General features: G+C 43.5%; 1 protein-coding gene across 2 annotated transcripts; it reads right to left on the bottom strand.

The window, feature by feature from the left end:
* Nucleotides 1-25,720: 25,720 nt before the first annotated feature.
* On the bottom strand, nucleotides 25,721-54,404 carry MTG1 (mitochondrial ribosome associated GTPase 1). 2 transcript variants are annotated; one of them, XM_075257796.1, is made up of 11 exons: nucleotides 54,198-54,404; nucleotides 50,764-50,828; nucleotides 49,104-49,208; nucleotides 48,855-48,935; nucleotides 42,239-42,295; nucleotides 39,292-39,382; nucleotides 39,150-39,211; nucleotides 32,585-32,681; nucleotides 29,959-30,040; nucleotides 28,727-28,839; nucleotides 25,721-26,097 (listed from the first exon to the last, which is right to left on the bottom strand). In XM_075257796.1, exons 1-11 carry the CDS (start codon nucleotides 54,280-54,282, stop codon nucleotides 26,000-26,002), a joined length of 936 nt encoding a protein of 311 aa, XP_075113897.1. In that variant the 5' UTR covers nucleotides 54,283-54,404; the 3' UTR covers nucleotides 25,721-25,999. The 2 variants fall into 2 exon arrangements, with proteins under 2 accessions (XP_075113897.1, XP_075113898.1); XM_075257797.1 differs by lacking the exons at nucleotides 49,104-49,208; nucleotides 50,764-50,828.
* Between the last annotated feature and the right edge of the window lie 4,597 nt (nucleotides 54,405-59,001).

The raw sequence follows: 59,001 nt of genomic DNA, 5'->3' as shown, positions 1-59,001 counted from the left end.
GGGTGTAGGTTGTGTGTGAGCAGATGGCGGGATTGGGGTGTAGGTTGTGTGTGAGCAGGAGGGGGAATTGGGGTGTAGGTTGTGTGTGAGCAGGAGGGGGGATTGGGGTGCAGGGTGTGTGTGAGCAGGAGGGGGGATTGGGGTGAAGGCTGTGTGTGAGCAGGAGGGGGGATTGGGGTGAAGGCTGTGTGTGAGCAGGAGGGGGGATTGGGGTGCAGGTTGTGTGTGAGCAGGAGGGGGAATTGGGGTGTAGGTTGTGTGTGAGCAGATGGCGGGATTGGGGTGTAGGTTGTGTGTGAGCAGGAGGGGGAATTGGGGTGTAGGTTGTGTGTGAGCAGGAGGGGGGATTGGGGTGCAGGGTGTGTGTGAGCAGGAGGGGGGATTGGGGTGAAGGCTGTGTGTGAGCAGGAGGGGGGATTGGGGTGAAGGCTGTGTGTGAGCAGGAGGGGGGATTGGGGTGCAGGTTGTGTGTGAGCAGGAGGGGGAATTGGGGTGTAGGTTGTGTGTGAGCAGGAGGGGGAATTGGGGTGCAGGTTGTGTGTGAGCAGGAGGGGGAATTGGGGTGTAGGGTGTGTGTGAGCAGGAGGGGGGATTGGGGTGCAGGGTGTGTGTGAGCAGGAGGGGGGATTGGGGTGAAGGGTGTGTGTGAGCAGGAGGGGGGATTGGGGTGCAGGGTGTGTGTGAGCAGGAGGGGGGATTGGGGTGAAGGCTGTGTGTGAGCAGGAGGGGGGATTGGGGTGAAGGCTGTGTGTGAGCAGGAGGGGGGATTGGGGTGAAGGCTGTGTGTGAGCAGGAGGGGGGATTGGGGTGAAGGCTGTGTGTGAGCAGGAGGGGGAATTGGGGTGTAGGTTGTGTGTAAGAAATAGAAGGGAATTGGGGTGTAGGCTGTGTGGGTAACATCCATCATCCATAGAGTGCTGGGCATTAGATTACATTCATACATGGCAGATTTCTCCAACAAAAATGGATTCCTTTATAGGGTTGTTATAATGTCAAACACATGGATTTCTGCAAGCTGAGGAGGAAAGCTACCCAAGGGCAGGATACTGGTTCTGATCTTGTGACCCAGCATTGGCGCCAGCCTAGAACTTCTGATTTCAATATCTAAAAACTCCAAAGCAAGGATTCACCAACTGCCCAGAGAGCACCTTTAAGAAAGCCTGCTGCCACCAAAACCAAACAGCTAATTTGCATACAAATTAAAAGTTTGTAGCAAGATTTGACTATGGCTCAAAAAAAAAAAAAAAAAACACCCCTGCAATGGCATGATGTAAGTGCTTTACATGTGATTCCAGTGATGGTAGACTTCCTTTAGGTTTTCTGTACTTAGGCCAAATATTATCCAGAAAATCCAGTCCATATATTGCCTTCATTCCCTAACCTAAACCCTGTCTAGAGAGCTGGACTTCAAGCATCTACCTGTGGGACAATGGTCTCTTAGGCCTGATTCACATCTGTGTCAGTAATCCATTTGGGGAAGTCCACATGGGGACCAGCCCGAACAGACTACCAAACGCATTGGCAAGATAATCAGATAAGATAAGATAATCCTTTAATAGTCCCACAGTGGGGAAATTTCAGAAGTGGAGTGCAGTGAAAGCACACGGACCCCATTCAAGTCTATGGGGTCCCTGTGCTTTCACTGCACACCGCTTACCAATGCGTTTCGGTAGTCCATTTGGTGGGGTCCCCTTGAGGACTTTCTCGAACGACACAGATGTGAACCAGGCCTTACTGTAACATGAATTCAATAGGGGATGCTTGTCCAGCAGGGAGGCAGGTACTCTTAGCATCATAGAAAAAAAACATGTCAAATGATTAGTATACATTATAATTATAAAGCATTATTTTAAAGGGAGTCTACCATTCTCCAATTTGCTTCTTAGACTAAGTCCCCACATCGAGGAAATGCTGCTTTTTTGTTCCAGATTTTGCTATATTTTTTTTGAACCAAAGCCAGGAGTGGATTCAACTGAAGATAGAAGTGTCATTAATTCATATATATATAAGGATTATCTATCTTTTAGGCTAAGGTCCATGTAGAGATCCACTGTAAAAAAAAAATGCTGCGGAAAGGACCACAGGGGGAAACATTTTTTTCCACAGCGTTTTTCATAGCGATTTTGCAGAGTTTTCCTCTGCGGACTTTCTACACCTGTTATATCTATACGGAAAACAGCAGTCTTTACGTAGGTGTTATTGACATGTTGTGATTTTCTGCAATGTGTGGATTGGATTAGCCTGAATTCCATTCACTTTGCAGGTACTGTGTAATGCAGAGTTTTTTGCTGCTGCGTTTTCACAACATGGGGCCCCAGCCTTGGGCTGAGGCCAAAAATTTGCAGCATTTTTTTTTCTGCAGAAATGCAGTGGAAAAAACTCAGTATTTTACAGTACCAGCCAATTAAATGATATGCTGGCTAATCCCATCCATAAATTACAGGGGGAAAAAAACGTTGGAGGAAGAGCTGCGTTTTCAAAAATACTAATAAATGTCTTGTTTTTTAAATGTCTGTTACAGCTATTAATGAGTTAATAAATGCACCCTTATACCTATAGCAGTGTTTTGAGTGATTTCTTGGTTTCTCTGGATGCTCCTGGTATCTCCTGCATTTGGTTACAGGCTTCAGGTTCCTGCTATGTAATTTCCACACTAACCCCCTCTCACCTTACACCCACACTCTCTTTCCTCACTCCCCCTCCTCTCCCTCTCATACACCACCTCTTTATCTCTAGCTATCCCCCCCTTCACTACCTACTCAGTTCAACCCACGACTCCATTATACAATATACCTTCTTGCAAGACGGCGCACACTCTTCTCCATCACTGCTCTGTTCTCGGCAGCAATGATCCACCTCTACTGCGCATGCGAAAGCTGCACAGTAGAGGTGGGTTATCGGCAGCAGCGCGCAGAGCAGTGCTTTGATTGGATCATGCGCCTGCCCAATCAGTAAAGAAGGAGAAGGCAGGAAATAGTGTGGAGGGTCAGTATGATGGAGTGGATGAGGGGGAGTAGTAGTGATGATTCATTTCCTGAAATGGGGAAGCAGATTGTCACCAGGTAATAATAAAATGTATGTGTAATTATTAGAGATGAGGGAGTAGTATTCGATCGAGTAGGTATTCGATAGAATACTACGGTATTTGAAATACTCGTACTCGTTCAAATACTACTCTCGCTATTCGCAGTAAAGATTCGATTCAGAACCAGCGTTGATTGGCCGAATGATATACAGTGTATAGCATTTGGCAAATCAACGCTGGTTCTGCAGCAGGATCGTCTTTGCTAGTCAGGAGAGCTGTCAGCTTGTGGTTATACGGTAGCTGACTTTTTCTCATAGAAATGCATTGACCAGCGTTGATTGGACGAATGTTATACAGTGTACAGCATTCGGCCACTCAACGATGGTCCTGCCAGAGGCTCATTTGTGACAAGGCGGAGTCTAAGATTGGACCACAATGGAGACTGCTGTTGTCTGATCTTAAACTCCACCTCCTCACGGACAAGCCTCCGGCAGAACCAGCGTTGATTGGCCGAATGCTGTACACTGTATAGCAATCGGCCAATCAACACTGGTCAATGCATTCCTATGAGAAAAAGTCAGCTCCCGCATAACCGCAAGCTGCCAGCTCTCCCGACTAGCAAAGACGAGCCTGATGCAGAACCAGCGTTGATTTACCGAATGCTATACAGTGTATAGCATTCGGCCAATCATTGATGGTTCTGCAGGACGAGAAAGTTCACATTAGCGCTTGCCTCCCGTCCGGAAGGAGTCTGCAGAGGACCCCCCCCCCCCAAACAGAATATCAGTGCAACTGCAAGCGCTGTGCAGTTAAAGCGTACGGACCCCATAGACTATAATGGGGTCCGTGTGCTTGCCGCGTACTGCCCGCACGAATCATTCGTGCGGGCAGTGCGCTGCAAGCACACGGACAATTATAGTCTATGGGGTCCGTGCGCTTTAACTGCACAGCGCTCCTCCTAAACAGTCTCCTCCTGCTACTCGTGGACTTGGTGATAAAGATGAGCGAACGGTAAAATATTCGATATTTGAACGAATATCGAACTCCATTATAGTCTATGGGGAAAAAATGCTCGTTTCAGGGGATCCCACTCTTCGACTCAGGAGAGTCAACAAGTCCACTATGACACCTCAGCAAATGATGCCAACACCCTGGAATGCAACTGGGACAGCAGGTGAAGTATGCCTAGGGGCATCTAACATGCCCAAGTCACTGTATTACGTCGGGATCCCTGTCAACTTGCGATATGCAGGAGCTGACTTTTTCCCATAGGAATGCATTGACCAGCGTTCATTGGCCGAATGCCATACAGAGTACAGCATTCAGCCAATCAACGCTGGTTCTGCCGGAGGCTCGTCTGTGAGGAGGCGGAGTCTAAGATCGGACCAGAATAGAGACTGCTGTGGATTGATCTTAGACTCCGCCTCCTCCGGCAGAACCAGCGTTGATTGGCCAAATGCTGTACTCTGTATGGCACTTGGCCAATCAACGCTGGTCAATGCTTTCCTATGGGAAAAAGTCAGCGCGCGCACATCGCAAGCTGACAAGGATCCTGACCAGATAGAGCCCCAAAGAGCTGTTTGAGTAACATTCCCACCTAAATAAAGGTATTCCCTAGCTAACCCTGCCTGCACATCTATCCCTGTCTCACAGTCACATAGTTCACAGTCTGATATGAACCGGATATTAAATCCACTATTCGTATAAATTGGAGGTCACCTGATTTAGCCAGCCAATTACTTTTTCCGATTTTTTTTCGACGCCTACGTTGTGGTAGTTCCTGTCCCACCTCCCCTGCACAGTTATTGGGGCAAAAAAAGCGCCAGGGAAGGTGGGAGGGGATACGAATTTTTACTGTGTTTGCCTTGTGGTATTCGATTGGAATTGAATACCTCGAACGGCCTGATATTTAATCCAATATCTATTCGATCCAACAGTGTTCGCTCATCTGTACTTGGTGACTCTCCTTTAGTCGATTAGTGGTTTCCCCTGAAACGAGCATTTTTTCCCATAGACTATAATGGGATTCGATATTCAATCGAGTAGTTGAATATTGAGGCTCTACTCGAAACAAATATCGAATCTCGAATATTTCACTACTCGCTCATCTCTAGTAACTATACATTTTTTGATGAATTATGTTATTTAGAAAGCAGAAGGGGGGGGGGGGGGTGTTTAGATTAGTGTAGGGATTTCCAGTTATCCCAGCCAACCCCTTTAACAAAAGAAACACCTAATTTTCATATAGATTAAAAGTTGCTTTTCTGGGCAGCAAGATTGTGCTTTCACACAAAAAAGATATGTTCAGTAAGCACTATGTCACTATCAGTATCTAAGTGGTTTACAAGTGATTTTGGTGGTGGTAGACATTCCAGAAATAATCACACTGAGTATACTAAAAAGTGTACCATAGCCATTTAATTAGCATATATGCTAATGAATTAGAATAATACAATTTAAATAGTGTCAGTGTGATTGCTTCTGGATACAATGTAGTTTACATATCTCTGTTTTATTGTCTGTATAAATCCACTAGATGGCGATGCAACATTACAAATAATAATTGGATGTTGCATTGTGAAATATCCACCAGAGGGCGCAACATGATTTACAGGCTGAATGTAACACCAGTTAGGCACCGTTCCCACGGAGGAACATGCCGCTCATTCTCACACGTAAACATGTCATAGTGAGCGCTGTAAAACAGAATCCCATTGACTTCAAAGGGGGCCGTCTCACACGCACGACACATTGAAATCAATGGGAGGCTTTTTAATGAGATGAGCAAAAAGTAAAATATTTGATATTTGTTATTCGTTTTGAATAGCCCCTCAATATTCGACTATTCGATTGAATATCGAACCCCATTATAGTCTATGGGGAAAAATGCTTCGTTTCAGGGGATCCCACCATTCGACTCAGGAGGGTCACTAAGTCCACTATGACACCCCAGGAAATGATGCCAACACCTCTGGAATGACACTGGGACAGCAGGGGAAGCATGTCTGGGGGCATCTAACACACCAAAGACCCTCTATTACCCCAACATCACAGCCTAACAACTACACACTTTACACACTCAAAAAAACCTCTATTAAAGTGGGAAAATACCTGGAAACCTTCTTTACTCCCCAAATGGATGGACACAAACCTCAATTTAAACTAAAGAAACACTAACAAGCACCCCTTTAAATCACGTTGCCCATGACAACCACAGATGGAATAGACAATGGGAAATCTAACAGTATCCACCCTGACCTGTCCGTGTGTGTGTGTGTGTGTGTGATGTGGTAAGACCTTCCAAAATTCACTTTTCTAGCCCTTAACATGAGCCCTTCCAAATTAAGTTAGAGGCCCTTAAGCTGAGCTCCCAGCAGAGATTGAGGCCCTTTAGGTGACTTCAGCCTTTTACCAGCAGAGATTTTTGTCCTTTCGGTGAGTAGAGCCTTGCACCAGCAGAGTGTTAGCGCCTTTAAAATTCTTAGCCCCTAAAACGGTGGTTTTCAGAACCATCACTCTTATTGTGTGGGATTGATGCAGTGGATTGGACTGAGGACCCAGACATTGACCTTGATTTGATTGGGAAGTTGATAACATTTTGGCATCAAGTCCTGGTGGTACCATATATACTTGAGGATAAGCCGACCCGAATATAAGCCGAGGCCCCTAATTTTACCACAAAGAAACTGGGAAAACATATTGACTCGAGTATAAGCCGAGGGGGGGAAATGCAGCAGCTACTGGAAAATTTCAAAAATTAAAATGGTCGGAGTTTTGGGTGCAGTAGTTGCTGGGAAAGGGAGGGGTGTTTTGGTTGTCTGTCTGCCCCTTCCCTGAGCTTGAGGACTGTTTTTTTTTCCCCCACTTGGAATTCAGCCTGGCTGAATATAGGGTATCTGCAGTGCTCCTATTAACCCCTTCCCGACAGAACAGGAGCACTGCAGATACCCTATATTTAGTAGACCGGGCACTTTCAGACACAGAGATACCTAATGTGTTTGTGTTTCACAGTCATTTTCTACTTTTGCATGTAGCCTAGGGAAAGGAGTGATTTCCAACTTTTATTATTTTTTTTTAAAGCTTCTTTTTCCCCCACTATTTTATGGGAGATTCTATACATTGATATTGCGGCTGGTCACAAAATATTTTTTTTTATTGCTGACTCGAGTATAAGCCGAGGGGGGCTTTTTCAGCACAAAAACTGTGCTGAAAATTTCAGCTTATACTTGAGTATATACAGTAATTTTTATTTAGAGGACCGCAAAGGTGGAGAATTGGCTGCAACCACTAATACCTGTAATGGTCCTCTAATATGGGACTCTACATTACCTCTACAGGGTTCTGATCAGGTGTTAATTGTCCAAACAACATGCTCCAGTATGTCACATGTAGATCAGAAACCACTTTCCCTTCCGACACCAGATTTAACCAAGCTTCACCATCATCATCCTGCTGAGATGGAGCCACTAAAGGAAACCTTGCCTTCAAAGGCATGTCCTGGAGCTGCGACTGAGCCAAATCTAAACACAGAGTCCTTTGGAACTGAACAAAATTCACCAGCAGTGGTTTTGGCCATTAGGGTGAGTTGAGCCTTGCACTAGCTAGCATGTGTCATGTAACATTAGACGGGCCTTAAGTTCTATGCTAAGTTGCATAAAGTTCCACTTGACCACCAACCTGTGGACAAGTGCATGCGGCCAGGGACGCTGCATCTCAATCGCGGCTGGCTGAATGTAGTTGAGGCTGGGACCGGGTCGCAAACTGTGGTGGCCTGCCTTGTCTCCCCGTCCAATATTCCTGACAGGACTGCTGAAACACCACCCTCCTCCTCCTCCTCCGTTAAATCGACCCCAGATACAAGCTGGAAATGCTGCAACACTGGCGTGGGGAGACGTCAGCAGGCCGTGCTGAAGCTCATCAGCTTGGGGCACAGACAGCACACTGCCTCCGAGGTGAGGGATGCCATCCTGGATGAGATGGCAATGTTTTTTGCCTCACTGCACCTGGGCCCAGGTGCAGGTTGGCGTATGTGATAATGGCCGAAACCTGGTAGCAGATCTGGATCTCGCCAGACTCAAACACGGTGCACACATGGCCTATGTTTTCAAATTATTGGTGCAACGGTTTCTAACAACTTACTCCAATTTACATAAGCTACTGGTTAAAGTGCGGCGCTTGTGCTCCCACTTTGGCAATTCTACAGTACCTGGTGCTAGCCTCAATACACTCCAGCAATGCCTACATGTGCCTGAAGCATCAGCTGTTGTGCAAGGTCACCACACGCTGAAACCCTAGATACCGTATGTTGAGCCGTTGGTGTGTGAGCAGGAGAGACCTTTAATGGAGTCCCATCTACAAAACCCAAGGGTTCATCAAATTCAGCTCCCTCAGTTTCTGCACCATGAGTTTCCATGGGTGGCAGACTTATATGAAATCCTATCCCATCCTTTCCACTGGACAAGAAACATTAGCATGCGCTCATCACAATTTCTGATATGACAGCTGCATTAAGCAGGGTGCAGGGTACAACGCAGACCAGGCCTGAGCACCAGGAACAGGTGTTACAATGGCTAGCGGATAATGCTTCCATCTGCTTTTCCAGCAGCCAGTCAGCCACTACCTGAAGTTGTGTTCATACCCAAGAGTCTGCCCCTCCTTCCTCCCAACATGCCCAATCTTCCCAACAGAGTCATCCCACCCTTGCCCCCTCCCAGGATCTCTTTTCGGGTCCTTTTACTGTCTCTCCCTCTGTTGAACCACTTCCCGAATCCCAGGAGCTATCAGACAACTTTGTGTGTACTGATGCCCAAACACTGGAGCATCCGCCATCACCTGGCGATTTTGTGGTTGTGGACCCGCAAACCAGCATTTTTCGTCCTCAGTGATGATGATGAGACACAGTTGCCATCAGTGCATGCTGTTGTCATGTGCGGTTTGCAGTAAGAGGATAGTGAGCAATTGGAAGAGGAGTTGGTGGACGACGAGGCAACCGACTATAAATGGACAGGGGTGATGTATAGCGTTGAAAGCAGTGTAGATGTGGAGGCAAGCTAAGCAGGAAAAAAGGTGGCTACAGGCAGAGGCATGGACAGGGGTGATGTCTAGGGGCGAAGGCAGTGTAGGTGTGGATGCAAGCGCAGCAACAAAAAAGGTGGCTAGAGGCAGAGTCATGTCCAGAGGCAGCAAGGCCAAAGATTTTCTGTGTACTAGCCACTCATGCAAAACTTGCCCATGTTGCCAGACTAATTCCTCCAACAGGCTAACAACTGCCATCTGGTTCACACCTACCAGGGGCACACTCTCCAAGGTCTGGGACATGTTAATGGCACCCCCTGGCCAAACTACCGCCACTGAGGGGCCTAGTGTCACCAGGAGGGACAAGTATGTTGCGGGAGTACCTGGCCGACCCCAGCCCTGTCCTCTCCGATCCCTCTGCTCCCTACATTTAGTGGGTCTCCAAGTTGGATTTGTGGCTGGAACTTGCGCTCTACGCATTGGAGGTCCTTTCCTGCCTTTACGCCAGCGTGCCATCGGAAAATGTCTTCAGTGCAGCCGGTGGCATCATCATGGATAAGCACAGCCAGCTGTCACCTGACAGTGCTGACCGGCTGACGCTGATCAAAATGAACAGCCACTGGATAAACCCATCATTTTCATGTCCAGCAGGGTCAAGCACCCTGACATGAAGTTTGATGTGTGTGCTCAACCTCTACAGTTCTTCCTCCTCCTCATACTCCTCAACCGTCAGCGTTGCACAATTCTGCTCCTACTAGGTTCAATTCACACTAATGCCCCCAAATTCTTCTGGTTAGAGGCTGAATTCATCCTGATTCCCCCAACTGTGCTGGTTAGAAGCTCATTATAAGTCATGCCAAGTAACACACTGGCACACATGGCTGACTTCATGTTAGGTTGCTTTTCAAGCGACAAAGGCATAGTTCACATCATGGAGAACAAACAATAATGGATTTTTGCAATCCTTGACCCCGGTTAAAAATCTCATCCTTTGTTCTGGTACAGGAGAGGAAAAAAACGCACAAATGATGTGTAAATATGGAGGCAGGCTAAGCAGCAAAAAAGGTGGCTACAGGCAGGGGCATGGACAGGGATGTTGTATAGCGGGGAAAGCAGTGTAGATGTGGAGGCGAGCTAAAGGAAAAAAGGTGGCTAGAGGTAGAGGCATGTCCAGAGGCAGCAAGGCCAAAGATTTTCCTTGTACTAGCCACTCATGCAAAACTCGCCCATGTTGCCAGACTTATGCGAGATCTCTCCGTGTCTTTGAGGAGTCTACCAAGAGGGTCAGCTTTGAAAATGCATTACTGATTTTAACAATCCCGCTCCTGTGTGTGATGCAAGAATCCCTCATCACCATCAGGGATAACGCATTATACGCTGAGGAGTTGGGCATAGGAGCAGAACCATTCCAGCAGTCCGCTTCACAGCATATATTGATGGAGGAAGAGGAGAATGACGAAGTGGCAGATGATTTCATTGTCACACAGGAGTTGGCACCCCCTGGCCAAACTACCGCCACTGAGGTGCCTAGTGTCACCAGTTACATAACAAATTTAGTGCGGTTTGCACACTTTGCAAGTCTAAACTGAGTAGGGGCTCTGAAAAGAGCAATCTTACCATCTTTTGCGTGCGCTGTCATTTGGAAGGCAAGCCTTGGGCTCAGTGGGAGAGAGCAAACGCAGGACAATCGTCGCCCAATGTTGCCGACACTGCCTCTTCCACTTTTTACACCAGACTGGACACCTACACATCTGTCTCTGACACATTGGGGAGTTCACCCTCAATGCCCATGACGTGAATAACACGATCCCGTGTTTTGGCCAAGAGTCTGGGCTGCAAAATTCAGGACAGATCCTATTCCTGGGTAAGTTTATAGGTTATACTTTACAAAGGTGTCTACAACCCTCTAGGGAGCAGCATGTTACTGATAGCCTCCATATACTGTAGAAAACATGATGAAGCATGGGCCTCAATACCTAAAGTACATGCAAATACGCTAGAAAAAAATACAGGATAAAAGCAAAATTCAGAAATCACATTTATTTGGAAATTTTACACAAAAACACTTTTAATATAAAGTTCATAATTTACATTGATTTACCAAATAAACACAGTCAACTGTCCAAAACACCCACACAATATAAAATAGTATACTAGTTCAAAGGATCATAGCCAAACTGTCTTCTCATGTTTATTGTATCGAACATGTATCATAAACAATTCTAATACTATCTATCTTTTCTGCATCTATTTTTACTGTATCATATATGGATATATTTGTGGTTAGGAATGTATGCCATAGTCAACTTCTTTTTCATATGTCTTCTTTTTTTGTCTAGTCCTTTTCCTTCAACCAAATTACAATTTTAAATAAATGTATAAAGAATTCTATATATAGGACTCATGAGACTGAGATGCAAAGAGAAGGAGTGGGTTATATGTTAGATTAACTTACATTGATGTATTGAGAATATAAACTGCCAACCATCTATCTTATTAGGACCCAGATACAGCTTCCAAATCTTTCAAATAGGTTTTTGTGGTCAAAGAAATCTCTTTATTTCCTGAAGCTTCATCTCAAACTGACCCATGAAAATGATCAGCTAACAAATGAGCAAACACTCCATAAGGGACACAAGATCGCCAGCAACACATTGTGTGAAAAGGGACATTCAAACAATATAAAGAAGCAATATCAATCCTCCCCTATGTACTCAGCCTATGCAGACACAGATGAGCTGCTGACTATCAAGCTGTATGGACACTAAGGAACCATTCACTTGATCAATTAGAGGAACCTCTGGGTACCCATTCCTGGTGGTCCCAGTGATCATATCCGTCATTTGTGGCCCCAACCCCATTAAGGGCCTGTCAACTGATGGATCCACTGATGAAATCCAAATTTTAAAGCTTCATCTCTCCCTTTGGCATTTCAGTAAATAGTACAAAGCCCTGCTTTGTTGTATATTTGTTATATTTTTTTATATATATAAATCCTTAGTCTTCATTTATGTACTATGGAGGAAGCCTGCAGGAGTTCCTTGCCCTTTCTGAATCTTAACGGCTATATACAACTTTGCAGCATTTTTTTCTCTTGAATAGCGTTTATTTTGTCCTAAAAATCAGTTTTGTATTTGGGTTTCAATGAAAATGTTGCCTCCTTTTGGAATCTACAGCTTGCATGTACACTACATATATACAGTATGCACTACAATACAATACAATACAAGCTATTGCATTCCATTTTTTAGGTAATCCATCAGACTGATTGTCTGATGGCGCCTTCTCTCTACTCTTCTTGACAGATCAACTGTGATCTGGTTATAAATCAGCTTAAGGCCGGGGCTCCACGTATAATAAACGCTGCTATTGTGCCGTAACGTTTTATAGTCCCTGTAAAGTGGATTCTGGCTAATCCCATCCACACATTGCAGAAAATGATCCCCAGTGGACATCTCGCAGTATATGTTGCCACTGCACTTTTCCCATAGCACTGTCTTGCCGCGGCTCGCTACGTGGGGCTTTAGCATAAAAGATCTTTCATGAGATCTCAGAGAAGGACTGGAGAGGGAGCTATTGGGCAGCCAACCTGACGGATTAGATAAAAGACAACATTCTATATCTTGTATTGTGGTGCTGTATATATATAGATATAGCTGTAGAAGCTAAATGAAGCTAAATTTTTCATTACATCCCCAAAAATGACAAATGATTGAAGAGTGGAGACAAAATTCACTGCACAGCTGTACATAGCCTTTAATATGAACTAGGAAGTGTATGTGTCTTTGTAAAATTGTTCTATGCTTGTTTATGCATAGACACCACCTATTTGTATCTATGTACTTGCATGCAGATATGTTGGTGTGTGCACAAGATGTGCTGTTTATGTGTTAATTCTGATTAACTATGTATGCTGAGACATACATCGCTAAGGAGGCACTTGATTAATTAGTACACCCCTGCGTATTCCGGTATAAATGGCAATTTATGTTTATTAATCGCTGCATCTTACAGTCGCTGCATTGTAGCAAAACCTCTGCAGACTTTCTGTGAAAAACACTGCTTTTTTACTATGCCCTGCTACGTGGGGCTTTAGCCTAAAAGAGATTTTACATCTTATAATTTTTTTAAAGGCTCACATTTGCTAAAAACAAAGTAAGTCCCATTTCAATACACAGCAAATGTCACCACACTCAATCACCGCCTTGGGCAGTCACTACTGTCATTGCCGAAAAGGCGTTGTTTGTGTGTTGAGATGGACCAGGAAGCAGAGATCAGGCCACACTTGGGAAATGTAAGAATTGGAGTGTCTAATAGATAGTATACTGTATGTGTGCGGCACCGTTTAGCTTTTTAAGCAACTCTTTTTTTCAACTTTTTTAAAAAAAATTTTTTAAATCCATTGCCTACTGGGGATCATGCCTTTAAGAGGAGGTAAATTTGTGAGATCAAAGTAGCAAAATGTTTTTCTTTTTTTTTTAGAATGAATTAGATAATTAAGATACAAATTTTACAAACCGACTTATATAAACAGCTACTAATAAAATGCACGCATTGCGAATAAAAAAGCCCATTACATTACATTAATACCATAATTTAAAGAGGACCTTTCATGGTTTGGGGTACAGGCAGTTCCATATACTGCTGGAAAGCCGACAGTGCGCTGAATTCAGCGCACTGTCGGCTTTCCCGATCTGTGCCCCGGGGTGAAGAGTTAGCGGTGCCGGTACCGTAGCTCTTCACAGTCAGAAGGGCGTTCCTGACAGTCAGTCAGGTAGGTCCTTCTCCACAGCAGTGCCTATCGCGCTGTACTGTGTGAGCGGGGAGGAACGCCCCCTCGCCTCCTGATAATACTCGTCTATGGACGAGCACTGTGAGCAGAGGAAGGGGGCGTTCCTCCCCGCTCACACTGTACAGCTCGATAGGCACTGCTGTGGAGAAGGACCTACCTGACTGACTGTCAGGAACGCCCTTCTGACTGTGAAGAGCTACGTTACCGGCACCGCTAACTCTTTACCCGGGGCACAAATCGTGAAAGCTGACAGTGCGCTGAATTCAGCGCACTGTCGGCTTTCCAGCAGTACATAGAACTGCCTTTGCCCAAACCCATGAAAGGTCCTCTTTAAACAATTTAGGAGTACTGTTTTCTAACAGCTTCAAAATTAGTTAACAGAAGGCCAATCAGTGGGGACAGCAAGTAGGATACTTGGCTGCATAGAGGTATAAACAGTAGGGAGAGGGAAATTGCACCCCAGCTACCGTTCGACTGCACCCCTATGGTCTAATGAATGATTTAGTTAGGGCTTAGGGAAAAGATCAGATGTTACAAAATTCCATTTTAGTGAAAGAGTAAGAAATGTGGCTGGAAACTGTAAACATGTCTGGGATAAAGACAGATATTTCCTAGGATAAAATAAGGTCAAAATATAATAGTAGATTGTCCTAGCATTGATACTCTATTGAATGTTGCTGATGCTTCTAATGTGAAGAGACCATGTAGCCAACGTAATAATTAGAGATGAGCGAACACTGTTCGGATCAGCCATTCCGAACAGCACGCTCCCATAGAAATGAATGGAAGCACCTGGCACGTACACTTTGCCGGCGGCCGGTCGCCGTGCCGGGTGCTTCCATTCATTTCTATGGGAGCGTGCTGTTCGGAACGGCTGATCCGAACAGTGTTCGCTCATCTCTAGTAATAATATATATATAAAGTCAATAGTGGCTGACTGATATAGGCAGATTTCTACTTTATGTTAGAAAACTCATTAACACAAAGCACAAGATGATTTACTACACGACACTTGTTAGATTCCACCTTACTTACCATATTATTCTGTGCTAATATGAATAGATGACTAAAAATAGCAGCTATCAATAATTGTTATTCTTAGTAGAACTACAACTTTTTGGTTTTCATTTACTGAGGTGATACTTTTTCATTTCCAGGTACCTAAATTCGTTTGTAGAGCAGCAATAATGGAAAAACCTTTGCATATGGTGCACACACATTGGACATGGGGTGCAAAGACTGTTATGGGACTTCAAAATATCCTATATCATATATTATTGGTCTTGTCATATAAAGAGGGACCTTTTGGGCCCCCATCAAGCTCTATGGCCTGGGTGCTACCGCAGCCTGTGCACCCTCTATAATGACTCCCCTGTGTAAAATGCCAAGTTACTTTGTTCACACTGAATGCAAATAAAGCTGGACAATTGTCATTTAGAACATGTTGTACACATTAACAAGGCTATAGACCTGTAAATAACCTACAGGTAGCCTCAGTGTCATAGTATAATGGGGTATACTGCACATTTTAAAGAATCGAGACATCAACAACAACCTTCTGGCAGTAACATTTTCCAAAAGTATAAGGTTAGCTAATTGTTAACAACAATACTTAAGAACGGTAGTAACATAGTAGGTGAGGGTGATTGGTAGACTTGCTGTAAGAGCGTTTGCGTCAGATGTCCATGCTCGATAACTGTAGATTCCATTGTCTGTGCGGTTGCTCCATTGTGAACCCACTTCTGAGCTATCATCATATCTCCATCTTCTTCTTCCAGCCATTCCTCCTGCAGCCCCAGCTACAGCTCCTGCTGCAGCAGCTCCAGCAGCCACCTTAAAGGAACCGTAACGAGTAGAGGTCTTTGCACGCACACGAGATGCCCCCCGAGAGGCTCCGCGGGCTCCTCCTCTCGCACCACCACGACCTCCTTTAGTGTTGACTGTGTGAGTGAGAAGTGCCACAAGTAGTAGAATTGACCAACATAGGGCAGAGCTACCCCGCATTTTCAGGTACCTCAGGAGACAAAAATCCAAATGCATTACAGTAAATATAAAGTTTAATTTCCAATACTGTTAAAGGGGTTTTCCAGGACTGACTATTGATGATGTATCCTTAGGGTAGGCCATCAATAACTGATCTTTGGGGGTCCGACACCCAGAACCCTCACTGACTAGCAGTGTTCAGTTGGGTGCTGCAACATCTTCACTAAATGCCAAGCAGAACACTGTATATTGTATAGGGGCTGTGGTCTGTATTATAGCCCAGTCCTTTCCACTTTAGAATGTATCCAATAATTGTGACATCATTGGCAAACGGAAGAGGCCTCTTAAAATTGCTGACATTTAGAAGTTCCAGGTGTTGGACCACCACCGATCGGATATTGATGATACATTCTAAGGATTAATCCAGTCCTGGAAAACCCATTTCACTGTGAAGTACAGATTAATTTATTTTTATACACTTATATCTGGAGATCTGCACAAAAAATTGTGCAAATTGAGTTCATCTTTTGGCACATTTTACACCACAGTCTACTCAGAACTACATTAGTAAACCTGCTCCATTGTTTTAATGGATGACTTAGTATCTCCAGTGCCCTAATAGCATTTATAACTGAGGTATCTATCGCTGTAGATCATAACATAGGAAAATGCTATATGGCATATAGTAGTTTATTCTCAAAAAGAACATCCTAACATTCAGAGGAAAGAAAATAAAATAAAAATTTGATAATGAGCCCCTAAATCCCTTGAGATTAATACTGCAGTGCCGAGAACCTGGGTGTTAATGGCAGAGAAGACAGCTTTGGAATCTTAGTCTGTGCAAAAATGGGTCATTTCCAGTCAGATCTGCCAGAAGAGATCAGCTGAAGAAAGCATAAATAATGCATATGAATTTGTTACAGCTGGATTAAGCCTAGAAAAGAGCAAAACAGCCAAAACAGCAAAGCTTTTATTCTAAATAACAGCACAGTGTGGTCAGGAGCTGCCGTAAAATTACACAATATACATGATTGTGTGACATAGATCGTGTTACCTGGAAATACAAAGAAGCCGCTCTCTGCTGAACGCGCTGTTCTAAATTATTTAGATTATATTATTTAAAGCAAAGCAACTTTAAAATCCATTGTGTACATGTGACATGCAGTGTGTAGCCATAGGGTGCTAGGTGATCATTGCTATTACAATAATGGAAACCTCAAGTCTCACCTACAGAACAGATGGCGACAATTCTGTTGGATCAGCTTCTGTTTTCTTCCACCTTCAGTCCTATTCCTCCTCTTGCTGCTGTGCCTATGGGGTGTGTTGTTGTTCCCCTTACCTCCTTGCAGGCACACAGAGTATTTTCCCCTTTAACTCCTCCCCAGTGAGAGCACATAAGAGATTTTAAGTGAATTACTGGATGATGTCTGTGTCCTCAGCCTTCTCTTCACTGAGCAAATAAGCAGATCCTGTGCTTCATACTGGCTGTGCTACATTCAGGAACACAGACTGCAGAGGAGGTAACCCATCTGTGCCTGGAACGTTATTTCCATGGAAACTACCAGCAAAGAGAAGTAAAACAAGCTTCAAGCAATATTCCAGTTGCAAGCATATTCTACATTTTACACTATCATTGTGTTCATTTGTCTAAAATATTTTTATATTTTATTTTTATGTGTTACAATATAGGATTGTTTTCCCAAGCTTTTCTATGAGTTGGTTTTGTACATTATCTCAACTGGAGTCCATCATTGCAGTTGTCAAAAGACTGATAATACTGAATAATTTGTTGCAAAGACCATCTCAAATGAATGGTTTGCTGGCTCACTGGTGCCAGGGTTTGGCCTGTGATAGAACTGGTATATTAGTGGGCGGAGCTGGAAAAAAAACAGCTGTCTGGGTCCATGTAGGTACCAATGACAGAAAACATGGTAGACAGAGGATCCGTAAGGCTAAGGCCGGGTTCACACAGAGTATTTTGGTTCGTAATGTGGAACGTAGACGCTGCGGGAGCTTTTGCGGGCCGTATACACTCCCATTGTTTTCAATGGGAGCCGGTACCGTATACGTGGCGCTATTTTGCGGCCGCCGCAAAATCATGGCCGCAAAATAGCGCCACGTATACAGTACCGGCTCCCAATGAAAACAATGGGAGCGTATACGGCCCGCAAAAGCTCCCGTGGCGTCTACGTTCCACATTACGAACCAAAATACTCCGTGTGAACCCGGCCTAAGGACTAGGGTTGAGCGATCAGATCAGAAAAGATCGGATTCCGATCGGCAATTGAGAAAATTTCACGATTGCGATCGGAATTCCGAACACGATCTTTTTAGGTGGGAGCGAGATTGGTGATTATTTCCCACAATGCTTTGCTACTGGCCAAGCATTGTGGGAAAAGCTAGCAATGTTAGCCTTCACACTGAGTATACGCTCTGCTCATTCTGAGCGGAGTGTATACTCAGCTTGAAGGCTCCGCTGCAGTTCCATAGGAATGAATGGAAGCAGCCGGCACACAACCTTAACCCCCTGCGCGCCGGATGTGTCCATTCATTCTAATGGGAGACTAGCTAACATCTCTAGTAGCTACTTACCTGCAGAGATGGCTGGTCCGGTGCCCGGTGTTCTCGTTCTTTTTCGCCTCGCTGCCCCCGCCTCCCAGGTTAGTGTTAAAGAGCTAGGAAGAAGGTGAGGCTTGTGGCTTAGGAGAGTGTGAGTAGGTACAGGGCGGGGAGACGTGACATCTCCCCTCCCAGTACCCACCCACACTCTCCTAACCTGGGAGGCAGGGGGCAGCGAGGCGAAGAAGAAAAAGAACACCGGGCATCGGACCAGCCATCTCTGCAGGTAAGTGGACACCAGGGGGGACTAAGTAGGCAGAGGATTAAAAAGAAATCCTCTGGCTAATTAGTGATTTAAAAAAATCACTACACAGCGTTGATTCTAACAATTAAAGCGTTCAATTGTTAGATTCCATGTTTTATAGTGAATAGGATTGTTTTTAAAATCCGATCTCCGATTAGTCAAAAAATCCCATTGACTTGCATTGGGATCGGAATTGGGATCGAGATCGGGTTCGAATGAAAAATGATCGGAAATCGGATTTCAAAATCGATCCTGAAAAGTCAAGATCGGCTCATCCCTACTAAGGACCCACAGGTTGACCTGCAGCTATAAAACACTGTGGGAAAAAAAGCGGTGGCAACGCATCACGGTTCTTCTTGCAGCGCTTTAAAAAGAAAGTTTGCAGAGTTTTTCTCTACATACTTTCTGTTACAATTTTATCTATTGGGAAACCGCTGGTGTTTCCATAGGCATAATTGACATGCTTTGAGTTCCAAAACTGCACCAGTTTTGGAAATCGCAGCATGTCTATGCATTGGTTTTTACCGCAAAGTGTAAAATGGAAGCTGAGAGGTGACGGCAGCGAGTACAGGCACAGCAGCAGGAGATGAATTTGCTGCTTAAGGAGAAGCTAACGCTGCTCAGCAAGGCTTTGGTCGACCAGAGGATGGCAGGAGAGTGTACTGGTGCAAGAGAGACCCAGAGCGTACAGATCGCTGCTCAAGTACAGAGTACACTGCAAAAGATGATGTCCACAGATGACATAGAGGCATATCTTCGGGATTTTGAGCGAGTTGCCGAGCAAGAGAAGCTGCCTAAGGATCAGTGGGGTCTGATAAAGTGGCACCTTTTCTCACCGGGGAACCTCAGAAGGCCTACTATGACCTATATGAACAGGAGGCTAAGGACTACCCCGAACTGAGAAGTGAGATTTTGGCACGTCTTGGGGTCAATATGCATGTACGGGTTGAGAGAGTGTACCACTGGACTCAGAAAGTCTCCCACTCTGATCCCAGATGTATGATCTGATCTACTTCAGCCTGAGCAGGCCACTTTGGCACAGATGGTGGAGAGAGTGGTACTTGACAAGTACACCAGATTGCATACACCTTCCACGCTCAAGCTTGCTCCTGTTCCTACTCTTTGGTCATTAAAGGGGTATTCCCATGACGCTTGTTCACTAACCTGCAGGCTGTTGTGCTCTTTTCACTTCCTGCTTTTCTCGGGCGCATAGGTGGGCGGGGTTTCACTTGCACGGGATTGGTTGTAAATGAATTAGCACAGTGTGAAGCTGATGTAGCAGAGCTGGATTTGAGTCAGTTTGCATTACATACAGAGGTAACAGACTCCCTATCTCAGCCCTTATCAGCCAAATTCAATTAAACCGACTGATAAGAGCTCAGAAATGCCGGAGCTCTCACCTCCCCTATCTGAGAAGCTCCGCTGCTCCCAGCCCCTCCCTCCCCCCCTGAGAGCAGGTAGCTACATCACTTGACAAATGAGCAGATAATCCCAAGGGCCATAGAAACCGAGTGTAAACAATGAAGGGAATAAATTAAGATAGCGGCCAAACAAAGCAGTTTTGATAAAGCAGTGTATTTAGGAAAAGTCTTAAATCCACATAAACTAGCAGTATAGATAGGATCCTTGTGATGGGACAACCCCTTTAATTACTCCTTCTCTCATTACTTATCAGGTCTTACATCCACGAGTAGGATTATCCCTATGCCTAAACATCACACGATTTATGACAACAGTACACCACTTTTCCTACAAATACCATTACTAAACCCTACCACAATATTGTTTATTGAAATCCATGCAATGTATATTTCATTTATCCCATTATACTACAGCTATTGATAAATCTCTATGATATATCTAAAATATGTTACTAAAAAATACTTTGTTATAATCCTATGTTCCATTGTTATATCATTTTTGTATGTTGGAAAATAAATAAAAATTTGTTTAAACCAAAAAAAATAAATAAAAAAAGTACACCAGATCGCTTCCACTCAAGGTTCAGCGCTGGGTTGGATAAGCAGGACCTACAATGGCTGACCAGCTGGTATGTTTGGTGGAACGATCCCGAGCCACTGAGAAGCTACTGCAGACATCCCCCAGATCCGCTACCCCCAAGGTGGTTGAGAATGTACCAACTACTATAGAGAAGAGGAAGATTGTGAAGGGAGGATGCTCAGAGGGTGAACAGGTAGCTGAGACTGGGCGTTCCTGTTTGCTCAACCAATTTGTTCAGAAGAAACTGCGAATGAATTACAAATGTTTACTGTGACTGTAGCGGAATGTGCTGTACTAGCTCTCCTGGACTCTAGGAGCCTGGTAACCCTAGTGCACCATGATCTGGTCCACCCTGCACTGTACAGTAGACAGACTATTGGGGTCTTGTGCATACATGGTGAAACTAGAGAGCATGCTGTTGCAGAGCTCACCATAAAAAATGCCTCTGGCACAGCCTGTTACAAAGTGGGTATGGTTAAGTCCCTGTTCCATAGTGCGATCATAGGGAGGAATTTTCTTCTATTTTGGAATATGTGGAAATAGCAGAGGCTACCATGTCCTAAAAATGCTAATGTTGGTGATGTCTTGCCTAAGGTTAACCCTGAACCCTTTGATCCTGACAGAGAAACACCAGCTGTAGGGGTGACCCCAGATGTTAGTAATTTTCCCCTGACTGTGATAGCTGGTGATGCTGAAGGTCAGGAGGGAGTTCCCGAGATGCCGGAGATCCTAAACTGTCTCATGCCGGAGAAAATGTAAAGGTGGTAAATGGTGAACCTCAGTATCCAGGGCTTGACAAGGAGTTCCCCTATATGTCCATGAACCAGGACCTACTGTATAGGGTAAAGCAAATACGAAGAGAAATTGTTGAACAATTGGTGGCACCCCAGCCCTATGAAAGAGTGGTTTTAGATCTGGCACATAAACGTGTTAGGAGGACACCTGGGTTATGAAAAGACCAAAGAGCATATTCTACAACGTTTCTATTGGCCAGGAATTGATAAGCAAATACAAGAGTATTGTAACTCCTGTCAACTAACCGCTCCTGGAGGAGGTCTTCAGGAGTCCTTTAGCACCCCTACCTATTATAGAGATACAATTTGAAAGAGGTCCTGTTGTAAATTATTCTAGGGGTCATCAGTATATACTAGTGCTGTTAGATTATGTTCCGATACCCTGAGGCCGTACCCTTGAAACATACTTCGGCTTAAGCTAATTGCCAAGGAGCTTTTTTTTATATGTTCTCTCAGACAGGTATACCCAAGGAGATCCTGACTGACCAAGGGACTCCTTTTATGCACAAGGTAATGGCAGAAATGTGTAAGCTCCTGATAATTAAACTCTGTGTATCACCCCAGACAGATGGCCTAGTGGAGAGGTTCAATAAAACCCTTAAGGGCATGTTAAAGAGGGTGTTTAGCAAGGATGGAAAAAATTGGGATTGCCTACAGCCCTATTTAATGTTAATATTTGCAATCCGGGAGATACCTTACTCCTCAACAAGTTTTACCCCATTTGAGTTGGTGTATGGTAGACACCCACATGGTCTCCTAGACATCGCTAAGGAACAAAAGCAATTTTCACATTTTTTGATTGGAAACCTGATGGACCCCATTATAGTCTATGGGGGTCTGCAGGTTTCCACTGGTAACCTCTTTATAAGCGGATTAGGTTTCCATTCTTCGGTCCCCAAGTGGACACAAAGAATGGAATGACGAACGCTAGTGTGAACCTAGCTTCAGTGATTTAAAGTTGAGTGTGAAAATCAGTCCAAAATGCTGCAATTTTTCTGGCAGATGCCAGCTTGCACTTTTTTCTGAACATTCTTGCTGATATTAAAAATTATTTATCAAAGGATGCTATAGTAATGTTTAGGAATGGAGATATCAATCTTTCTTCAAATATCACCCTTACCTTTCTCCAATGTTGAATGGATAAACTATTTCAAGAATGGCAAGAGATTGGTATTCCAACATAAACCTCAAGATCTATGATCACAAACCCTTCCTTCCACCATCCTCAGTTTTTAGTTCTCTACTATACGTTTTGAATAGTCAGATGGGACAGGAACAATAAGAGGATCCATTTCTTTCTATAAAAGAGAATTACATAGACATCTGATGGCTTGTATTGAATTATTTGCATGCTAATGTCACCTGCACCTTAAAAGGGTTGTCCCATCACAAGCATCCTATCTATACTGCTAGTTTATGTGAATTTAAGACTTTTCCAAAATGCATTGCTTTATCAAAACTGCTTTATTTCACCGCTATCTTAAAGGGGTATTCCCATGACGCTTGTTCACTAACCTGCAGGCTGTTGTGCTCTCTTCACTTCCTGCTTTTCTCGGCACATTGGTGGGTGGGGTTTCACTTGCACGGGATTGGTTGTAAATGAATTACCACAGTGTGAAGCTGATGTAGCAGAGCTGGATTTGAGTCAGTTAGCATTACATACAGAGGTAACGGACTCCCTATCTCAGCCCTTATCAGTCAAATTCAATTAAAACGACTGATAAGAGCTCAGAAATCCCGGAGCTCTCAACTCCCCTATCTGAGAAGATCTGCTACTTAAAAGACACAAACAGTTCAGAGCTGCTCCCAGCCCCTCCCTCCCCCCCGAGAGCAGGCAGCTACATCATTTGACAAATGAGCAGATAATCCCAAGGGCCATAGAAACGGAGTGTAAACAATGAAGTGAATAAATTAAGATAGCGGCCAAACAAAGCAGTTTTGATAAAGCAATGTATTTAGGAAAAATCTTAAATCCACATAAACTAACAGTATAGATAGGATCCTTGTGATGGGACAACCCATTTAATTTATTCACTTCATTGTTTACACTCTGTTTCTATGTCTCATATCTGCTCATTTGTTAAGTGATGTAGCTGCCTGCTCTCAGGGGGGAAGGAGGGGCTGGGAGCAGCTCTGAGCTGTTTGTGTCTTTTAAGTAGCAGATCTTCTCAGATAGGGGAGGTGAGAGCTCCGGGATTTCTGAGCTCTTATCAGTTGGTTTAATTGAATTTGGCTGATAAGGGCTGAGATAGGGAGTCCGTTACCTCTGTATGTAATGCAAACTGACTCAAATTCAGCTCTGCTACATCAGCTTCAAACTGTGGAAATCATTTACAACCAATCCCGTGCAAGTGAAACCCCGCTCACCTATGTGCTGAGAAAAGCAGGAAGTGAAGAGAGCACAACAGCCTGCAGGTTAGTGAACAAGCGTCATGGGAATACCCCTTTAAAAACGTCTACAAAATCCACCATTTTCATACTGTTCCATACTAATGCATTTTTTCTGTCCAGTTGCTACACTGATGCCTATAATCTTACCACACTCACTCACAAACCTCTCCACAGTGCTGCAGAATTTTATATTTAACCTCCGGTCTGTTCCATTAGAAAGGCTATTTAATCCAAAAACTAATAAAGAAATTAGAACCCATATGGCCCTTTAGTCAACGGGATAATTATAAAACTTATCATTACATGTCATGGTTACTGCAAAAACAGAAGCTGCAATAACAGTGTAAACAAAGGCCTGTTCATAACTATGTGCAGTAACGTTCAAGGCTGTCAAATTCATTTTTTCCCAAGGACCACATCAGCCTTATGCTCAGGGCTGTTAATAATTCTACAACTGCATATATGTAGCTATGCCAGTTATGTGCAGATACATTTTCCCATTGAAGGCAACCATAACGCTGATGTTAACATTGTTAATACACACATGTAATAGCGTCCTAATTATCTCACCCCTACAGGTAACAATCCCCCCATAGGTAATAGTAGCACCATAGAGCGAGAGACAGTATAGCCAAAAGGACATTAAAAGAAGTCTCCTTAAAAATTCTGTACACCTGACGACAGCAGTGTGGCGAGGAGACCTATGAGGCCCCCTGATTTAAGGTCTTGGTTCATGGAGGCGACCACTATGACCCCTATAGCTGTTTGTTTTGTCTTAGGCTAAAAGATCCACGGTACTCCACAGCTAGAGAGTGCTGGGGCCTTCCGGCCAAAGACAGAAAAAAGTGATGTCGCATAATGTGGTTTACTAGCAGTCAACACATAATATGGTGCCCACAGAGTATATGGCCCCCTCAGGTTGTTTCATGGCAGATGCGATCCTGGGGCACTGGCACCTGTGTTCTAGGATATAACTGCTGTTTAAAGGGGTTGTCCCATCACAAGGATCCTATCTATACTGCTAGTTTATGTGGATTTAAGCCTTTTCCTAAATGCATTGCTTTATCAAAACTGCTTTGTTTGGCTGCTATCTTAATTTATTCACTTCATTGCTTACACTCCGTTTCTATGGCCCTTGGGATTATCTGCTCATTTGTCAAGTGATGTAGCTGCCTGCTCTCAGGGGGGAAGGAGGGGCTGGGAGCAGCTCTGAGCTGTTTGTGTCTGATAAGTAGCAGGGCTTCTCAGATAGGGGAGGTGAGAGCTCCGGGATTTCTGAGCTCTTATCAGTCAGTTTAATTGAATTTGGCTGATAAGGGCTGAGATAAGGAGTCCGTTACCGTTACCTCTGTATGTAATGCAAACTGACTCAAATTCAGCTCTGCTACATCAGCTTCACACTGTGGTAATTCATTTACAACCAATCCCGTGCAAGTGAAACCCCGCCCACCTATGTGCCGAGAAAAGCAGGAAGTGAAGAGAGCACAACAGCCTTCAGGTTAGTGAACAAGCGTCATGGGAATACCCCTTTAACAGTAAATGAAGTCAGTCAGCATGGAAATAGATACTGGATAAACCCTAGTACCTTGCAGTGGACCCTATGATAAGTACACTCAATCAAATAAGTATGAAGTGCAACCGAGGCTTGTCAGAACTTGCATCAGCTCCATCTTCAACTTTACATCTCTGGTGACTTCGCAACATGATCTGCTAAACTCTATGATAAACATGGTAGGCCTGGTGTCTTTTCTTAAGGCTTCCAGATGTCATGTTGGTTTGCATGAGCACCCTGCAATGGAGTCATGGGTAAATCCACAGAAATGTCCTATATACAAAAACATTTTACGGCACTTTAAATTTCCATTTTATTTTATTTTTTTCATATATTTTAAGTTTATGGAGAATTCTCTTTTACAAAAAATATGTCTTCTGTATACAAGACCCATTTTGTTCATCAAAATACATTGTATAACTCCCTTGACAGCAAATAGCCTTCAAACAGAAAATATGTTTCTATTGTTTTCAGAGTCCAGTTTCCAAAGAGTATCTCAACTTTACTCAGTCCAAAAAAGTGTGTAGTTTTCTTCTTGGTTATTGCTGCATGAATTCCAGTTATTTATTTTACATCTTCCTCATTAGTCCAAAGTCACCCTTCCCAAATCCCCTTTGCGAAAACATCGAATGAAGTCATAAGCAGCAGCCGAGTAATTTGGTACTGTAATATTCACATTTCCTAAAGACACACCATCACAAAAAGGAAAAAAATAATAGTTTTATTTCAAAAAATCCAAAACAAAGACCCAATACATACCTAAAAATATATTGAGATTGTCACAAAAAATACAAACCAACTGCATAGTATATGTTTCTTTATGATCTTGTCCCATTTTGTATACAAAAAAAAAAAAAAATCACTACCGTATATACTCGAGTATAAGCCGAATTTTTAAGCACAGCTTTTGTGCTGAAAAATCCCCCCTCGGCTTATACCCGAGTCAAGCAAAATAAAATTTTATTTTATTTTATTTGGGGGGGGGGGTCTATGACCAGCCGCAATAGTAATGTATAGAATCTCCCATAAAATAGTGAAAAAAAAAAGCTTTAAAAATAATAAAAAAATAAAATAAATAAAAGTTCTAAATCCCTCCTTTCCCTAGAATACATATAAAAGTAGAAAATTACTGTGAAACACAAACACATTAGGTATCCTGTGTCTGACACTGCCCGGTCTACTGAATATAGGATCTGCAGTGCTCCTGTGCCGTCAGGAAGGGGTTAATAGGAGCACTGCAGATACCCTATAGTCAGCCAGACTGAATTCCACGGAGGGGGGTGGGGCTCCTAGTCCTTAAGCTCAGGGAAGGGGCAGACAACCAACACCCCCCCCCCTTTTCCCAGCACCCAGCAACTACTGCACCCAAAAACCATTTTAATTTTTGAAATTTTCCAGTAGCTGCTGCATTTTCCCCCCCTAGGCTTATACGCGAGTTAATACGTTTTCCCAGTTTTTTTGTGGTTAAATTAGAGGGGTCAGCTTATACTCGAGTATATACTGTAAGTTGCTCAGCAAGAAATAAACTATGCTGCATATGAAAAGTAAAATGATAGTACTTGTTAGACATCCACTGATATCCCACTGTTAGTGGCATGCTGGAAGAAAGACAGCTATCTGGTTCATTCTTATCACTACTCCAGGCCCTTTTCAATCTCTATATCCGCTGTGAAGGAAAAGGAGGCTGGCAAAGTTAATGAAGTAAGCCAGTCTGCCAGGTTTCTTCCAGCACATAGAATAGACAGATACAGGACAGGAAGATCTGTGTTGAGACAAAGACAGGGAGGAGCCTGATAGCGGGACGTCAGTGGATATTTGATCAATAAAGTACCGTATATTAGTAAGTACAATCGTTTTACATATCAGATACAATGGCACAGATTATTTTTCCTACTGCACAACTCCTTTAAGAGCGTTTTATGTGAACAGCATTAAAGGTGTTATCCAAAGCTGAAAATGAATAGTTTATACGTAGGATAGGGCATTCATTTGTGATCAGCAGAAGTCCAACACTGGAATCCCGCACTGATCAGCTATTCTTCAGTTAACTGCACCATTGCAACTCAGCTCCCATTCATTTGAATCTTGTGGCTTGGCCACTGTAAATTTTTCATTTTTCTGTTTTGGGGGCTTGATTTTTGCGTGACAAGTTCCATTGGTACCATTTATTTTTTTTGTACAATGTACTGAGAAGCAGGAAAAAAAAATTCAGAATGAGGTGGAATTGAGAAAAATTCAGTACCGTCATTTTATTACGGGTTTTTACAGCTTACACTTAGTGGTACAAATGTTATGTTTGCTTTTGTCTCTGGGTTAGTACGATCACAGTGATACCAAATTTGTATAGGTTTTTTTTCCATGTTTTAATAACATTACAAAAACTATAAACTTTGAAGAAAAAAAATTCCACTCGATCACCATATTTTGACACCTGCAACTTTTTTATATTTAAGTGTATGAAACCGTGTGAGGTGTCTTTTTTGTGCGGGACAATATGTAGTTCTTCTAGATACCATGTTGAGGAATGTATGATGTTTTGATCACTTTTTAGTTCATTTTTTTAAGGGAGGCAATTCAGCCAAAAAAAAAAAAAAAAAAAGCCAAATCAGCCATTTTGGAATTTTATTCCTACTACGGCATTTACCATATAGGACAAATGTTTTTATATTTTAATAGTTTGGGTATTTTTGGACTTAGAGGTGTCTAATGTGTTTATGTTTACATTTATATGTGATTTAAGGGTTTAGGTTTTCTTTTTAAATATTTTTTAAAACTTTTTTTTTTTTTGGCCCCCTTCCCTAGGGAGCTTGAATATGTGATCTTCAGATCAGCTCTGCCATAGACTGCAATACTACTGTACTGCAATCTATAGCAAATTCCCTATGTAACTGTTGAATCCTGCTGTAGGTAGGCTTCAGTAGTTACAATACTATGGCGGGGCTGGGAGCCTTGAGATCGCACCACAGCGGATGGGGTCATCTCTAATCACGGGCAATGCTGCCGGATCCCTGCTGCATGAAACAGCACAGACTGGGCAGCTAGTGCGGCCATACTTGGTTACATGCACTCGGACAGACATACACGCGAATAGGGGTTAAAAAGAAAAAAAAAATAAACAAGCAAAAATAAAAGGATCACAAAAATAAAGCTCCATGTATCACTAAAAAAAACACAAAATAATTTGAATAAACCTGAGAATGTAGTAGTGCTCAAAAATACATGTAGAAATAAAAAAAGAAAATGTGTGTGGTCATGAAAGAAGGAAAATGAACCGATACTAACGTGATCATGCCGTAATCTGAATACTTACCAACACCAGTTATGGCCTTCACTCTCTGTGTCTTTCCCAGCTTAAGGGCAATCTTTTTGAGCAGGGTCTCTATGTTTGAGCAGGGTCCTTCAAGCTCATATTGTTCCACATATCTGATGAACAAATGTGTTTTTAGAAATATTCAGAGATCACAATCAGGCTAAGTTCACATCTACATCAACTCAGTGGCAGTGTCTGCCTTAAATCCGCAGACGAAAAAGTCCTGCACCAAAAGTTTTTTTGTCCACCGCTTTCTTGTTAAGAACAACGGAAATCCAATGGACTCCATTATAGTTTTTAATTTTAGCAGTCTGTCTGTTGTTCTGGTCCTCCAATGGACCAAAACAAAGCATAGCCTAGTGCATATATGAATTTAGCCTTACATTGCTAAATCTAAAAGCAAAAAGGACACTCTGGGACTACCAGTAGCCCACTGTACTGGAAAGAGCAGTCTCCAATGCATACTAGCCCATATGGAAGCCAAAATGACATTGTTGTGGCATCCACTGTGTGAAGAGGGGATTATGGATACATTCCTGGTATAAATGCTGAACATAAAGAAAAACAATAAAAATGTCAACATAAGCAATCTTAATGGCACTATTTTCGGGTAGGTATACCTCACTCATTAACTTATTAACTATTTTTGGGAAGGAATTTTGCCACTGCCTTTTTTGTGCTATAAATTTTGTGCCATTCACTTTGTGACTTAAATTAAGAAATACATTTATTCACTGGGTCAATACAAGTAAACTGATACCAAATCTGCATGTTTTACTACTTTTGCAAAGTAAAAACTCTTTTTGTAATAATATTATTTTGATTGTCATTTTCCAAGGCCCACTGTGTGAGTGCTTAGATTTTGGGAAGACCTAACATTTTTATTTATGCCATTTTGCTTTTTGTAACACTTTTTTGGTGGCCGATGGACAAAAAAATTAAATAAACAAAAATGAAACATATAAAATAGGTATTATGTGTATATACTTTATAAATGATAACAATTAGGATGGAGAAAGACATAAGTCCAACAGGGACTTCCTACTTGGGGAAAAATAAAACCTTTTTATCAGTTTAATAAGCTACTCCTGAGCACATGCACAGTGGATGTTCAACACCACAGGTTCATTTTAACAAAGTAGCAGTGCCTATTCTGGACTGCCACTTTTTTCAGACTGTTCCTTGCTTTGGTTACCAGGGACAGATAAAACATAAGATCAGCATTATCTTACCTGTGCTGCTGATGCTGATTAAGAGTATAAAGGAGATAGTCGGCTATTATATCTTCCCCCACCAAATGATCAAGAATTGTTCCTGCAATGATAGATAATTATGAAAATGTGATTTCCTACAGTTATACTGTATATACACCTGACCTTTATACTTAAAGGGGGTAGCTACTGCTCACACTGCCATTAAGAAAAATGGCGCCGGAGTGTGCGCAGTAGCTCCGGAGGGAGCGCTACTGTGCACGCGCCGGATTTCAACCAATCGGATTTGAACTGCCAGAAGAAGATGAAGATGAAGCCGGGGAAGAGCCGGGACCAGAGGGCGTTCCAGAAGATGACGTTGGATCGTGCATAACCGCCCACTGTGCACGGTCAGGTATGATTTACATATATGTTTTTATAGTTTTATTTTAAAACGGGAGGGGGTTTTAAAGTAAGACTAGCGGTGCCTGAATAACCTTTTTAAAGGCTATTCACGCATATGTGGGGCTCTATCAGCAAAATTTTGCTGATAGAGCCCCTTTAACTTTATAGATTTCAAAAATAGCCATCAGGGTGAAATTTAGAAACTACAAGCAAAACTATACACTGCAGTTTTATTTATTTTTTTAAATCTTCATATTTAATACAAATGTAGCAGATTTTTGCTGGGGTCCATTTCTGTAATTTGTGCTAAATTTATCACATCACACAACAATTGATAAATTTGACACTTCTTTAACATTAAATTTTCTGTCTCTAGATCTTAATCTACTTTGTACATCACTTGAGTGAGACACTACAATTTCACATTGGCTGTGTTATACACCGCTGGAATGCTATGGGTAAGTTTACACACAGTTTTTTGGTCAGGGTTTGGAGGCCGTATCCACTTCAAAACCCTGACCAAAAAGACGACTCCCACTGAAATCAATGTGAGCCACTCAGGTCTTTTTTTCCGGAAGGTGCTCATTCTTCAGGCCGAGTCGCCTCACGATTCGGCCTGAGGACACTCCCTCCTCCAGACTAGATCCATTCATTGGGCCTAATCCAGAGCAGAGTGCGCAGCTGGATGCCAGTGCAGTGCACCGGCTTTCAGTTGCGGCTACCCGGTTTTTGGATCGGAACCGCCTCAGCCTCCAATCCAAAAAACGCCATCTGAAATTACCCTAATAGTGTAAAGAATTTAGTGCACTGTCACCTTTGCTAGTATCTGCCCCAGCTGCACTGTCAGTACAAGATGATACACTATGTGATCAAAAGTATCCGGACATCTGGCTGAAAATGACTTACAAGTTCATCGGTAATGCTGGAATTCAATATTCGTCCGCCGCTTCATGTTCAAAGTCTTCTACCGGCGCAGGCTCGTAACCTAGCAGAGCAGAGCAGACTGCGCAGGTGCACAGGCCATGGGAAAATGGCCGCTAACAATCCTGCTCAAGCGGCCATTTTTCCATGACCTGTGCAGTCTGCTCTGCTAGAAGTTACGAGCCTACGCCGGAAGAAGACATTGAAGATGATGCGGCGGACGAAGAAGGAGGCGGTGCTTGGAGACACTTCTCTGGCAGCGGCGGGGACGCCCTCATCGCTGTTTGAGCGCTGGAGCCCACCCCCATCACTGCAGGAGAACTCATTTGCATACCGGTAAAAAACGGTATTTCTAAGGAATGGAGTGTCGGAGACCACGTCTAAAGGTAAGAGACGAATAGCCTTTCTAAAGGCTATTCCGACGTCTTATCCACAAAAAAAAATGTTTTAATGGTAGAATCCCTTTAAGATGGCCACCATCCAACCATGTGACCTTAAAGGGGCTCTATCAGCATGGCTATTCACGCATATGTGGAGCTCTATCAGCATGATTTTGCTGATAGAGCCCCTTTAACCAGGGGTTTAGGACTATGTAATGACATCAGTACTTTTTTTTTTTTTTTTGTGGTGTGCACACGGAGCCTTGCGGATGCACTTTGCGGATGGACACGGACGTCTGCGGAATGACTTTTTAGAGTGAAATTAGTGTTGCTGAGCGCAAAAGCCACTATTGTCATGTAAGACCAGCCTTAAACCACATTCTGTGAATTCCCAACACCAGAATTCTGTAGTGCAGGGCTTGGTAAATCCCCCCTCATTGTCTCTGACATTAGTGAATTCAACCGATCCCTGCCTGTACCATACGCTTACAATGGCACTGGTTCAAAGTTTAAAACCAGAATCCGGTTAAAATGACAAAACTGACCAATTCAACAAAAACAATAGTGACCATTTGGCCAATAGGTTGCTTCTAAACCAGGCAGCTGGCAAACACTAAGGCTGCACTTACACTATCGTAATGTAAGTCCGCAAATGGTCCACAATTGAGGGTTTTCAATTGTGGACACATCACATTATGGTCAACGCGGCCTCTTACACCACCGGATATTTTATCCGTGGTGTGGCCGGGCCGCAACCATGGTCCGCAATTTATAGAACATGCCCGTAAACTGCCGCACTCGCCCATAGAGTTCTATGGGCGAGTGCGGCAGTTTACGGGCATCTGCGGTGTCTATGTTGCAAATCATTACGGTAGTGTAAGACCAGCCTAAGAGTTTAAGACGTGAACCGGCTGTGATTAACCAATTGCCACTGAAAATAAATGTAAGATTTACTGCTTTACCACAAAGTGCCAACTTCATTCCTGTCTCAACTGACTCAATTCGTGGTGAAAGGACTCCTGGTGTGTCCAAGAGATATATGAGTGGATTTTCTGAAACCTGTAAAATGATTAAAGTTCTATATAAGGAGGTTATACAACATATATTCCTAATATGTCAGAGTATTCCACAGGAACTTCTATACATTTAAAGGAACACTAAACCTAGAAATGATTGCTAAATGTAAACAAGAAATAGAATTGTTTGTCAGCTTTCAGCATGTTTTGAATGATTCTGGTACAACAATCTGCGTTAATCTACTGCTGGTCTACTACATATTCAGCTGGATACAGACTCGGGTGCAAGGATTATAAAAGGGTATAGGTTTTATTAATCCCTCTGTCCTCCTACAGGCGAGGAACCAGAGAGGCCCCTGTTGTAGCAGCCCATCAAATGATTATGAGGAGGAGGAGGAAAACGCATGGCTGAGCTCATGGGACAAAAATAATAATATTGCTACATTTTATTTATAACAGCGCCAACAAAGAGAATATACTGTATATACTCGAGTATAAGCCAACCCAAATATAAGCCGAGGCCCCTAATTTTACCACAAAAACTGGAAAACTTATTGACTCGAGTAAAAGCCGGGGGAGGGGTTGGGAGGAGAGAGATGCAGCAGCTACTGGAAAATTTCCAAAATTAAAATGGTCGGAGTTTTTGGGTGCAGTACTTGCTGGGTGCTGGGGAAGGGGAGGGGGTGTTTTGGTTGTCTGTCTGCCCCTTCCCTGAGCTTGAGGACTGTTTTTTTTTTTCCCCCACATGGAATGCAGCCTGGCTGAATATAGGGGATCTGCAGTGCTCCTATTGACCCATTCCCCACGGAAGAGAAGAACTGCAGATCCCCTATATTCAGTAGACCGGGCACTGTCAGACACAGGGATACCTAATGTGTATGTGTTTCACAGTCATTTTCTACTTTGGTGTCTATTCTAGTGATTTAGAACTTTTAATTTTTTTTATTTTTTTTAAAGCTTCATTTTTTCCCCACTATTTTATGGGAGATTCTATACATTGATATTGCGGCTGGTCATAGACTCCCCCCCCCTATAAAAAAAAACAAAAAACATTTTTTTTTTTTTTGCTGATTCGAGTATAAGCCGAGTGCTGTGCTGAAAAATTTGGCTTATACTCGAGTGTATACTGTATCTCAGTTTTAACTGCAACATGTGACAGCATCTGGAAAAAAGAAAAGATTAATAAAGAAAGGACTGGGACTTTTTTATTTTATTTTTTCTGTACATGTGTTTAGTGTTCCTTTAATCTGTGATTTATAATGTATAATATAGGATCAGCCTCAAAGAACTCTGTGAGGAGTGTGTAGGAGAAAGAAAAGTAATAAATCTGCGCTTACCCTCCAACTTCTTCAATAGCAGCCTTTATTTAGAGTCTTAAACAATTAGCCTTGATACACGACGCGTTTCGGGACCCCCTGGTCCCTTTTTTGAGTGTACATAAGATCATAAACATACACATATCCGCTAAAAATATACATACTGTATATCCTATCCTATTAATATTATAAATGTGAAAGTTTGTGAGTTTGCATGTTTGTGGGTTTGTGTGTTTGGATGTTTGTTCCTCAATCACGCAAAACCCGCTCCACCGATTTGGCTGAAAAGGATTGTGCAATAGGCTACTTTTCATCACAATAGCGCACATACGTTTTTCCCAGACCCCCACAAAACCCAAACTCACATCACCATCTCTGCAATCTCACACACTTTGGACCATAGCAAGCCAGAAAATTCATATTGCCCTCCTGAGCCTAGCCCCTAACCCCACACAATCACATTTACATATACTTTACCATTTTCACCCTCACCTTAATGATACTCCAGGAGGCTACCTCTTTAACCCTCCGGAGCAGCCATGTTTGCCGACCCTCATCGCTCTGACGATCCGCGACACCGCCCACCCAGCCTCTCAATTGTGTTGCCAAGAGCATGCGCATCTTAGCCACCTACAGAACGTGTTTCCAGCACGCCACCATTTTGCTCCTCCACCATAGGCCGCAGCACCCGAACTACTCTCTCCCCAGCCCGCCACACTCCCCGACGGCACTCTCACCTCACTGCTGTTTCGTCTTCACGATCCATCCACCTTCCCTAGGTCTCCACGCCAACGACACTGGTAAGTTCCGATAGCATGTTTGAATTGGGACTACTTCTGGCCTGTATACTCCGATGTACCATTTCAACACACCACGGACATGTAACGATCGATAATAATGTCACCAATCTGCCTTACTGCCCACCTTAGAATTACCCGGCGTCCCTTCACATAAACTAGAACTCACGATTGGCGTCCCTGTTCTACTCATGCGTAATCTCGATGCACCCAGATTGTGTAATGGCACGAGGCTACGAGTCAAAAAACTAGGCACAAACTTACATGTACTGGCAGAAAATAACAAATCATACAATGTCGTATATCGAAGTATATTAACCTGAAATACCTCTGTCCCAAAGACACTATGTACAGTTTCTCAGAACACCGTATAACAGCTGAAATAAAAATTCCGTTCAACTCAAAAGTCTCGTGTTCTCTGGATTACAGCAAAAACAAGATACAAAGTTACATTTCATATCCCACACCTTATACACAGTACGAAAACCTTACCCGCGCCTGTATATACCCACTTCTACAATCACCGCAGACGAAGTCGCGGGTACCAGCTAGTATATATATAAAATTGGAAATAAATAAATATAAAGAGATCCAATAATATGTAGATAAAAAAAAAAAATATCCAATGCAAATAAAAAATTAACTACCGTATTTTTCGGACTATAAGACGCACTTTTTTTCCCCAAAATTTGGGGGGAAAAGAAGGGTGCGTCTTATAGGCCGAATGTGGCGCCTGGCATCCGCTGTAATAGAGAGGCGGAAGCCGGCAAGTGATAGACGCCATTACAGGTGCCGGGGCCTGCGACATCGCTGCGCTCCTCTGCCCTGCATGAAGCCAGCAGCGGGAGGAGTGATGCTGCTATTCCGCTCCTCCGTCCCCCCGCTGCTGGCTTCATGCAGGGCAGAGACGTGCAGCGATGTCTCAGGCCCCGGCGTCTATCCCTCCCCGGCCTCTCTAGTACAGCGGATGCCGGGTCAGTATCAGCGGCCCCTTCTCCCCCGAACCTGTGCCTCCCCCGTACCTGTAAAGATGCAGGCCGGCTCCTGCGCGGCGATATCGCAGGAGCCGACCTGTTCGGGTGAGAGCCGGGAGCCTAATGAGGCTCCCAGGCCTGTCACTGCTGTATTAGTATTGCGGCTGGTCTCTATGACCAGCCGTAATACTAATAGACAGAATGTCCCATAGACGGCAATACAGTTGTATTGCCGACTATGGGACTTGCAATCAAGTGACCGCAGGTTCAAGCCCCGGGGGGGGGGGGAATAAAATAGTAAAAAAAAAAAAAAAAAAAAAAAAAGCTTTAAAAATATATAATAAAATATGAAATAAATAAAAGTTCTAAATCACCTCCTGTCCCTAGAATATATATATATATATATATATATATATATATATATATATATATATATATGTAGAAAATCATATGTCATAAACCACCGGGTTTTTTTTCAATAAAAGGTGATCTAAGCAATAGATATTCCCCAAAATGGTAAACTAAAAAGTACTTCTGGCCCCGCAAAAAAACCCCCACTCTATGCATCCCCGTACAGCTGCAGGGTCACCTGTCAATGTGGCCTTGCAGCTGTTGCAAAACTACAACTGCCATATATTAAATATTTTACCAGTTTTTGCTTCAAAATTTTTTTCCCCTATTTTCCTCCTCTAAAACCTAGGTGCGTCTTATAGTCCGAAAAATACGGTAATTAGAGCTTCTTCATAAAAGAAAAGGCCTAAAAAACACATGTACAAGGCATACAGCACATCAGACCTCACGATGTGATGTCTTCAAGTGCTTCATTGAGTCCTAAGGGACATAGGGTATTAAGTTGGCATATACAGTACATCTCACAACGTTTTAACATCTCAAATCTATTCGGTACATCAACCAAAATATGGTCGATGGTTAGGTTGATGTACCGAATACATTTGAGACGTTAAAATGAGAAATGTACTATTTCCAATTTTATATATACGTATATTTTTAGCGGATTTATTTATATGTATATTACCATATTTTACATATTCTCTTTATACGTTTAATCTGTTTCACTTTTTCCTTGTTTGTTCATTTACTACAGGGGTGCTCACACTTTTTCAGCATGTGAGCTACTTTCTAAACTGACCAAGGGATAAGATCTATTACCCACTTCTTGTGGGCGGGGCCGGAGCAGGGCCAGGGGCGGGGACAGGGCGGTCCCGGGGCAGGGCGGAGCGTGAGAGCAGGAGACAGCTCTCCGGTGTCTGCTTGTTCACAACGCAGGCTAAGAATCATCTCTGGACACTGGCAGGCGGGGCCGCCGCAGCCTTGACTGCGAACGAGTGCAAGGCCCCAGCCTGCCAGTGTCCAGAGATGATTTTCAGCCTGCGCTGTCAACGATCCTGCGATCGACCGGTAGATTGCGATCGACGTATTGGGCACCCCTGATTTACTAGATATAGTGCTGTTTATCTAACTATTACTATTGTTTATATTTTGGTCAATCGGAAGGTACTGATATCAATGATTTAGTGCACATGCGCGCACTTCCGTATCGGTGGAGCGCATCTGCATTCCACCGTTGATGGCTACGCGCTTGTGCGGCTTCCGGGGAGCGCATTTGCGTTCTCTATATTGAGATTATTGATCTAGCGCGCATGCATGCGTCCTTGTATCAGTGGGGCGCATCTGCGTTTCACAGTTGATAGTTACACGCATGCGTGGCTTCGGATGGAACACACTTGCGCTGCACATTTGCCTGTGATTCCCTACTTCCGGACACCGCAGGAGCAGACATAGCAGTTGGTATGAACTATTGGAGGGTTAAATGCCCGTGTATACGGGTCCCTCACCATCTATGTACCTAGTAAAGACCTGTATTTCTTTAGATTTTGTTACGCTGGTTGATGGTATATTGTTACAGTGGAGACTATATCAGTTTATGCTTTGTGTGCAGGCGCTGGTCGCGGTGGAGCGCATTTGCGTTCCAGGACTGCCTGTACACACCATTTCCGGGTGGGCAATCCCTTGGGCATGCACAGTCATTAGCTCCCATACCGGAACGATAAGAATTTGCTTCATGTGCTTTTTTATGAATTTATTTGTCCAAATGAACAATTAGTGACTCCATTTTTTTTGTTTTATGTGTGTTCACATGACTTTGAGCACTGTTGAGGTAGGAACTCCCTTGGGAGTGTCCATTCATACACTTGTCTATATCAGTTCAGTGTTTGACTATATTTGTTGATGACCTTATGTACACTTGAAAAAGGGACTAGGGGGTCCCGAAACGCGTCATGTGTCAAGGCTATTTGTTTAAGACTCTAAATAAAGGCTACTATTCAAGAAGTCGGAGGGTAAGCGCGGATTTATTACTTTTCTTTCTCCTACACACTCCTCACAGAGTTGTTAGAGGCAGATCCTGTATTTTGCCATTTTGATGTCTTTGTACGGGTGGGATCTGTGGCTGCTGTTAACTCTGTAATGTTGTTTATCTGCTAACTTTGGTGCTGTGACTATATCAGAGCAAATTCAAGGTGATTTCCCAGTTTACACTTGTCTATTGAATTTCTTTTTGCCAGGTGATAATGCGCTAGGTGCTGCGAGGTGCTTTGTTTATGTTTTCTTACAATGTGTAATTTCTCACTGAGCTAAAATAAGCGGTTTATTAACCATAACAAAATAGAACAATTTTATTTAATATTGGTGTTGGAAAGAAATGTTCATAATAAAAATGACTCAAACTGGTTTTACTTCATCTTCTAACTGGACTAATAGGGTCTGATTTAGAGGGGTTGTCCCATGAAAAGCATCCTATCTATACTGCTAGTTTATGTGGATTTATGACTTTTCCTATATACATTGCTTTATCAAAACTGCTTTGCTTGGCCGCTATCTTAATTTATTCACTTCATTGTTGACACTGCGTTTCTATGGCCACTGGGCTTTTCTGCTCATTTCCCAAGTGACTAGCTGCCTGATCTCAGGGGGGAGGGAGGGGCTGACAAGCAACGGAGCTCCTCAGATAGGGGAGGGGGGAGGTGAGAGCTCCGTGATTACTGTGCTGTCTATCTTCAGCATTTCCACTTTAATTGAATTTGGCTGATAAGGGCTGAGATACAGAGTCCGTTACCTCTGTATGTAATGCAAGCTGACTCAAATCCAGCTCTGCTACATCAGCTTCATACTGTGGTAATGCCTTTAAAACCAATCCCTCATTACTGACTGCAAACATAGCAGATGGCAGAGCAAATGAAACACCGCCCACCAATGAGCCAAGAAATCCAGGAACTGAAGAGAGCACAGAGCCTGCAGGCTGCAGAACAAGAGTTATGGGAATACCCCTTTAAGTAAAATAGTCAGATATTAACCAGTTCATTTACTGTAAATAAATTGTTCTAAGACAAAACATATTACTGACCTGTATCTTACAAAGAACTGAGCGGGTAATTCCAGGTTCTCCCCCGACTCTAGAGGCTTTTCCTAGGATGGAAAACATATACTGTGCTTTTACACCTAAACTACTAAAAGGGTTAGGTAATGTATCAAAATAGTGTATCTACCTTTTTTAAGATGTGTTCTGCGCAGAGCGTTTATCAGAGAGGATTTTCCCACGTTAGGAATTCCAGTCACCATAATGGATATTTCTGGGGACTGTAATGGGTAAAGAAAAAAAATATACATCTCTAGACACTTGTATAAAAAGAATGAAAGTCCAAATTTACAGTAAAAGAATGAGGGAACTCCAGCAGTCATGCAGTACTGTATGAGTTATGGTTATATTTTAATAATAAAGCAGAGCGTTATTATACTCTGTATACATGTGCAAGGGGCAAGTAAGTTTTTTCATATGTGTTGGACAACTTCTTAAAGAGGACCTTCCATGGTCCGGGGCACAGGCAGTTCCATACACCGCTAGAAAGCCGACAGTGCGCTAAATTCAGTGCAGCTTTCCTGTTCTGTGCCCCGGGTGAAAAGCTAGTGGTCCCGGTACCGTAGCGCTTTACAGTCAGAAGGGTTTCTGACACTTCTGTACAAGCAGCGCCAATAGCGCTGTGCTCTGAGATCGGGGAGGAACGCCCCCTCCCCTCCTGATAATACTCATCTATGGACAAGTACTGTGAGCAGAGAGAGGGGGCGTTCCTCCCCGCTCACACTGTACAGCGCTATTGGCGCTGCTTGTACAGAAGGACGTTCCTGATAGAGTGTCAGAAACGCCCTTCTGACTGTAAAGAGCTATGGTACAGGGATCGCTAGCTCTTCACCCGGGGCACAGATCAGGAAAGCCAACAGTGCGCTGAATTCAACGGTGCTGGTATCTTAACTGAATTCAGCGCACTGTCAGCTTTCCAGCAGTATATAGAACTGCCTGCTCCTTTCCACTAGCTTCCTCTATATACCATACGTTATGGGTGAGTAAGTGTGGTTTTACTAGCAGTGGGACATACTTACTATTTGCAATTTTGCATTTTATTTCCTTCCCCCTTTCCCCCTACCTCCTTCCCTATCCTGGTATTCTTTTTGGCACTTTGTACTGCATATAACGGATGTTGTTGTATTAGTCCAGCAGGTTTACATTTATCTGCTGGCTTTACTTAGATCCTATAGAAGAACAGGGTGTTTTGCTAGCAACACCTGTTTTCTTTTCTTCTTGATGTACCACAGTATATGACTTTACTTTACCAGGTATTTTGCATTACGTCCATGTTTTATATTGATAATTTGTAGGAGGCAACGGGAACATGTATTAGAGGACTCCACTGCCATCTTGTGGTTTAATTGCATAGTGCACTCTACTTCTTTATGATCTTGAAGCTTTAATGGATTATTGCATTATCTTTATTTGCCTCCCTATTTAGGGATATATTATTTATATTTGATATTCTCATGCCAATCCTGGCCTATTGGGAAATTTTTCTTGCCCTGTATGTGTTTTGTTTATCTGTTTTTAAAAGTAGATTTAATAAAAATTAGTTTTTTTACTTATGTATATGTTGAGTGTTGTGTCTATCTCAAATGTTCTTTCGTTTCCTGCATATATCTTCATAGAGATAGCAACACGATATTAGAGGAATATGGGCTGGTCTATTTTCACTTGAAAATTACTTTGAAACATTTTCAATACCGTGCCATGTTGTTGTTTTTGTATATATAGTATATAGAACTGCCTGTGCCCCAAACCATGAAAGGTCCTCTTTAAAGGGGCTCTATCAGCAAAATCATGCTGATAGAGCCCCACATATGCGTGAATAGCCTTTAAAAAGGCTATTCAGGCACCGTAAATGTTATATTAAACTACCCCCACCCCCACCCCCGTTTTAAAATAAAACCCTAAAAAAGAATGTTATCTACTTACGGATTGTGCACGCTGGGCGGGCATTCAGGGTGCACCGTTTTCTTCATCCACGCCTCTTCCTCCTCCGACGTCCTCCGGTCCCGTCCTCCCCCAGACGCATTAGCCGTAGTAGAAGCCGCATGCTACTGCGCAAGCGCCCAGGCCATTTTTTTATATCAGTGTCCGGTCGCGAGCGCCGGAGGACGGAACTGGAGGACGTCGGAGGAAGAAGAGGCGTGGATGAAGAAGAAGACACACCCTGAATGCCCGCCCAGCGTGCACGATCCGTAAGTAGAGCACATTCTTTTTTAGGGTATTATTTTAAAACGGGGGGGGGGGGGGAGGGGGTAGTTTAATATAACTTTAAAGGCTATTCACGCATATGTGGAGCTCTATCAGCATGATTTTGCTGATAGAGCCCCTTTAAAGATAAAGCGATGGGGAAAAAAAGTACACACCAGTTCAGCCAACCAAAGTTCCTCAGAAGACACCAGCAAAAATTGACACATTTAAAAGGTCTTTTCCAGAATAAATTTTGAAGGTCATCAAAATCTGATCCATGTGGGTCCAAAACCTGGCACCTTGACTGATCTGCTGAACCCAGGATTCACAGTGTCATAAGTAACACTGTGTATAAAGGCCAAAATACAAATGCTCTTTCCACTGTGTAGTGCCCCTGGGTCATTTGGATGGGAGATGAACTGCAATAATATGGCACAGCCCATCTTTGATATCATCTCTGTAACTTGTATGCCATATTTCCTGAAGTCAGTTGATCAGTAAGAGTGTCCGAACCACATTCATCTGATATTAATTATCATCAATACCCAAGTCCTGGAAAACTCATTTTATATAGATATGGCAAACTGATTTCAGCCATTTTCAAAAACACTTGATAAGAACATAGGTAAACCTTTTCAAAAATCCAATCTAAAATAAAATAATTATAGAATGCTAAATTCTTTTTCTCTGCAAATCTGAAAATGCATTAAATTCAGCACACTATCAGCTTTGCTATGGTATAGAACACTCCTAATCTGAGAGGACATGAAAGGTTCTCTGTGAGTGTGAACCTGATAAAAATAAGAGTTAAAACACTGCCCTATAGTATTGGGTCAAGTCTACAGTATTTCATGACATTTAATCCACTTCATCCAGTCCGGAAAGAACCTGACCTCTTCTCTGTTGAACCGAGGATTACTTCCAACCCGCTCAATAATAGCTGGAACGATCTAAAAGTTAAAAAGAATAAAATACAGCAAAAAGGTTAGAAGGGTATATACCAGCAGTTTAAGCCTTTCACTGACAAGGGTCTCTGGAAATTTTGCACCTCCGGTAGCCGGAGCTTTTTTCACAGTTTTGAGACGGACAAATCGAACCTAAATTGCAACATTAAAAAATCATCCAACCCCCCACCTATATTTTTTTTTTAAAGTAGACACCTGCAGCATTGCAGAATGCCACTTGGTACTGTATGTGAACAGGGACCTTCATACAATTTTGATTTAAAGTGAATGTTTTATGCAAATGTATATTAGTTGGTAAAAGTGGAAAACAAAGAATAAATTATATGCACCAAACCTCCTAAAAATAAGATTTCAACATGTGCAGATTTCATACATATTACTAAGGCCTACACCTGCATACATGTGTCTTCAGAAAATCACCAGAACTGGAAGGAATAAAAATCTACTTTGAAGCTGGAAATGTTAATCACTTCAGTACCGGGCCAATTTGTGGTCCAGGACCAGACACATTTTAGGTTTATTTTGTATGTGCGGTTTTGAGGGCTGTAACATTTTTCCCGTATGTCTCAGTCAACTAATTTTTGCGTCTTTTTTCGGGGACACCTAGGGCTTTATTTTTATGTTGTTTTTATTTTCAAATGTGTTTTAATTTTTTTTATATCTGGGAAAATATAAACAAAATAGGAGGGAAATTGTGTCTGGTTTTCAATTTATTTTTTTTTTAATTTAATAACACAAAGTGTCACTGAAAAACTTTATAATATAGTTTTTCCTCTCCGTTACGGTAATTTTTATTTTGTATGGTGTCGTCGGGGGTGGGGCTATAACCTTTAATAACGGCGTTTTATTAGCGTTTTATTTATTTTTTATTATTATTTTATTTACATTTTTTTAAAACTTTTTTATTATATTTTTATTTTATTTTTTTTCCAGATTGTGTCCCCATAAAGTCATAAGAGACCTTTGGGGACATCTGATCACTTTTTTTTTTGTACTTGAGGCTGATTTCTCCTATAACTGGGGCTGGTACTTTTAACCTCAGATACAGGAGAAATCCAGCCTCCTGCACACTGTATACACAGCTTACTGAGCTGATCTGAGTCCTGTAGGCTCCCAGGGATCACGTGTCCGCCGGGTCAGAGGGCAGCTAAATTATGGCTGCGTCCATAGCTGTGTATACAGCGCTGTATACACAGCGATCGAGAAGGCAGGGGAGGTAATAAATCTGCCCTGTCTTCTCTCTGGGAGCTCCGGCTGAAGTTACAGCCGGCTCCTAGTGAAAGCAGCTACACGATCTCCATGCAGCTGCTGTGTTCTGATGGACGTACAGGTACGTCCTGGCAGAACTAGGCAACCACTTCCCGGACGTATATAGTCTATGGGCGGTCCGGAAGTGGTTAAAAAAAGTATCATCCTATAAAATGTAGGGATTATACATTGTAGAAAGCAAGTGAAAGTAGACAACCTAAAGATTACATATGTCTCAATGGGTTATCAACAGCCACATCCACCTTCAAGCAACTTTGTGCCAAACACATAATTTTTTTTGAAAAAAATGCACTAAAACACATATGTGCACCTGAAACTCGTGTTCTATCTCACATTCATATACAAAATACATTTAAAGAAATAGCTTATGTTGTAGACTATATATATACACCGCATATACTCGAATATAAGCCGAATTTTACAGCCCAGTTTTTGTGCTGAAAAAGTCCCCCCTCGCCTTATACTCGAGTCAGAAAAGAAAAGAAAAAAAAATATTATATAATAGGGGGAAGGGGGGTCTATGACCAGTCACAATATTGATGTATAGACTCTCCCATAAAATAGTGCAAAAAAAAAAGTGAATGAAGTTTCTCATAGTGAAAGGACAGGTGTCTGGCTGTCATACACAGAAGGTAAAAAAGGGGATTTTTGTGTACTCACCTGTAAAATCTTTTTCTCGTTGTTTGACTGGGGGACACAGGACCATGGGTATAGAACTGGCCACTAGGAAGCGGACACTAGGGAAATGAAAGAAGTTGGCTCCGCCCACACAGGCTATACCCTACCACTGACCATGCACTCAGTCAGTTTTGTACCACAGCAGTAGGAGAGAGTCCAAAAACAGGAATACGGAACCAACAACCTAAATTCGTAAAGAAATCAAACAAAAAATCCCGTACAAATAAATACAACGGGTGGGACCTGTGTCCCCCCAGTGAAACAACGAGAAAAGGATTTTACAGGTGAGTACACAAAAATCCCCTTTTCTCGCAATATTTCACTGGGGGACACAACACCATGGGACATCCAAAAGCAGTCCCTGAGGGAGGGAAAAAACAGACAGTCCTGCGAACAACCGACGCACTGCCGCCTGCAGAACCCTCCGACTACCTGGCATCGGCAGAAGACACAAAACGAGATGTGGAAAATTTACTGAAAATGTGCACCAAAGCCCATGAACAGTCTTGCAGACCAGCAATCCAGAAGCCTGATGCCAAACAGTCCCAGAAGCACCAACAGCCCTGGTAGCATGAGCCATCACACGGGAAGGCCAATCCCTACCCTCTAACTGTGAGGCTCCCTACGACAGGTCAAATCCATCTAGAGATGGACACCCTGGAAGAGACAGGCCCTTCCTAGAGTTCCCTGGAAAACACAAAAGAGCATAAAAAAAACGGTTCCATGAGAGCTGGTAAATCCAGCCGCCTGGACACATCTCGGAGGTGCATGGTGCCCACGAGGATGCTTAGGTTCCGGACAAAAAGACGGCAAGACAATGCGCTCATTGACAAGAAAAAGAGACACCATCCTAGAAAGAAAAGAAGGTGGAGGACAAAGAACAACCCTATTCTGTGAAGAACCAAGAAGGGAGACTGGCGCGAAAAGCAGCCAACTCAGAACCCTACAAACAGAAGTGGTTGCAACAAGAAAGCGAACTTGCTTTAGAGGCTCAAGGAAGATCCTGAGGTACCTCAAGAATGAGGCAAGATACCACGGATCACTGGAAGCCAGTAGAGAGGGACACCGTGATCCCTGCCCTAGAAGAACGGTCTTACTTGAGCAAGGACAACCAGGGCCACCGGAAGAAAATAAGCACAGATATCTGACCTTTCAGGAAAAAGCCAAGAGCCTGATCCAATTCAGACTGAGAAAAACCTGGACCCTGGGCAAAGAAAAGTACCACAAACTTCAGCTCCGAACCAGCGGACATAAGACTCCCAAAAGTGATGGAACCAACTTTAGCTGATTGTGGCTCCCTGGCCTAGAACGTAGACTGAAATAACAGTCTCAAAGACTCGCCCTCAACAGCCTCGTCTTTAAACGCGGCAAACGTAAGGTGAAGTGGAATCTTTGAGAGAGCAGATTCTCTTGCAGAAAAGGAGTCTGCCAACCGAATCATGAGGACTGTGAACTAGCCTAGACGAGGTCAGACTGGAGCTACCAGGATGGCAGGAACCTCTCACCTTGAGTTCCTGAGGACCCCAGAAGGAGGGAGAAAGGGAGGAACAGATACAGAAGCTGAAAACCTCCACCAGGAAGCCCAAGCGCGTCGGCACAAACGCCTGAGGATCCTTGCGCCTGGCCATGTACAGGGAACCTTCTGGTTAAAAAAACTGGCAGCCTGAATTGCTAAGGGAGCAGCGACTGAAAATTCTGCCCACCTCAGGGAGTGGGAGACCTCCGGAAGCTGCCAGGTGCTTTGTTCCGCTCTGGGGATTCAAGAAGGCGAGGGTGGTGTAATAGCCAAACTGAAGCGAGCCGGCCAACCCTCAGGGTGCAGATCTCGAAAGATGGCCCCCCGATTCAACAGATTGATTGGAGGGAGAATCCCCTGGACCATCATTCCAGAACATTTTGGACTTCGAACCCTGCCTCTCACAGAAAAGCTGGCATTGGTAATGACAACTGCCAGCAGATAGAAGACAAGCTTTCCCCAGGAAACCCCCGGGGAGGAGCACCATCCATAAAGCTTGAGACAAACTCGAGTGACAGGAAAGTTGGGTCCCCCAGGATGGGCTGGCACCGGCCCCAACGTGCCAAGATTGCCAGCAAAAAAGACAGCTATTGGAACCGGGCAAGGGTGACGGCTTCAAAGACGCGACCATCAAGCCACCTCCACAAATGCGACATACTGGACTGAAGAGATCGAATCTCGGCTATTGGAGGAAAAATTTTATCCTGACGGATATCCAAACCTAGAGGCAAAGGGCAGCCCTAGAAAAACTGGCAATGGCCGGACCCCACAAAGGACACGGTCCACCTAGAAATGCATAAATTCGGAAAAAGAAACAGAACATCTGACCTCCTGGAACAACCAGGGGACAGACCGGATGAAGTCAACAGCCCTCCGTATCTGAAGAGAATCACAAACAGCACAGGCAAACTCCTGCATATTAGTTGCTACCAATGTGCCTGGCTAGAACTCTGGCTAGGAGTCAGCAGCATCCCAAGAAAAAACAGAGCAAGCAGGAGGAGATATCCTCCTGAGCCACAGCCCTAGGATTCTCCATTATTTGAAAATATCACAACTTACATGGACAAAGCTCCTGCGTAGCAGCTACTACCAATGTGCCTGACTAGTACTCCGGTTCAGAGTCAGAGGCATCCCCAAACTAAACAGATGCAAACAGGAGGAGAGCCAGATCCACCTGTCCTAGAGGGGCCGTGCGCATATTCTCCGTCTGACCTAAAGGATTTCCTTGCCCTCCTTTGAGAGCAGCCCCTGAGATTGAAAACTTATTAGGGCCTCAACCACAGCTGCTGACTGCAGACCGAGGCAGCCAACTAGCAGACAGCCGCTTCAAAATACCGCCATAGACTAAGTCAGGCGGTATTTTGAAGCCTGGGAGAAAAATGCCCAAACCGTCGAAAAGGAACAAAAAGTTCAGGGGATCCCAGCAGGCTGAGCGGAGTTACAAAAAGAACATATAGATACAGCCTGTCCACAAGGACATTTTAGCTAGCAGCTGGAGCATACATAAATGTGACACCAGCAGGGGCGCAAGGACCCCAGGAAGACACTTCATGAAATATCATGCAGTAAAAACTGAAAAAACAACCTCCAAGGGGCGCCTACCAAGCCACTGGAAGGAGACGATCCCCAACCGCTGCAGACGAGCTGCACAAGAAGAATAACCAGGCTGCACCAGAGCTGCGACTGCAACAGACAAACAGTCCTCAGAACAGGAAGTGACATAAAAACAAGACCCTCCCTACAGGGTTCCTGCACAAAGGAGGTGGGAAAAAACAACCAAGCCCACCCTCCGCCCTATGGGCGGCCCCCTTGACTCAGGAAAGCCCAGGGATTAGGCGGGGCCTAGTGCGGCCTACATGCCGGCGAAGCCGCGGCCTCAAGTAGAAGCCGCGGCCACCACACGGCTCCCGGCGCCGGCCACATGCACGCCGCGGAGGCTCGGGAACACAATGGAACCCAGCGCGGCCTACCCGTAGAGTACCTCAAGTAGAGGTCACAGCCGCCGCGTGGCTCCCGGGGCTGGTCGGACGCCCCAAAACTCCGAGGACGTGCAGGTCTAGTGCGGCCTACACGCTGGCGAAGCCGCGGCTTCAATTAGAAGCCGCGTCCGCCGCCTGGAGCCCATCGCCGGCCGCATGGTCCATGCTGTCTGCCCAGAACAAAGCTGGTGCCCCAAGCCCCAGGAAGAAGGCAAGACAGGCCGCAGGGAGGGGAGAACAGAGAGAGGAAGAGCAGAGAGAGAAAAGAAGGGCAACATACTCACCTATGTTCACCTGCTCATACTTACCAGTCCGAAGTCTTCAGGTGCCACAGACTCACCCCTTTGGTGATACCTCACACATAACCATGGGGTCGCTGGAATATCCAGCCGCCACTGCAGCAAAAAGAGGGGGACTGGGTGACTGCGAGGCGTTCTTAAGTAGAACGCTTGCGTCTGCAGGGGTACGACTAGTGTTGCCTAAACACTGACAACCCCCTGCCCCTGAAAGAAAAAACAAAAAAATGATGTAAGACAGAAAGACCTGACTCAGGTCGTGACTGCCTCCTACGACACTAGGTTAAAAACTGACTGAGTGCAGGGTCAGTGGGAGGGTATAGCCTGTGTGGGCGGAACCAACTTCTTTCATTTCCCTAGTGTCCGCCTCCTAGTGGCCAGGTCTATACCCATGGTGCTGTGTCCCCCAGTGAAATATTGCGAGAAACCTTTTTTTTTTTTTATACCAATTTCTACAAAATCGTTCAATTTATATGCAGTTTTGAATGGTGGGAAATTATCATGCCCTGCACGCTTTATTTCTGCTATAAAAAAACCCCACAAAGTGAAACGTTGCAATATTTCTGAAAAGTGGGTTTAGAAGAGGGTGTTGTTAACTATTCTAGCGGTCTTTACTGTCTGTATACTAGATTCATCAAATGAGCCTTTTTAAAAAGATATAATGTTACAATCTCACCCCAGTAAGGTTGCAGCATAGAAAATGCCCCATCTCAGAAATATCGCACTTTCAGTAGATATTCAGGGAACAAAAGCAATCCTTAGCCCCCGCCTGAGCCACAAACAAAGGGATGCAAAACATTACACACCTGTTTGACGTTTTCTTCCCGAACGCAGTCAGTGTATATGACCTTTCCGACTCCCTGCTTCTCTAGCTGAGAAACAATCCTCTAAAAAGGATAGAGACATTGTAAGAATTAAATGATACAGTCATTGGAAAAAAGTTGTTCATGAAACAAAAGATCTACCAACATTACTATGAGTATTTGTAAAATGCAAACTTTCAAACAAAGCGGATTACACAGTCACAACTGAAATGACCCTTGTCCTTTATTCACCTTTTGATGTGAGGTGTCTGCCAGATCAAGCTTGTTGAGTACAAGCAAGTGAGGTTTAATTCCAAGGTACTCTTTAAAGAGAGGGTTTCGGCCAGATAAAGGGATGTATTTCTTGCTAAGGACATTTTTAGATAAATAGCATAAGTGTAAGTTTCATAAATACCCAATGTCACCGATGCCTGCATTGAGGAAAGTCTGTATAAAAAAAAAAAAAAAAATAGGGGCCAAGTATAAGACTGGAGGATCACAAGACGAGTTGTCCAGTGAATCTGGGGTATGACTGCTCATGCTGAGCAACCAAGTTCACCTTTGGTACCTGTCAGTCATTATGCTAGGGGGGAGTAGCACTGAATGGTGATCGGAGGCAAAAATATGTACCATGCCCTGTATACAAACAGCTCATTTGCATACGGATTATAAGCTAACTTTCTAAACAGCAAGATAGATATAACAAAGGTATGTTAACCATGTCACTAACTGTCCTACAACAGCGCAAAGATTTTGGTGTTAAGAAAAACCGTTTAACAATAAGCAATTGCCAATCAATTCTTCAGAATCTATTTGAAAACTGCAATGACTAAGAAAACTGGACAGCTTTCAGCCACACCATAAGTTCATATCATTGTCTCTTTGTAGCAGCAAATCAGTCTACAATATACGAACCAGTCCTTAGGCTTGGGCCAAATATTAACATGACATAGGTAAGCAAAGGACACATTTTTGAAAATAATAGATGAATTATGGCACATAAGTTGCCATAACTGTAATATGATGGTTGCAAAAAAATTCCAAACCTGATGAGAACATAGTCCACGTGAGGGCCACATTTCCAAATCCTACAGTGGCTCAGTAAAAACTAAAACCATGGTATTAGTTATCTCTATCATGCAAAAAGTTTAAAGGGTTCCTACTGTGTAAGCGGCCATTTTCTTGTGGCTGGCTTTGCCCTCGGCCTAGAAGTTTGACCGCCCGCGCCGGAAGAAGACGAGAAGACAGCCCGTTCCTGAAGAAGATGGAGTCGGCGCTGGAGAGTTCTCTCACAGAATTGGGGACACCCCCAGTGCTGCTTGAGCGCTGGGGCCGCCTGGGGCCCTGCTGCGAGAGAACTCATTTGCATATCGACGAAAAATGTGATTTCTACGGAACAGCGGTGCGGAGAAGACATCTAAAGGAAGGAGAGGAATAGCCTTTCTTAAGGCTATTCCTATGTGTTAGGAACAAAAAAATGAGCTGTAATGATAGGATACATTTAATTCAGCTTAGAAATGTGACGAGCACATGGACCATCTTTCCCAGTCCAAACACAGCCAGCCACGGCTGTCATCAGGGAGCATTAACATGTTGTGGTCACATAACATTCTGTTACCGCAATTGGCATAAAATCATGACAAAATGGTGGTTTGTCACAATTTTGTTGTAAAAATATGATCTGAATCCAATGCGTTAATGCACCCTAAGTATATATTCACATACAGCATATTTTCAGAAATTGCTAAAACTATGCAATTCATTTAAATAGGATGGCAGAAATCCAGAGACTTTCCACCGCAACACTATTCAGATAAATGGATTTGCTTTTTAGTTGCAGAAATTTGTGTGTGAATATGGCCTAATGTAAAAGTGATCAATTAAATTAGTTATTCCAGACACAAAAGGATATTCGGGCATCATGTACTTCAACAATGCAGTCAATTTTGGATAGTTTAGCTTTCATCTGTTTAAGACCTGCAGGAGAAAATTGACATTAATTAATTAAGAGCTCCAAGTATAGCATGTATTATGTGACGTTTGCTATTGCTTTACTGCTTTTAAATAAAAAGGACATTTGTATGCGAGTCTCTAGACAAACCGACAAGCAGTGGTGTATATTTATTAAGAACTGCTGTTTTATATGGTGGTCTTAACCCCCTTGCACACTACTGTATGAATGGTCAGTCTGCTATCTCGGTTTCTCCCAGATAGCACACTGACCCCTTCATATCTATGGGCCCATACACATGACCGTGAATTACATAGTCACGTGTGCGGGCAGACAGTTTGGGATGTAAAATACGGAACATGTCCTATTCCTGTCCGATTTTGCAGTCCTACTTTTGCGGCTCCTATTTATTGAACGAAAGGGGTTGCGGAAGCACAGCCCATGTATGCATCACGTGTCCTCTATGCACAGCCTGTGCCATTCATTCATGGCAGCCGGTTAGCATACGGTCGTGTGCAAGCCGCTTTAATCTGTGGTTTGATGGCATCAGATCCACCACAATTATTATGAGGTGCATGCCTCTTAATAATGTAGAGCGTCTTGAGTCATTTATGCCCCCAAACTAAAAAAAAGACAAAAAAACGCTAGGTATAATCTCGTTATTGTCCTGTGTCCCTTGAGGAAGCCCACAAGTAGTGTAATTGTGTAATCTGCTGCTTGCCAGTTTATGGCCATATATGAACACATACGCTTTGTCACTGGACTTTTTGGACTGGACTTAGTGCGGCCATTTTCAAGGCAGTTACTCTGCCAGTTAGGCCTCATTCAGATGGTAACAGTGCAGATCCCACTAAGACCAGAGATTTTACAGAACACCAGATACCTATGATGCAACTAGTTCGGCTCATTAGACTCATGGTTGGAACTGGAGTTTACAGTAATACTACAGACCCTTCTACAATGTTGTATTATGGCCGTCGGAATTGGGCCTAAGGACATCGACATGTTCATAATTTTTTACCTTGTTTTCAATGGGAATGCCTGCCATTCATATGGCCGTACATTTTTCCCACATAAGTTCACTTCAATAAGTTACAGATCATCTATTGAAGAAGAAATTGTAGTAGCTAGCCAATCACAGTTTATTGTGCAGATCCACAGAACATCAAACTGTAAGTTCACAGCAGAAATCCCAGTATCAGCTGACAAAACCGCATGGAAAGTGTCTCCAATAAAAAATCCACTCCACTTAGGGATGGAACTATTTTCTTCCAAACAGTGGACAAAAATATATTAAAATATTTTATCACAGTCTTTCCTGATTGCTATGTAAGTTTGTTGCCAGCTGTCTATATTGTCTGTAGTGGGTCCTCACAGTTTGCCATATATACTTGAGAATAAGCCGAATTTTTCAGCACAGTGTTTGTGCTGAAAAACCCCCCCTTAGCTTATACTCGTGTCAAGCAGTTAAAAAAAAAATAATTTTCTTTTTTTTAATTTTTTTTTTTTTTTTTTGGGGGGGGGCTCTATGACCTTCCGCAATAGTAATGTATAGAGTCTCCCATAAAATAGTGAAAAATGAAAAGAAGCTTTAAAAAGAATATAGAAAAATAAATTAAAGTTGTAAATCCCTCCTTTCCCTAGAATACATATAAAAGTTGAAAATGACTGTGACACACATACACATTAGGTATCCCTGTGTCTGACAGTGACTGGTCTACTGAATATAGGGTATCTGCACTGCTCCTGTTCCGTCAGGAAGGGGTTAATAGGAGCACTGCAGATACCCTATATTCAGCCAGGCTGAATTACAAGTGGGGAAAAAAACTCAGTTCTCAAGCTCAGGGAAGGGGCAGACAGACAACCAAAACACCCCCTCCCCTTCCCCAGCAACTACTGCACCCAAAAACTCCAACCATTTTAATTTTTGAAATTTTCCAGTAGCTGCTGACATTTCCCCCCCTCAGCTTATACTCAAGTCAATACATTTTCCCAGTTTTTTTGTGGTAAAATTAGGGGCCTCGGCTTATATTCGGGTCGGTTTATACTCAAAGATATACGGTACTTATATTTTTGTGTCGTTCTAATTCTAAAAAAAAATAAAAAATACACTTGGATAAGTGCAGGTAAACCAGTAAAATAATAAAAGAACCTACAGGTACCTGTCCTCCCAGTGCTGAGCTCTGGCCCTCCCCAATGGGACTTATTTACAAACAGCAGAAATATGTCCATGTATACACATCAGGCCGTTGCTGTATACCACTAAGGCCACTGATTTGTTGCTGTGGAGATGTGTGTATACAGAAACCTTTCTGCTGCATGCATGAAAACAGATCCCAAACAAGACAGGAGTTCATCGCCAGAAGCCTTACCCCAAATGATGGCAGTACAAGTTTATTATTTGACACCTTTTTCTGTCCTTATGTTTCAAAAAAACGTATATTGTGTGGCATGTTGTATTTTTTTTAATTTATATGGAATGGGTTAAGAAAAAAAATAAACAACAACAAAATTTAAGTAATGGCTCTATTTATAGTATGCAGCAGCAGCTTTCTTTGCATAGTGTGCCATAAAAGTGTTTTCCAGGGAGTTGTTTTTTGATGCAGATTTTGCTGCGGTTTTTTGAACCAAAGTCAGAAGTGGATTAAACAGAAGGGAATCATCCAAGTGCTTTCAATATATTTTCCATTTCTTTTCAAGCAATCCCTGACTTTGGCTTATAAAACGATGTGTTTCTGCAACATGTGGTCTTAGGGAGTGTTGCCAATGGCCAGCCATGACTGAACGACAAAACTGGCATAAAGATTTCTTCCGTGTGTCGCCCCATTTTATTGTCCTACACCGGACCATTAATATACCAGATCATGTAAATGGTACCATAGAAATGGTTCAATCTACTAGCGGAGTGTGAACATGGATATATATATATATATATATATATATGAGGCCATAGAGTAACTTATTTCCTCCTGTTTTTTGGTTGTTTCTTATTAGATTCTACACATAGAGGTTATGGGATGGTTCCAATACCGAGTCAGGGGATCAGGACCAGTAGGAAGTCACTGGGTTGCTCTGCCTCCTCACTTGTGATCACCACTTAGATACCTGGGCTGTATATGTACTTGGGTCAAAACCATCCCAGAAAACCTAGAAGGAAGGAATTGGAACAAGCCTCCCTGGAGAGCCCCTTTAAATATATCTGTATAGTTACTGTACTCCTATATTTTGTGGGGATATTGTGAAGTCCTGAGTCAGGTGCAGAATTATTAAACAAAACAGCATGAAATTGTGATGGTTTTAATGTAGGTTCTACTACCCCGAACATCCCTGTTATGCCCTTCTTATCATGCTGTCCTACGCAGTCACACAGCCCTCACTTCAACCATCCGCCTCACCCTTGGCCATATGTCCTGGAAACCAGTGCGCGACATCCCGCTGCCCAAAGTCAAAGGGCCGGCGGAGAAGAAACGAAAATCTCATTTCTACAACTTCAAATACGCAGCTCGACTACCTTCTCCCTAAGGAGGACATCATTTACTGACGCACACACGTCCAGGAGCCAAAATGTTCCCCGCAATAACACTGTCTACTGTTAATTGGTTCCTTCGAGCGTAATGTGTAAGAGAACCGTGCGTGTGCGCAGACGCAGAGCGATAGAGACCACGCCTCCTGTGACTGATAGCAGATGTCGATGAAAACTCGTTCTCCTGTCATTTTTTTTTATTCGGGGAGACTAGCTCCTAGATAACGCATGCGCACTATGTGATAAAACTATGACCCTGACCCGATACTGTAATTTTCCTTATTAAACAGCTATTTGTAAATGCTGAACGTCTCCTGGCTGCATTCCACTGCTTGGTTTCATTTTAATGTCTATAGGACAGTATTTGTTTTTCCAGCAATGTCAAGGTCATATAGAGATGGCTAGAGGCTCATGAGCCAAACTGTGAGGGTCTCCTGCAGTCAGACTGGGATGCCTAGGGCCCCCCGGTGGAATTGTTTCTGGGGGCCCACTGCCAGGACCCCTGCAGATCAGCCGTACCATGACAGAGCACGGCTACAGGCAATAACAATGCCATGCTGCTCACCCACTATATGATGTTCACCACTGCACTACTTCACGTCCACGGGCACATGCGGTGTAATACACCGCTAGAAATCCGCCAATGCGCTGAATTCAGTGCGCTATCGGCTTTCCCGTTCTGTGCCACCGCTGCAGAGATATCGATGCCGTTACCGCAGCTCTTCGCTGTCAGAAGGGCGTTTCTGACAGTCTGTCAGGAACGCCTCTTCTCACAGTAGAATCTATTGCGCTGTACTGTCAGAGTGGGCATTCCTTACCACCTACTGATGACGTTGAGGAATGTCCTGACTGACTGTCAGAAGCGCCCTTCTGACACTGAAGATCTACGATAACGGCACCAATATCTCTTCAGCGGGGGCACAGAACGGGAAAGCCAACAGTGCGCTGAATTCAGCGCACTGACGGCTTACTAGCGGTGTATTACGCCACATGTGCCCAAGGACGTGAAAGGTCCTCTTTAAACCCACCACTGCACCCTGTGTGGCTTCTAGAATTATTACCATTACCTGTAGCCACACTGTCCTAGAAAAGCTGATCTGCAGAGGTTCTGGCTGTTGTACCCATACAGATGTAATATTGATGGCCTATCCTAAAGACAGGTCATCAATATTAGAAAGGTGGATAAATCCTTTAAAGAGGTTGTCCAGGAATTGGAGCAACCCCTGTATCAAGCAGTAGGTGTAAAACAAAAAACAAACAATAAAAGCATATCCATTGTCCGGCACCAGTGTCCATTCTGTCTCATGCTGGCGCCTTCTTGCTGGGAATCCTGCACCTCATGTGACCGCTGAGACCAATAAGGTACAGGATTTCCAGGTGATAGAGACAATGGGGTGCTGGGGACAGGTGACTATGTTTTTTTTGGTTGTTAAAATCCGATCGCAAAACTGGAGAGAATCTGGCTGCATCACTTACTTCATCCCGCTCCTGCTTTCCGGCTCTCCTCTTTCCATAGCACCCTGGGCCTTGATGACGTGATGTGTGGTGTACAGGGGCCCCTGCGACTTAGGTATTGTTATGCTGGAACCCTAGACCAGACACTAGCATAACAATACAGTGGGAAATTAGTTTGGGGGAGGGGAAGGTCTACAACTCTCAACAGATCAGGAGCATCTGGAGCTGTTGGGAGTTGTAGTTCTCAGAGGGGTCAGTGAAATTAAAAGATCAGGGGGGAAAATAGTTTTTGTTTGTGTGGGTAAGTAATACTTACCTTCCACATTGCTGGTCTTTGGCTCCTCTGTAGAAACCCGCCGCCACGCTCAGCGTGAAGACGTGAGTGATGCTTGCAGCATCAAGCTGCAATTGGAGTGGTTCCAATGGCTGCCCATCACCAGGATACAGGGGGAGGGTCTAGAACAGGGGTAGGCAACCTTTTTTGTTCAGCATGCCGATTTAAATTAAAAAAATCAAAGATGAGGTACTCGGAGTGAAAACCAATAATTGTAAAGCTGACGACCCCTATACTATAGTCACATAGCACAAACCGCAACATAGGGGTGCTGTCATACATGTTTACCGCTATTTGCCTTGATACATATGTACTTTTCCATTAGAAGCAATGTAAGTACATGTGTAACCTACAATTAGTGGTAAATGTATGTGACTGGGAGCAAAGTGAGGTAACATCTGTTGGGTGATGTCACACTATGTACCTGGATGCTGCATCCCCGGCCACCGTTACTTTCACTTTTCTGTAAGTGAAACATGGATTCATTCCAGCCACCTTTAATTCCTCTGGATGTGGCAACAGCAAAACCACAGCCAGGAATTAATGGGTGTCACACTTACCCTAAAGTCACAGCACTGGTGCCCGGGAACTGGATTTGGCTATAGCTGCACCTGGGTACAGCGTGTCCCAACCTGAAAAGAAACACCCTAAGTTTGAGGCCCCACGTTACGGAAATGCAGCCTTTTTATTGCAGATTTTGCTGCGTTTTTCTGAGCCAAAGCCAGCAGTGAATTGAGAAGAAGGAAGACATATTAGAAGCTTTCTAGGTATTTTCCATTCTCTTAGTAGCCACTCTTGGCTTTGGCTCAAAAAAACACAGCAATAGTTTTATTTACATTTTACCCCTTAACAAAAATCCAAAACTGTGCCAAAGAATTTTTTTTTCTAAAAGTCACCATATTCTGACACCCAGAATACATTTATTATGCATTTATTAGACCCCTAGGGGTCTTGAACCCCAGGGGGTCTGATCACTAATGCAATGCTTTGCAAAAAAAAAATGCAGCAATTCTATTGCTGGCTACATAGAGTAGTGCACAAAAAAACATAAAGATTACGTCAGTGGACGGAGCTGCAGGGGATTGAGGAAAGTTGAGTATAAGTGTTTTTTATGTTAAATATTGAGGGGGAACATGATGAAGAGGAGGGACATGAAACTGGGGGCAGATGAACAGGAGGGACATGAAACTGGGGGCAGATGAAGGGGGGGACATTAAACTGGTGGCAGAGATGGAGGAGAGACATGAAACTTGGGGCAGAGATTTAGGGGGGCTCATGAAAATGGGGGAAGAGATGAAAGGGGGACATGAAACTGGGGACAGAGATGAAAGGGGGGACATGAATCTGGGGGCAGAGATAGAGGGGGGGACATGAAACTGTCGGCAGAGATGGAGGGGGGAGATGAAACTAGGGGCAGAGATGGGGGAGGGGACATTAAACTGGGGTATATGAAGCACTACGTAATTCAGTAGGTATAAGGGTAAGTTCACACAGAGTTTTTTGCTCAGGGTTTTGAGGCCGTATCCGCCTCAAAACCCGGACCAAAAAGACAGCTCCCATTGACATCAATCGGAGAAGCTCAGGTCTTTTTTCTGGGAGCTGTTTCTTCCAGTTCCTGGAAAAAAGAAGCAAGATGCTCATTCTTCGGGCCGATTCACCTCGCAATTCGGCCTGAAGACACTACCTTTTCCCATTCATTGGGCCTAATCCGGAGCAGAGTGCGTGACTGGATACCGGTGCAGTGCACCGGCTTTCAGATGCGGCTACCCGGTTTTTGGATCGGAACCTGAGGCGGCCTCCGATCCAAAAAACCCCGTGTAAACTTACCCTAACAGGACAGGTAAAGAGATCAAAAAGTCTCACCTGGTGGAGTTGTGAGAGGACCACACCACCTTTAGATGCTTTGGAACCGATTACCAGAGGGTTCCTCTCTAACAGCCTCTGATCTCAATAAGTGACCACTGGGTTAAAGGGGAGCCGCATTATGTTGGCTCCCATAGCTGTGTATACAGCACACATTGAGCGCTGTGGACACAGCGACTGGGAAGGCAGGTACAATAATAAACCTTCCCTGCCTTCTAGGGGACCTCAGGCTGTAGTTACAACTGGCTCCCCATCTTTGCAGCTGCACGATTCTGTGCAGCTGCTGAAAACTGCAAGTACCTACTGGTATGTCCTTGCAGAACAAGAGAGCAAATTCCAGACATCTATGGGTAGTCAGCAAAAAGTTAATATAAATTTCACGAAATTGACCTGACTAATTTTATATGCTATCATGGTGCTTTAAATCTAAAGATTCACTGACTGTTTTAGGCCCAGGCCCCACATAACAGCCTACAGCAATAAAGCGCTGCATGAAAAACTATGGCGGTAACACAGTGCGATTCTTCTCACAGCAATTTCCACAGAAATTGTGCAGAGGTTTTCTTTCTGCTTCAATTATACTGCTAGCATTTCCGAAGGTATAATTGATATGTTGTGATTTCCAAAACCTAAAAGGGATCCTACCTTTTAAACACATTTTTTCCTCTCTAACATGTTGGAATAGCCTTAAGAAAGGCTATTCGTCTCTTACCTTTCCTTGTCTTCTCCGCGCCGCCGTTCGCTTGCAATTCCAGTTTTTCTCAGTATGCAAATCAGCTCAAACAGCACTGGGGGCGTTCCCAATGCTGCCAGAAAACTCTCTAGTGCCACCTCCATCTTCTTCTGCAACAAGGTCTTCACCGCGTCTTCTTCCGTTGGTGTCTTCTAACCTCTAGGCCTCGGGCAAGCCATCTGCACATTCCCGTCATCCACGAGAAAATGGCCGCTTACAATACTGTGGGAGCGGGCATTGTTCTTGTGGCCGGCAGGCATGTGGAGTCGGCTTGCCCTAGGCCCAAGACCT

Source organism: Leptodactylus fuscus, chromosome 10 (assembly GCF_031893055.1).
Source record: "Leptodactylus fuscus isolate aLepFus1 chromosome 10, aLepFus1.hap2, whole genome shotgun sequence".
Taxonomy (NCBI): domain Eukaryota; kingdom Metazoa; phylum Chordata; class Amphibia; order Anura; family Leptodactylidae; genus Leptodactylus; species Leptodactylus fuscus.
Note: the sequence above shows the minus strand (reverse complement) of the source record. Positions and strands in the feature narration are given on the sequence as shown.

Excerpts from the sequence above, each read along its gene's own strand:
- MTG1 (XM_075257796.1), bottom strand. The coding sequence starts at position 54,282 with ATGAGATTTTCGTTTCTTCTCCGCCGGCCCTTTGACTTTGGGCAGCGG. Across the intron at positions 50,829-54,197 it reads TCCAGGACATATGGCCAAGG|GTCTTAAACAGATGAAAGCT; the intron begins GTGAGGCGGATG and ends TTTCTCCTGCAG. Across the intron at positions 28,840-29,958 it reads AATCAGCATCAGCAGCACAG|ATATGTGGAACAATATGAGC; the intron begins GTAAGATAATGC and ends TTTGTTCATCAG.